This window comes from Cornus florida, unplaced genomic scaffold (assembly GCF_030987335.1).
Source record: "Cornus florida cultivar Cherokee Brave unplaced genomic scaffold, ASM3098733v1 CherokeeBrave_3.0.0_Hap2_Chr05, whole genome shotgun sequence".
NCBI lineage: Eukaryota > Viridiplantae > Streptophyta > Magnoliopsida > Cornales > Cornaceae > Cornus > Cornus florida.
In genome coordinates this window covers 72770396-72842484 of record NW_026775575.1, presented here as the reverse complement: position 1 = coordinate 72842484, position 72089 = coordinate 72770396, and the positions used below count along the sequence as shown (strand labels likewise).

At 36.1% G+C, this 72089-nt stretch overlaps 1 protein-coding gene across 1 annotated transcript; it reads right to left on the bottom strand.

The window, feature by feature from the left end:
* Window positions 1-58204: 58204 nt before the first annotated feature.
* On the bottom strand, window positions 58205-59524 carry LOC132309470 (uncharacterized). Its single transcript, XM_059807775.1, has 2 exons — window positions 59098-59524; window positions 58205-58950 (listed from the first exon to the last, which is right to left on the bottom strand). Exons 1-2 carry the CDS (start codon window positions 59522-59524, stop codon window positions 58205-58207), a joined length of 1173 nt encoding a protein of 390 aa, XP_059663758.1.
* Window positions 59525-72089: the final 12565 nt, after the last annotated feature.

The following is a 72089-nucleotide window of genomic DNA, read 5'->3' as shown; positions in this document are numbered from 1 at the left end:
TATTATTATTTTTAATTCACTGGTAAAATGGTAATGAATTGTATAGCTTGAACTTTAAGTGACAAGATAATGACACGAATTATACAGTATCACTACGATAAAGAAAATTTTTCTCTTCAAGATGAAATATTAATTAGTGAATCGGTTGAGGTAAGGATAGTTGGATCAATTTATTATTTTTTTAATCCATTGGCAAAATATCAATGAATTGTTGAATTTTATAAGTGAATGGTGTTCAGCTAATATATGTATATCATACCGACCATCATCTATGACATCAATACTCTCTTTTTTGGTGAAGCATTTAGACTTTAGAGGAGTGCCGTGGGTGATTTGGTTTCTAGAAATCGGCCGGCCTGGCTTTTTATTTTTAATTCTCCTTTTCTTGATCAACTTTTCAAACATTTACATATAGAGATTTGACCATTCAAACATTTACAAATTTTCAATCGTCTTCTAGAATTCATGACTTTTATAATATGATCTCTTTTTCGAGAAAATAGTTTAGTGTTGGATTGATGGTATAAATAACAAATTATTAAACCTCTTTCTCCTAATAGTGAAGTCTTTTTCCTAACTTACCCTCCCCGAAATTCTGCCAGCATAAATGGTCTAAAATCATATAATAACATTATTATAGGAGAATATGACTTTGGTCAATAAAAAGTTCCATTGATTTATGAACAGGTACGAAATCTCTTATTATCTGCGAGATAATGTGGATAACAATGGTTACTAAAGTTGCTTGCAAGATATTCAATCGCATCAGCAAAGTACAAATAACAATTTTAAAATATGTGGAATAATAATTTAATATGTATATTACGAAAAGCTTACACTTTCAAAAATTCTTGTGAACTAAGTTGATAGAAAATAAAATGACATGATAACAAACAGAAGAAATTAACTTGACTTTGTAATTTGTGTAAACAAAATGAATAAATCACCCATCTGATTCTGGCAACCATTGATATTAAATGACCATCCTGTCTGAAAGGGAGATAAACACACAACTGATTATGTGAAGGATCAAAGCCGGACAAGGTAATAAGCATCTTTAATCGGTATTGTTAGATTGCATTTTCAAAAAACTTTTAATCAATTATAAACACCATCACAGTAACCCCCCCCCCCCCCCCCCCCCCCCCCGCGGCTGGTTATTCAATTGATGGGCAAAAAACATTGCCCTGAAAAATATTATGAGCTACGCTATTTATTCTATGTTTAGCAAATGGTAAAGGACTCCCAAGCATGATCCTTAAGTATGAAAGAAGTAATTAGGGTCTTGAGATCTCGTAATATCTTCTCAATTTATTAAAGTGAATGGCGAACGTTTGAGTCTTCAAATGAACAAAATGGGTGCGTGCCCCGGTGAAGCGTGTGTTTCTTACCAATGACCAAAATAATAATAATAAATAAATAAATAAAGAGATATGAGACCGTATAAACTCTTATATTGATTGATAATTACTTTATTTAGTAGAGTCCCGTTAAATCTTACATACACTATTTTGGGTATTTATTAATTAATAGTTTAAAAATATACCCTCAATAGTTGCATCTGTGTTATTGCATTTATTTTGACTTGATTATTTTAATTACGAAAAATTTGGAAGCCTCCATTGTTTTTGATAATTAATTTATATATTTAGATATTTATTTATTTATCTATTAAATATATTATATAATCAAATAAATATTTTATATGATCAAACAGGAAATAATCAAGGGGTTGAAATAAATAAATAATTAATTAATTATATGGTCGAATTGATGACTATCCAATAGCTACTTAAACATAAAAGGGTCATTACCAAGGTTATTAAAATCGGAATTCTACGCAGAATCGTTTTGGTCTCCGTAGAATCAGAATCATAGAATCGGATCGTGAATCGTAAGATTCTACCAAATTATGAAAAAACAATTGAAACTAACTTCTTAAACAATAAGATCTATAAAATATAACAAAAATAAGGCTAAAACACACAAACATACATATCTAACCTCAACATAGCCTATCAAGGGATAAAATTTGACATTTAAGAGATATTTTTTGTCCCGTGAATAAATAAAACGACTTCTCCCAATTTTTTTTACCCTCCCCCAAATTGTGCACAATTAAAATTACACTTAAAAAATTATATAGATAAAAAAAAACCTCATTCACATTTCTATTATGAAGCATTTCGTTATTAGGGGAGGAAAAAATATATAGATAAATAAAAAATAAAAAATAAAAAAAACCTCAAACACAATTACACAAACAAGCCTGAAACACAGACGAATAGGAGCGATAAAGAAAAGGGGAGCAGCGACGAAGAAGAGGGGATCAGCGACACAAGTGGCGACCAGAGGGGAGCGATCAGCGACCGACGAAGACTAGCAACTAGTGACCAGCGACGAAGACCAGCGACTAGTTCTACCAGCGAGCGAGCAAGGACGAAGGTACCATGTTTTGCCTATTTATGTGATTTTAATTTGATTTCTATGACTGTCCAGTGAATTCCCCTCTTCTCTTCACCTATAGTATAGTCGGAGTGATGAAACCTTTAGGATTCATGATTGAATAACAATCTCTGGCGTGTATTATGAAATTGGGGTTAGTCTTTGACAGTGTATTATGAAATTTGTAGAATCGATAGAATTGTGTAGAAACTTACGATTTGTAATACCCCTAATTTTAAAAGGATAGTTTCGGTATTTAATTAATGATTTTCTTGCAGTTTTATTTGATTATTTGCTATTTGCTTAATTGTTTAATTATTTAATTTTATTTTTATTTGTTTAATTGTTTATTTGCCTGTTTATTTGAATTAATTGATGAGTTATTTTATTTAATTGTATTTTTATTTTTCTTTAATTGAATTAATTGCATTATTATTTTTCTTTCATTGAATCAATTGTTTTAATTTTTTAAATGCGTTAATTGGATTACATTAGGGTTTTATTAATGTTTAATTTAGGTTTTGTTTTCTTTTATGATTCACGTTGTGGCCAACTGGGATTAATTAGGGTTTTTCGTCTCTAATTATAAGTGGACTAGGGTTTATATTAGCCCATAAAAATACGATGATAAGTTTGTATAGGGTTACAAACAAACACTCTTCACGTATTGAGAGGCAGAGAGAAACAGAGGGTGAAACTTGAGAGATTAACAGAGGGGTTCAAAGAGGATGGGATGGATTGCTTCTAGGTTGAACCAAGAGCAACGGAGGTGTAGAACGGCAGTCTAGGAAGTGATCGGAAAACTCAGAGACGGTGGTTTAAGGTTTTGAGCGAAAACTTAAAGGCAAATTTCTATTCTAACTTCTTCCCTTAAACCTGTGTTCTGTGCATGTCTAGGTGGACTCCAGGGTTTAAATAAATGTTAAAATCTATCTTTATGCATGTTTAAACTGTATTTGATCTCGTTGAATCAAATTGGTTTGGGGTTGATTGAAGTTGAAATTAAATCTTGCGGCCGTTGGTTTAAAAACTTGTGTTTAATTCATGTTCGTTGTTGTTTAATAATGTTTTATGATTAATCTGGGACTGAGATTGAACTCTAATAACATAAATATAAGAAGTACAGAGGGTTTGGATATCGCCGAAGGAGAAGAAGATGATCAAAATAGGTGATACGGCTCGTAGGGAGAGAGAGACGGCTCCCTCAATGATGGAGCCGGCTCCCAGGAGTGTGGAGCTAGCTCTCAACTCCTTAGAGCAGGCTCCCAACTCCTTAGAGCAGGCTCCCAAGTGTTTGGAGCAAGCTCTCAACTTTTGAGAGCATGCTCTCGCCTAGAAACGTGTATTAACGATTTTAAAGTTTTGTTTTGGCTATACAGGGTGTTTTTAATCCATTTAAATTGCATTAAATGATGTAAGTAATTGCTATGGACCTGTAAATAATATGGGGAAGCATTAATTCATAAATGGGTTAAAGAATGGAGCAATATAAATTTAAGGATAAACCTACATGTTGCACACTGTTTTGTTAGTTAATTTATTTACTGGAACTTAGAGATTCTTTTGTATATGATTTGATACTGTTTAATCATATTTCAACAAAGTTATGAGTATAGTGGATTATCTGAAATTAACTATGCTTGGTTTGGATTTAATTGGTATTTAATTTGCCGTAAACTATGTTAGTTTATGGACGGTTTGGAGGATTTAAATATTTAGATTTATTTTAGCAATTTAAAAGTTTGGAACATGATTTTTAGGTCTTCTAATGAAATGCCTAATATTGTCATATATGTATTAAACTTTATTTATGCATATCTTGGAGAATGGTTGGTGAATACCTGTTACTGTTTTATCAGTTATGTTATTTGGAGGATTGTATGCACCGGTATGGGACGGTGGCATACTAGGGATGGATTAGTTCAAATATTAAGTCCTACATATTCTAGATTGAGGTATGGATTAACCATAAAGGTTAAGTCCTACTCATATTTGTGTCATGTCAATAAACAATTGAATGACCTACTTTGGTGTCTGGATGGATTGTTTTACATATGTCAGGCCACTATATCAGATGGATGATATTTTGTATTAGGCTTATACGGACTTTATATATTTATAGTTATGGTGCCATGGTATGAGCTTGAGTCTCAGGATCATGGTTAGGGTACGTATATCGCCTATGATGGATAATTGGATATAGTTGTTGTTCCCTAGTATGTCTAGGTACACATGACCACGTTATGTATTGCATGGTATCTCTACTCAGGCTGAGACAGACCTATTGGGCTAGTGAGCATCCTATAGTGTGTATTTATACATATATAGACTATTCTAGTTATTGTTGAGCTATTTATGATGTATCTGCGTATCGGGTTTCTGTATGGATTGTAGTAAGATAGAACTTGCATGTGGGCCTGACCCACTCTTATTTTTTAGGTGAGGGTTAGAGCTTGATCGTGCAAAGCAGATACAGTCACTCACTCCTTCGACTAAATAAGACTGCTTTCCATGTTTAACTTTATATTTTGTTTCAGTTGTTTCCTTTTCAGTTTGGGATTCTATTAGGCGTCCACTAGATGGATTCCCGAGTTGTTAAATTAAATGGAGGATTTGGATTATTGGATTTTAATAATAGTACTTTGAGAATTTTTAATTTAGAATTCTTTCAGCCTATCTTGTTATTCTTATTTCATTTTTGTATTTTGTGTTTATTTACATATTAATTGTTTGGTATCTCTCGGATCTGTGCTCGGACTTAATCACCCGTGGCTTTAGAATCGAGGGGTATCACAGTTGGTATCAGAGAACTCCAGGTTCAGTGTCTCTAGGATTCTATCGTATAAAACTTCCGCGTAGCGTATTCTCTTGTCTAGAGCTTTAGTTTAGGATTCGTTGTATTCCTTTATGGTTCGTTTAAAACGTACTGATGTTAATCTTATTCTGTAATTTCAAAATGTTTGGCACTAGGAAAAGGATGTGGTCCGCGATGAAAGTAAAGAAGGACCCAAGGACGAAAAAGGTTACTCCGATGATTCCCCTACGACGGCCAACCAAGAAGGCAGAATTGGAGACCAAGGAATTAATTCCAATAGGTGTTGTTTCGGGGTATAAGTCAAGAAGGTTTCTGTTGTGCGAGATTGGCCACCATACTGTGGACCTAACACAACTTTAGTGGTGCTCGAAGTTGAGCTAAGTGGAGAGGAGGACCCCGAAGAAGATTATGATGAAGGAGATGCCGAAACGTCCAAACTGGAGGGTACCGGAGTTCAAGAATGAATGCTCTTTCAAGAGTAATTTTAATTACTAGTAGTAGTGGAGATATTAGTAAAAGTGTAGTACGGATTTAAACACGTACATTAGTAGTATGTTGAAGAATATTTGATAATTATTCTTTTGGAGGTTTATGATTTAAAGAAGTTCTTAATAAAGTGAACTAGCGGTTTTGGTTATCTTTATTGTGTTTCATGATAGCATTTTTGTAATTTATGCACATATGGTTTTATTAAACTATATTGGAATGTATATGTTGCGATAATAAATGATTATCACAGTGGAGTGATTGGTTTTTGGACAGGCAAACAAATATTTGCTTGTAAGTACATTGTGTTGAGACGGGACGGTTACCAAGAAGTTTATAAAAAAGCTTGTGTAAATCAATATGGTAGGTTTGATTTCAAAGGAGGAATTCCCAGGATAGAACGATAATTTAAAAGTGGGTAGATTTTGGAGTATTTTGTTTACTTTAATTGTTTTGCTCTACGGAGTATTCTGAACATTTGGGATATAGTTTAGTGGTGACACAAGTATGCAATAGACCTCAGGGTATATCTACACCTTTAGGCGATCCTTCCATTTTACATGAGAATGATGGGCCTGTGACACTAGATATTGGTAGACTCAGATTTCTAGCTAATCTATTGGTCCTGGACATGCACACTTATGCTGTGTTACTTGGGATGGATTAGTTATTTCACTACCATGCCCAAGTTAATTGTTATGATAGGTCTGTTGTCTTTACCATACCTGGTCAGGATTTGTACGTCGTCGCTATGCCACATTCTAACGGGGTCACTAGCACTTATTTGTTTCATATGGAGGAGGAAACGGAAGAGGGGATTACAGTATCATTGGATAGCATACCAATTGTACATGACTTTCTGGATGTATTTCAGGAGATTCCAAGGTTGCCACCTAGTCGCGAGATAGGCTTTGTGATTGATTTAGCTCCAGGCACTACTCCTATTGCTAGGGCACCATACAGGATGGCACCAGTGGAGATGCGAGAGCTGAGGGATTAAATTCAGCAATTACTCAACTAGGGTTTTATTTGTAGGATTACTTCACCCTAGGGAGCACCAGTTCTGTTTGTAAAGAAGAAGAATGGTTCACTTAGCTTATGTATAGATTACAGGGAGTTGAACAAGGTTACTGTTCGTAATAAGTACCCTTTGCCCAGGATTGATGATCTTTTTGATCAATTGAAGGGAGCTACATACTTCTCTAAAATTGATCTGCATTCTGGATATCATCAACTCGAGGTTAGGGAGTAAGATGATCCAAGGACAGCGTTTCTCACTAGATATGGTTCTTATAAGTTTTGTGTCATGCCATTCGGATTGACTAACGCACCAGCAGTTTTCATAGATTTAATGAACAGAGTCTTCAGGGCTTATTTAGATCAGTTTGTCATTGTCTTCATTGATGACATTTTGATTTATTCAAAGTTAGAGGACAATAAAGCTAGACATCTTTGCATATTGTTGCAGATGCTTTGTGAACACCAGTTATATGCCAAGTTCGAGAAGTGTGAATTTTGGCAGCGGGAAGTGAAGTTTTTGGGTCACGTGGTGTCAGAAAGGGGAATAGCGGTAGATCCAGCCAAGGTTTCAGTAGTGGTTGAGTAGGGACAGCCTACTTTACCTACCGAGATTTGGAGTTTCCTCAGATTGGCAGGATATTATTGTAGGTTCATCCAAGGGTTTTCAAAGATAGCGGGACCACTCACACATCTGACTAAAAAAGGTGTACGGTTCGTATGAAATGAACACTATCAGAAAGCTTTTGATGAGCTAAAGCGCAAGTTGACTTCTACACCAATTCTGTCTACTCCACAGAGCGGGATTGAGTATCTTGTCTACACAGATGCTTCTTTGCAAGGTCTTAGATGTGTTTTGATGCAGGAAGAATGACCGATTTCATATGGATCTCGGAAGATTAAGCCATATGAGCTTAATTATCCAACACATGATTTGGAATTGGCAGCTGTGGTCTTTGCCTTACGCATTTGGAGGCATTATCTGTCGGGAGAATCCTTCAGATTATTTAGTGATCATAAGAGTCTGCAGTATTTGTTCACTCAGCGAGCGCTGAATATGAGACAGCATCGATAGTTAGAATTTGTTAAAGACTATCATTTCTTTATATTGTACCATCCAGGGAAAGTGAATGGTGGCAGATGCACTCAGTCGCCGACCCACTGCTAGTATTTTTACTCTATTCACTACTGAGTGGAATGCTTTGAAGATGGTGGATGATTTTTCGGATGCTTTCATAGCTTGTATGGTAGTTACACCTTCTATTATTCATAAATTTTTGAAGGCGCAACTCATGGATTAGCAGTGCATTGACAAAATTACAGAGATAACTTTTGAAGAGGTTCCATTTTACTATGTAGGGACTGATGGAGGTCTGAGGTACAAGGGATGTTTAGTGGTACCTTCTGCTGATGATTTGAGGAAAGATGTGATGATAGAGACTCACCATTCTGAGTTTTCTGTTCATCCAAGAGGAGATAAGATGTATCAGGATATGAAGTGGTAGTTTTGGTGGGCAGGTATGAAAAAGGACATTGCTATTTTTGTCTTTTGGTGCAGTACTTGTCAGATAGTCAAGATTGATCATCAGCGGTCGCAAGGAGCTCTACAGCCACTATCGATACCTGAGTGGAAATGGGAGAGCATTTCTATGGATTTTGTGGAGGAATTGCCTAATTCCTTTAAGGATCACAATTCCATTTAGGTCATCGTTGATAAATTGACTAAATCAGCTCATTTCTTGCCTATTCGTACTGATTTCACTTCGGAGCAGTTGGCAAGACTTTACCTTTCAAAGATTGTGAAGCTGCATGGCATTCCATTGTCTATTATATCAGACAGGGATTCGAGCTTTGTGTCAGGATTTTGGAAAAGTTTTCAGCAAGCTTTGGGTACAGAGTTACATTTTAGCACTACTTATCATCCTCAGACTGATGGACAGACTGAGAGGGTTAATCAGATCGTGGAGAATATGCTTCATTCGTGTGTTTTGGATTTCAAGGGCCACTGGGAGAATTATTTTCCACTTGTGGAGTTTGCATATAACAATAATTTCTAGAAGACTATTGGTATAGCACCATTTGAAGGATTATACGGCCGACCGTGTTGATCGCCTGTCTGTTGGCTGGAGGTTGGCGAGAACAGATTTTTGGGTTCTGAGTTCATTAAGGATACTTTAGAAAAGATTGCTCTTATTAGGGATCACATGCACACTGCCCAGAGTCGGCAGAAGAGTTACGTAAATCATCGTACTCGTGCATTAGAGTTTCAGGTCGGGGATTAGGTTTTACTCAAAATGTCTCCTATGAAAAGAGTAATGTGCTTTGGGAAGAAAGGGAAGTTGTCACCACGGTTTGTCGATCCATTTATGATTATGTATAGAGTGGGCGCTGTAGCTTATCGATTGACACATCCGGATAATTTGGATCGCGTCCACAATGTGTTCCATGTTTCCATGTTGTGGAAATTTCTACGAAATGAAGATCGGTATCAGCATATTGATGTTTGGGAGATTGAGTTGCAGCCGGATGCAACATATTTGGAGCCACCGTGTCGTATTGTCAACCATCGGGATCAAATTCTTTGTAATAAGGTTATCCCTTTGGTGCATGTTCAGTAGAGTCATCACAATGAAGCTAAGTCTACTTGGGAATGGGAGAATGTCATTCGCTTGCAGTTTCCTGAAATACTGAAAGAAGGTAAGACGGAATTCCTTTTCTTAGGGGGAAAGAATGTAATACCCCTAATTTTAAAAGAATAGTCTCAGTATTTAATTAATGGTTTTCTTGCAGTTTTATTTGATTATTTGTTATTTGTTTAATTATTTAATTGCATTTTTATTTGTTTAATTATTTATTTGTCTGTTTATTTGAATTAATTGATGAATTGTTTTATTTAATTGTATTTTTATTTTTCTTTAATTGAATTAATTGCATTATTATTTTTCTTTCATTGAAGTAATTGTTTTAATTATTTAAATGTGTTAATTGGATTACATTAGGGTTTTATTAATGTTTAATTTAGGTTTTGTTTTCTTTTATGATTCATGTTGTGGCCGACTGGGATTAATTAGGGTTTTCCGTTTCTAATTAGAATTGGACTAGGGTTTATATTAGCCTATAAAAATACGGTGATAAGTTTGTATAGGGTTACAAACAAACCCTGTTCACATATTAAAAGGCAGAGAGAAACTGTGATACCCCTTGAATCCAAAACATGGGTTGATCAGGCCCAAGACCGAACCCGAGGGAATATCAAACAATTAAAGTATTTTAAGTGAACACAGATTACAAATATGAAATGAGAAATGAATAATTAAAAGCTGAAAGATCTCTAAAATATAATCCTTTAAAATTAAATACTTAAAATCCAAAACCTCCAACAGTTAAACAACTCGGGAATCCATCCATTAGACCCTTAATACGAAAATCCAAACTGAAATGTAAATAACTAAAAGAACATCAAAAATCTAAATCATGGAGAGAAGTCCTACGTCGTCGGAAGAGTGAGTGATAGTCTCTGCTCAGCACAATCAGGTCTAAGACTTGAACTGGCGAACACCTGAAAAATCGAAGTGGGTTAGGCCCACGAACAAGTTCTATCCTATTACAATCCAAACAGAGACTCGATACGCATGTACACTCTAACCAACTCAACAATAGCTATATAATTCGTATATATATATATATATATATATATATATATATATATACGAATTATATAGCTATTGTTGAGTTGGTTAGAGTGTACATGCGTATATATCCACACTATGGGAATCTCACTGGATTATGATGAGGGTCTCAACTTGAGTAGAAGGCAATATGCAAAACGTATCTGAGTGGGCAAGACTACCTAAGCCTACTAAGGTATACCTCAACCAACATAGCCAGCTACGTATCCTACTGCATATACACTCCCTAACCGTCGACTCTGAGACTCAAACTCATATCGCGGTACCATAATAATATATTTAAAGTCCTATCTTATCCATCCATAAGAAATCCAGTCAGTCATTCAGCTTGTTAAGCTGCACAGACTTACATATAAGGAGGATTCTATTTTTATAGTCCGTACCCTTATTCCAAAATAGATAGGACTTAGCGTTTCGAGCTAATCCAAACCTAGTATGCCACCGTCTCATACCGGTGCATACAATCCAAACATCCAGCAGTTGATAAAACAAGTAATAAACGTAATTATCAACTATTTTATATATCCAACAATCGATATTAAAATATTAAATATAAACATCAATTGTTCCATATTAAGCATCATAAAAGTTTGTAAATTAACATGCTTATTCGATACTACTCCACAAAGTCCAATAATTGATATTACAGGACATACACGTAAACTAATTAATTCCAAGTAAGCATAACATAACATATAATTCACATGCTTAGTTTTATAACACTATAACATAATTAACTGAAAAACCATCATTGAGAATTGCCATCCTAAGATTAAGCAATTTCAAATCATTTCCTTCCAGAAACAGTAATCTAATTTATTAAAATTACCTGCTGTTCAAGTATAATCATCAAGACAAATAGAAGTCTATAAATTTGCATGCTTATTTGAGATTACTGAAGCATATTAACTGTAATCTATCAATGAGAATTGTTATTCTAAAATTAAGCAATTTAAACTCTTTTACATCCAGGAACAGCAAACTAGCTTATTTAAAAGTTGTCTACGGTTCAAGTAAAAAACACCAGTTGGTTTAATTTTTCATGAACCTACTCTCTGAAATTTTAATAGGGCTTAGAACATATTTGAATACCCCAATACAGCTTCTACCTGAATCTGAAAACCTCAAAATCCAAGCCCCGTAGCCCAAACAGGTCACTAAAACGCTGAAAAAAAAAAAAAAAAAAAAAAAAAAAAAATCAACGGAGCCGCTTCCCTAGTGCATGGAGCCGGCTCCCTCCTTAAGGGAGCCTGCTCTTTGCTTAGGGGAGCCTGAACCCCTCTAACAGGAGTCGGCTCTCCTTCGGTTTCCTCTTCGTCTTTAAGTCAGGCGACTTCCCAGACTTCTGTCCTCCATTCCTAGGGTTCCTAGGTGTCTGAACAAGGTTCCAGTATGTTCAAGAGGCAATTGAATTCTTTATACAATTATCGACATCAACTTAAACATGCATTATGCAAAAAGAATTTAAACCGAGCAAATCGCCATTCCTAAACACCTACTGTTTTAAGCAACTCAACCATGCAAACCAAAATAAATTTTAATGTTTCCAAGGCGTTCCAGAACTAACTAAATTTCGTATTCCTCAATTGTCATCAATTAAATAATGAATTATACAAGAAGGAAAATAAAACAAGCAATAACAGTCCATAAACACGTATTGATTTCAACAATGCAAACATGCGGACCAGATTGTTTTTAAACTTTATCTATTCCTAGAATTGGGTTAGACATGTAAAGAACATGAGCCAAAGGGAGAGAGTTAGGAATAGAACTTGCCTTTAGGTCTCAGTCTGAAACCTTGCACCGTCGTCTTCCTAAATTCTCCTGCAATTTCTACTATTCACAACTCATCTTCTTCTTCCACCTCCAGTATGTGCTTAGGGTTCTAAAACCCTTGATAGACTTATACCCATAATTATATAGGCATATAAGTTTACCCTAATTCTAGTCCTAATACGAGACGGAAAAACTAAAAGAAAAGCAACACTAGTCAGCTCATAACTTAATCACCTAAACAGAATATAAAACCCTAACTATATTTTAATATTTAATAATTAATTAAACCATTTAATAATTAATTAAAGGAAAACAATTAATTCAATTACAGAAAATAAATAATACATTTAGCTCCATTAAATAAAACCATTCACTAAATAACACAAGTCGTCAATTAATGCAAATAAATATGCCAATAAACAATTAAAAATGCAATTTAAACAGTAAATTAAATACCAGGACTATCCTTTTGAAATTAGAGGTATTACAGAAACAGAGGGTGAAACTTGAGAGATTCACAGAGGGGTTCAAGGAGGATGGGACAGATTGCTTCTGGGTTGAACTAAGAGCAACGGAGGTGTAGAACGGTAGTCTAGGAAGTAGTCGGAAAACTCAGCGATGGTAGTTTAAGGTTTTGAACGGAAACCTAAAGGCAAGTCTCTATTCTAATTCCTTCCCTTAAACCTGTGTTCTGTGCATGCCTAGGTGGACTCCAAGGTTTAAATAAATGTTAAAACATTTCTTTATGCATGTTTAAACTATATTTGATCTCGTTGAACCAAACTCGTTTGGGGTTGATTGAAGTTGAAATTAAATCTTGCTGCCGTTGGTTTAAAAGCTTGTGTTTAATTCATGTTCGTTGTTGTATAATAATGTTTTATGATTAATCTAGGACTGAGATTGAACTCTAATAACATAAATATAAGAAGTACAGAGGGTTTGAATATCGCCGGAGGCGAATAAAATGATCAGAATAGGTGAAACGGCTCATAGGGAGAGAGAGACGACTCTATGATTGAGAGAGCCGGCTCCCAGGAGTGTGGTGCCAGCTCCCAACTCCTTAGACTAGGCTCCCAACTCCTTAGAGTAGGCTCCCAAGTGTTTGCAGCAGGCTCTCAACTTTTGAGAGCATGCTCTCGCCCAGAAACGCGTATTAACGATTTTAAAGTTTTGTTTGGGCTATACAGGGTGTTTTTAATCCGTTTAATTGCATTAAATGATGTAAGTAATTGTTATGGACCTATAAACAATATGGGGAAGCATTAATTCATAAATGGGTTAAAGAATGGAGCAATATGAATTTAAGGAAAAACCTACATGTTGCACACTGTTTTGTTAGTTAATTTATTTACTGGAACTTAGAGATTCTTTTGTATATGATTTGATACTGTTTAATCATATTTCAACAGAGTTATGAGTATAGTGGATTATCTGAAATTAACTATGCTTGGTTTGGATTTAATTGATATTTAATTTGCCGTAAACTGTGTTAGTTTATGGACGGTTTAGAGGATTTAAATGCTTAGATTTATTTTAGCAATTTAAAGGTTTGAAACATGATTTTTAAGTCTTATAATGAATGCCTAATATTGTCATATATGTATTAAATTGCATTTATACATATCTTGGAGAATGGTTGGTGAATACCTGATATTGTTTTATCAGTTATGTTATTTGGAAGATTGTATGCACCGGTATAGGACGGTGGCATACTAGGGATTGATTAGTTTAAACACTAAGTCCTGCCTATTATGGATTGAGGTATGGATTAACCATAAAGGTTAAGTCCTACTCATATTTGTGTCATGTCAATAAACAATTGAATAACCTACTTTGGTGTCTGGATAGATTGTTTTACATATGTCAAGCCACTATATCAGATGGATGATATTTTGTATTAGGCTTATATGGACTTTATATATTTATAGTTATGGTGCCATGGTATGAGCTTGAGTCTCAGAACCATGGTTAGGGTGCGTATATCGCCTATGATGGATAACTGGACATAGTTGTTGTTCCCTGGAAGATCTAGGTACACATGACCACGTTATGTGTGATTTGCATGGTATCTCTACTCAGGCTGAGACAGACCTATTGGGCTAGTGAGCATCCTATAGTATGTATTTATACATATATGGACTATTCTAGTTAATGTTGAGCTATTTAGGATGTATCTGCGTATCGGGTTTCTGTATGAATTGTAGTAGGATAGAACTTGCATGTGGGCCTAACCCACTCTTATTTTCCAAGTGTTCGTCAGTTCTAGGGTTAGAGCTTGATCATGCAGTGTAGATATAATCACTCACTCCTTTGACTAAGTAGGACTACTTTCCATGTTTAGCTTTATCTTGTCTTTCAGTTGTTTCCTTTTCAGTTTAGGATTTTATTAGGGGTCCACTAGATGGATTCCCGAGTAGTTAAATTAAATGGAGGTTTTGGATTATTGGATTTTAATAATAGTATTTTGAGGATTTTTAATTTAGAATTCTTTCAGCCTATCTTGTTATTCTTATTTCATTTTTGTATTCTGTGCTTATTTACATATTAATTGCTTGGTATTTCTCGGATCTGTGCTCGGACTTGATCATCCGTGGCTCTAGAATCGAGGGGTATCACACGATTCTACCCCCGATTCTTCCAATTGAACGATTTTGTTACGATTTAGATTGATTTTGAATTTTGAATAGTAGAATCGTGCGATTCTACGACTCAAAATCGTAATTTTGACAACCATGGTCATTACACAAATTGACTTAGTGGTTAATCATTTTTTTCAATGGAGTGCAAGTAATCTTATTTAGTGGAGTTAGGCTTAGTTAATGGATTAACAGCCGAAGTGAATGAGCCGAAACATCCTCACTCCTAGCCCAATGTTATTAATTTAAGCCAAAGTGATAGGAAATAGAAATATAGTTGTAGAGATTGATAAAAGCACTTTTAAATATGTTAGGATTCTAGTAATGCGATTGACAAATTTTGTAGTACAAAACTCACTGAATATAATTTAACGATTATATGCCTAGTGAGTGAAAATATATATAGTTAGGTGAATTGAGTGTAAAAATAAAGTTACTTGAAGAAGTCTATATCAAAAGGGAAAAAAGGTTCAAGATCTTCTACAAAGGGCAAAAACTTCAAAAGGCAATTTTGTAATATTCTTAAGACTGAACATAAAAAATAAGAATCACATTGATTTCATTTATCACCATATAGGTACATGCATACACATTCATGTTCATATGCTATTTGTTGCATGGTAAAACATATGATATATATTTATTTATTTATTACATATTTAGGAAAATAAGTTTTCATGAAATATTTATAATATATTAAAATTAAAATTCTATAGCTTTCTCCTATATATATACGACATATATATTTTTTAAAATTTACATAGAAGGTAAATTGTGCTTAGGATCATTTTTGCTAGGGAAAATTTAATAAGTGACTACTTATGTTGGATACTGTAAAGACCCAAATTCGAGGGATCGGGATTGCTAACAGGGTCCTAACCCGACCTGAGAACACCAAGGGCAAAATGATTGTTTTACTCCATATTATGCTATAAAAGTCATATTGGGGTCATAACGATCATTTCTAACCACTTCGGTTCATAAACGTAAGATAACCATAGCTTCGGGTCCACTCCGGGGTCCTAAGGTTCACAAAAGGAAAAATGGTCATTTCATATTAGTACTACAGAATGAGACCTATACCATTGGAAAGAGGGCTAAAAAACATGCAATTTAGACTCAATAACAACTTTATTCAGGTTTGAAACAAACATACAATGTTTATTTAAGATTCGGTTTGTAACGTAAAAAAATAATAATAAAATAATAAAAAATATATATATTTGCTAATGCAACCCAAACTTTCTGGTCTACAGTGCCAAGCCATGAAGAAACTCTCTGGTCTATAGTGCCACGCCACGAAGAAACCACAATTTGCACTCCTACGTCTGGTAGTACAAAGCTACATCCGGTAGTAGATGCCCTACACCCCAACACACGTGCGTGCAAGGCGCCACACGTTGGCGCCTACGTGACAAGCTCCATCCCGTCGTAGGGAGCTAAGATCGGTCTTAGAAACTGGAACTCTCTGATAAGCAATATCTAATGTCCAAAAGCTGAAATTTTGATCCCATTTAGAAATGACTCAGTGTATAAACCAAACATTGTCGAGTTCCAATTACAATTGTAATTGTCCAAAACCCATTATTCAACAACAAAATGGTGGGTGCCAATGTAATGACCCGAGTTTTTATTCAACCCGGTGCGTCAGTGATGACCCGAAAGTTGACCCGGTAACAGATCTGAAATATGGAAGCAAAAGATAAAACAATGGTCTCAAGAGACACAACACGTCCCTAAGACACCAATGTGACCCTCAATGAGGTCACAGAACCCAAAGGAAACAATTATGGAAGCGACGTTTCCACAAGGGACAAGAATAAACGTAAGGGAAAAATGGTCATTTCCAAGGTGAAAGTGGGTACTACCGAGTACACAATTGGAAAGACAATGAAAAATTGATCAAGATGGACTTAAGAATCGCATGATTCGGAGTCCGGACGAAGGAGAAACGACAAAACGAAGAAAAACAAGCACTTAAGGCTAAAAGGGTAAACTGGTAACTATTCAGGAATATTCAGGTGCAACCAAGCACACCTTGGATAGATGATGAAAAATTAGTCAAGTTCAAAAAAAATTTCACTCGATTTGGAGTCCGGACGAAGGAGATATGGCTAACGGAAGAAAAAGGGGCCAAAAAGGTCAAAAGGAGTCAACCCAAGACCATCTAACCGGTTACCAAGCCTTCCTAACCAGTTAGAAAGCAAAAAATGATGACCACTACACTGCCCAAGCTCATGTAACCAGTTACGAGAGGACTACAACTCACACACTTGTACTACAGGTCAGCAAAAAGCTGACAGTAGAGGTTTTCTGGGAAAAAAAATAGATTTTTGAGGGTACAAATGACATTTTTTAGAAAAACGCAAAGAAGAAACCCCCCTCAAAATCGATTTTTCTACTTGACAACATAAAAAAAAAAAAACTAAAAAAATGAAGAAAAACAAAAAAAACTGGCTGTAAAATACCCAAAATGCCCCTCCATGAAATCAGGTCATGAGGATCAAAAAGCTAATGTAAAACTGAAAGCTGAACTTTACACAGGATTTCCGGTACCAAGATGACATTTTCTGGAAAAACACGAAGAAGAAACCCCATCTAAAATCACGTTTTCTAAGTGACCATGTTGAGACCGGAATTTATTTTTTTAAGAAAAACCCCAAAATGCCCAAAGATCAGATTATGCAATAAAAATGCAAAATGAGTCCATAGAAAGTTCAAATCACCAAGGATGAGGTTTTTCTTGAAAACAATTATTGGCGCAAACGTAACATACCTATTACGATGCGTTACAATAGTCCATGACTTAAAAATACCTTCGATGCAAAATCCGACCCCCCAATGACCAAAAAAGCGAAAATGGACTTAAAATGAAAAACATGAAATCTAAAAATATAAAATGGTGTCAAATGACCATTTGGCCCTTGGCCACACTTCATACATGATTCATGAGACTCTATGAAAGAATAAAAATAGAATTCTTACACTTGATGCAACCATGGTGAGACAATGACTCGGCTTTTTTTTCAATATTTTCACAATATTCTATGAAGTCAAAAATTACAAAGTATGCAAAATACATGTCATTGGCCTTCGGCCACATCTCATACAAGTCAAATACATTACATAGAGTGTACTTATGTACACATTAAATAAATGGAATCAAATATACACATTTTGACAAATAAGGCTACAAGTTGCATTTCAAGCCAACCTTGATAAAAATTAAAACCTTCAAGTCTACAATCATCCAAGCAATGAAGAACATCACAAACCAAGTCTTCGTATCTAAACAAAACCCCCAGTAACTTCGGGGTGAGTAAACAAGTTTAATCGTAAGAAATGTATTATTGTGAATCTTTTTGACGCCATATCTTCCGTTGCTCATATTTTATTATTGTGAATCTTTTTCGTTCATGGAGTTTTGCCGTTTGAGCGCGTATGCTCAAATTCCACTTTTTCGGACCCGGCGGGGCCCGTTCGGGACACTTTTTGAGATTTTCTATAAATAGGGGACTTAAAGTTGAAAAACCAGATTTTTCTCTCTCTTTCCTCTCTCTTGGCCGGATTCCATGGCAGCCATGGGCTGCCACCTTCTCTCTCCTCTTTTGAGCTTTTTTCCTTTGTCAAAACATCGTAGTGCCTTTGTGTTCATTGCTCATCTTAGCGATACGCATCTTTCACCCTTATTAGAACCCATTTTTGGCCAATTTTTGAGTACGGGTTTGAGGCCAAGTTAGGATTTTGATAGGTCCTCTTTGGAGTTTATTATTCACGGCGTTGTCCCTTACAAAACCCCGAAGTATCATCAGATTCGGAGCCGTTTCATTTTGGTGGCTTTTGAGATTTTCATCTCAAATTGAGGTAGGGGATGTTTTAGGATTTTATATATGTTCTATGGAGTGTTTTCCATGATTAAACAACTTATATGCATGCTTATGTTTAAGTCCTACAATTTAATTTAATTAATTTCTATGATTAGGATTTAATTCTCATGATGATGTATAACTTAGAATTAAATTGTAGCATGCTAGAAAGTTTAGATTTGATATGTTTGTTAACATATATTAAATTGAAATTATTTGAATAAAAATTGGAATTTTTATTTAATAATTATCTTTGGTAAAAGTTTAATTCTCATGGCCGTACCTTGCATGAAATTAACTTATGATATGTTTTTAAATTAAGCCATGGCATGTTATTTAACATACTTTAATTTGAGAACATTTGGATGAGTACGAAATTCTAGAGTTTTTAATTAAAATAATTAATTAAAATCTATTTAATGGGTCCATTGGCTTAAATTGAGTTTTTAACTTGATATTTGTAATGACTAGGACTTGTATACTAGCATATGTTATTTTAGGACCATTTGATGTTGTTTTAGAGATTAAGTATTTGATTATCATGATTTAATTAAATTGCATTTTGTTGTTCAAATGGCCTAATCAAGTTTTTGAATTGATATATGTAGTAATCAAGTTATGTTGTGTAACATGTGTAAATTAGGGACCATTTGTTTGGGATTTGAAATCTAGGGAAATTAGTTAGTTATTTGATTAATTTCTGTTTCTATTGCATTATTGATTAAATCATGTATTTGACATTAATAATATGTTTGAAGCATGATTTTAGACTTGTAATGGATGCATGAGTTTATGTTTCAATGTTAAAATATGTTGTGATAGCGTGTAACGAATCACACACTGAAGATTCGACATGTGATGTTATTATAGCACATAACGAATCGCGCTCTGAAGATTCGACATTGTCATCCTATAGTAGTTGTAGATTTAGAGCATGTATTGTGTGGTTCCAACCTACTTGTGCGTGAAGGTACTATTCAATACGTATATAAGTTGTTAACTTATTTATTTTAGAGTCACTTGGGACATGATTACTATAATATGGCTAGAGTTTGGCTCTAGTGTGGGAGGTATGAGTTCTCCTCATTGAGATAGCGCACACTAGGGGTGGTTTTACCAGCGAGTTAGTGCCCGTAATAACCTTTGAGGTCTCGGTAGAATTTCGAACTTAGATATCCAAGTGTTCCACTAATTGATTTCGCACTTTTAGATTTCTAGTTGATAACCTAGAGAATCTATTTCTTGATGTGTGGTATTAGAAATTCTAATTATACTAAATTGTTATATTTAGTTGATTTCGTATTTAAGATTTCAAGTTGATAACTTTGAGAATCTATATCTAGTTGCTTTGTATAACATGCATTTATGTTAGTTAAATTGCATAGATATTGTGATTTACGTCTTGTTGTTTAAATGTAGCTCAGGAATGATCCTATAGATTCATTTGGAACATAGACGTTAGGTGGCATGACCCACTTTTGTCTTTTTTGTATATTAGATTTCAAGTTGATGACTTTGAAAATTTATATTTTGTCACTTTGTATAGCATGCTCCTATGTTGTTTGAATTTGAATGAGTGATGTGTTTTATGCTAGAAATGATCTTAGGCAGTTTAGGATGCTTCCTGAGTCTCACCTTTAACATAGACGCTAGGTGGAATGAACCACGATGTTTAAATCATGCAAACATATAAAATGTTAGGTCGATGCATGCTCATTTCCTGCGAGTAGCTTTATGTTGCTCACCCCAAAGTTACTGGGGCATATTTCAGGTACAGGATACAAGATTGGAGATTTGCACTTACTTTGGGTGAATTGCAGAATGGAAGTCTTAGAAGTATTCTCGTTCATATGCAAGTGTTAGCATGTTTAAGTCTTGCCTATGAAATGTAATTTTTCTAACTTGGAAGTTTGACATGTCAAATGTTGTAAATGAATTGTAATAAGGCCATAGGCCATTTCAGCATGTTTAAAATGTTATTTTGCACTTGTATGTATGTTCACATCATCACACACTTGCATACAATTCAATTTGATCATGCAATGGGGGATCTAATTAAGCCTTTGGGACTTCTTTTCATTTTTGGTACATAATAGGTTCATTTTTGCATTTTCGACCTGTTTCAGTCGACCGGTGGCTTGTTTCAGTTGACCGATGGCCTTCGAATTTCAATTAAACAGTAAAAGTCCAATTCCAGTAGCCTTTTCCCGTTTCAAGCCACAAACCGGTTGACTAGTTTGTCATTTCGGTCGACCGAAATGAAGGCTCTTTTCCTTCTTTTTCCTGTCTCATTTCCGCAAACCGAAGCTCCATTTCGTTCGACCGAAATGGAGCTACCTTGTAGGTTTTGTTTGGTTGATTGTTTCTTCACCGAAATGGAGCTACCTTGTAGGTTTTGTTTGGTTGATTGTTTCTTCAGGCCTTTATTGCTTCGTTCCTTCCTATTAGATTTTGTTAATCTTATGTAAGCCATTTAGTGGTGTTCTTGGTTTAGTTTGAACTAGATTTTGTCCCTTTGGTTGTCATTGGTGCCATAGGGTACCATTTGACCCTTTTCATGTTAGTTTTTGCTTCCGGTTATTTCCTTGAGCTCTATGACTTCATGGAAGGTCACATTGGTGTCTTGGGGATGGTTTGCATCTCTATAGACTTTGGATTTATCTTTTGCTTCCGCATTTCGGATCCGTTATCAGGTCAACTTTCGGTTCATCACAATACACACTGGGTTGAAAAATCCATGGTGGTCACAAGTGGTATCAGAGCTCCTAGGTTTGAATACCTTGGACGACGGGTTTGGGTGCATATCATACTTATGTTGCCATGCTCTATGTGTTTATATGCTTCCTGATAACATGTTGTGGTTTAATAACATGTTTATGTGCTTATGTGGTATATATAGTATGCAGTTTGTTTAAGCATGATTTTAATTCCTATGTAAAGAGCATGACATGTGATGTATGCTAGAGTAGAATTGTATATGCATGACTGTGTTGCATATTTGGCATGACACGGGATTGGTTATTAAGGCATAAGTTGGGGTTGATGGTGATTATAGTCACAGTCTCGTGGTGGTATAGGTTGTTGTCGACCTAGCATTGGTTTTTGGGGTAGGTGGATGGTTACCTTTTATTTAGGCTCTCGTGAGGTGATTCGTTTGGCGTTGCCGTAGTGCTGGATTTATTGGTTTTGAGCCATGATGAGGTTATGGGACTCTTAGGATCCTTGATTGTTCAAGATGATTCCTCTGAGATTGTAATTTTCGTGGGCGGGTGCATGGCACTGTCATGCTACTGTACTAGCTAGCTACAAGTGCAGTTCGGATGGAATCAGTGTTGGTTTTGTTTTGATAGGCATTGTCCTTATGATCGATGATGATGATGGTTGTTTTAGAGGTCAGTCATAGTGATTGATTTGGTTGTTGTTGGTATGGCTATAATTGCCATTTTCTTTGAGTTCTCCTTGCGTGATGACGCTTTTGGGATCAAGTCGATTGATTGATATTTGGGTAGAGAGAACATCGCACTGTTAGTGTCACTTGTAGTGTCACCTTTAGATTTAGAGGTGGATTATTAGAGTCTTACCATTGTGGTAAGAGCTCACGTATCTTTTGAGATAGGTTGTTGTCGCATTGGTTTTTAGAATCAGTTTACGGCTAGGATTGGTCTTTTCTTTTACCTAGACACTCTAGGACACGATGTCCATATGGTTCATTATTGCGTCATTTTTATCTTATGTAGTTTCGTTTATTACCATGTTAGTAGTAAGATTTATGTTATTGTGATGCGTGAGTAGGTGGAGGTCTATCCATATTTGTCTTCTTGTTGTGTGGCATTAGCATACCTTCCTTATATGTTTAGAGATGCCATGTTGTTACTATATTTTAGTGACATGATTTTGTGCTTACGTGGAGACGTGCTGCATGTACCCATGATTTTATCTGTATGAGTAGATTTACTTTCTTGGTAGTTGCATTTCCTTGTTATTTGCTTGAACTCCATGTTTAGTTTTTCCCTTTTGTTTCCCCTCGGTCGCACGTAGTGTGTATGTGGGTTTCCGTAAGGGTTTCGTTGTGAGATTCCTTGTAGATGAGTTGTCACATTTGTTTTGTCTTGGGTTGTCCACTTCCTTAAGGTGGGAAGGATGCTTCATTTTCGTGTTTGTCATGTCGACACTTGTGGGAGAATAGGATTTCTTCTCTTTTCTTGGTTCAAGTAAAGGACTTCACAAGGAGTGAGTCTCTTCTCTTCGTTGCGTTGTGCACAACTTTGGGGTTGGCTAATCCATAAGGACCACTATCGTTGTCTTGAGTCCTTGGTGAGGATTTGATGGGTTTTGGTCGACTTACTTCCATGTAGGGGGTGAAGTCTTTGACCTTGTTGTCTTTCATTTCAGAGATGAAGTCGTGGTATTGTCTTTCTTAGGACTGGTGGTTCCTTTCCTTCGTGTCTTTCCTTAGGGAGTTTTGTCATGGTTGTTGACGGAGTTGTGGTGCTCAGAGTGAGTTGATTAGTGTGAGATCATTTTTACGGGGACTTATGTCCATATCATTGAGGAATTATTTGATTCGTGAGGTGAGCTCGTTGCTCTTTTGAGGATGTCTTTTGGAGACTTGCTTTGGTTTTGGAGATCTAGATGTGGTTGACTCTTAGGAGAAGTTTTAGATGATCGCTGTTGGATATGGCTTGTTTGTGGAGTTTTCTCGTCCTAGCTATGGCTAGGCGTAGTTTTGAGGAATCGTAATTCCAATGATTGGTTGTGGATCGAAATTGAGGAATTTTGATTTAGCTTGGTGACCTCGTTCGTCGAGATTATGATATGTGTGCCACTTGATGGACTTGTATTTCGAGGATTTAGTTATCCATGATAGAGATGTGGATCCGATGTCTGATTACAGTGTAGACTTGTAGTTGATCTATTTCAGGGAGAAATGAAGGACGTTTGATGAAATGTCTTGTTATGAGGTTCGTTTTGATTTTTGTAGGTGTTGATTTGCTTATCGAGCTTTGGATTCTTGATTGATGTTGTTAATAGGAATATTTTGAGACATTGGAGTTGTTGGTTTTATTGTATTAAGGATTTGAGGCCTTAAACATAATGGTGCCTATGACATTGTTGTCAGAGTTTGGGATTGACCAGGATGGTCTAGAACGTCCTTGTGCCATATTCCAACTCTTATAGATACCTGGTTTCCACATTGCTTTTGGCTATGATAGTTTGTGACATTGATGTCATTTGTATCGAGAGTTTCATGGGTAGACTTGGTGGGGGGCAGGTTATAAATTAGTGCCTTATACTGTTATGCTACTGTATAAAGTTGTGTGTTGTGGGCGAGTGCTAGTTGTCGTCGATGCTACCTTACTGACGAGTAAGTGTGGGCGGGCACTAGGTATTGTCATTGCTACCACACATTTGAGTATGTTGTGGGCGGGTCCTGGTCACTATTCGTACTTTCATGTCGTCTTTGTTTGGTACCTTGATTTGATACGTTGTTATCTTGGAGTTTTTTTGGTGATTGTTTTTGGATCGGTATGATGGTTCATCTGGAGGGATGCTTACGGTTATTGTTTTCCGTTCTTTTGTTTGACTTTGGGTTCTCTGTGTGAGTTCTGACTTGTCGTGTGGCCATATGGTCACTTTTCCTCTGAGAAGTTGTTTTGTCATCAGCACATGGGTGCAAATGACACTAGTTTGTGGATTTTCTTTTAGTTTTGCGGTTGCTGGTGTAGCGTGTTGTGTGGGATACTCAGAGATGTACTCCGTAGTTATCCTCGTTTCACCTTTTGTTTTGTTGGGGCAGGATTTCGGGGACGAAATCCCTTTAAGGTGGGAAGGTTGTAATGACCTGGTTTTTTTCCTTCCTTTCTTTTTCTCAGATTTTCACGGATTATTATTATTTTTTTTTTCCGTTAACCTTTTCCTTTCTGAGTTCAGTTCCTCGTCGCTTAGTGTCACCTCGAGTGCTCTAGAGTGATTTCTGAGACTCTTTTCTTTGGATTGACAACTTCCTTTGAGGATCGAGTCAATTCCACATTTTTCGTTTTTCGACACTATTCACTTTTCGTCATTTTCCCTATTTTGTCTTTTCCCCGTTTGTCACTTTGTTGGAGTAACCTCATTTCTCATGCTTGGAGTTGGTTTTTAACTTCATATACCCCCATCTTGAGTGGTTTCCACGAAATACGTATCTTTACTTTTGCAGTAAAGTACTTTGGTTGCTCCCGGTGTCCATAGGGGCATGAATGCATAGTTCTTTGGAAACTTTTTCTTTTCTTGGGGTGTTTTCCGTAAATATCTTTGAAGATATTTTATTTCAGGGGTTTTTAAAAAAATATTTTTGGAAGATATTTTCATTCTGGGCCAGTTGTGTAGTTTTCACTTTTTAGAGGGGCCATTGTGCAATTAATGAAAGTTATTGTTAAATGCCTTGTTTTGAGCCTGGATTCTCCTACGGGATTCATTTTCACTTTTCGTCGAGTCGCGTACTCTTAGAATTTCTTCCTAGTTATTGTTTTCCAGTTTCAGAGTTTCTGGCCCTAGTTGCCACTGAACTTATTCGGGGCATAACTTTCTACTCGGGACTCAATTTTTGACGTTGTTTCTTCCGTTACTCATATTTTCTTATTGTGAATCTTTTTCGTTCACGAAGTTTTACCATTTGAGCACATATGCTCAAATTCCACTTTTCCGAACCTGACGGGGCCCGTTCGGGGTACTTTTTGAGATTTTCTATAAATAGGGGACTTAAAGTTCAAAAACCAGATTTTTCTCTCTCTTTCCTCCCTCTTGGCCGGATTCCATGGTAGCCATGGGCTGCCACCTTCTCTCTCCTCTTTTGAGCTTCTTTCCTTTGTTAAAACATCGTAGTGCCTTTGTGTTCATTGCTCGTCTTGGTGATACGCATCTTTCACCCTTATTAGAACCCGTTTTTGGCCAATTTTTGAGTTCGGGTTTGAGGCCAACTTAGGATTTTGGTAGGTCCTCTTAGGAGTTTATTGTTCACGGCGTTGTCCCCGACAAAACCCCGAATTATCGTCAAATTCGGAGCCGTTTCATTTTGATGGCTTTTGAGATTTTCATTTCAAATTGAGGTAGGGGATGTTTTAGGATTTTATATGTGTTCTATGGAGTGTTTTCCATGATTAAACAACTTGTATGCATGCTTTTGTTTAAGTCCTACAATTTAATTTAATTAATTTCTATGGTTAGGATTTAATTCTCATGATGATGTATAACTTAGAATTAAATTGTGGCATGTTAGAAAGTTTGGATTTGATATGTTTGTTAACATATATTAAATTGCAATTATTTGAATAAGAATTGGAATTTTTATTTAATAATTATCTTTGGTGAAAGTTTAATTCTCAAGGCCGTACCTAGCATGAAATTAACTTATGATATGTTTTTAAATTAAGCCATGGCATGTTGTTTAACACACTTAATTTGAGAACATTTGGATGAGTACGAAATTTTAGAGTTTTTAATTAAAAGAATTAATTAAAATCTATTTAATGGGTCCATTGGCTTAAATTGAGTTTTTAACTTAATATTTGTAATGACTAGGACTTGTATACTAGCATATGTTATTTTGGGACCATTTGATGTTATTTTAGAAATTAGGGATTTGATTATCATGATTTAATTAAATTCCATTTTGTTGTTCAAATGGCCTAATCAAGTTGTTAACTTATTTATTTTGGAGTCACTTGGGACATGGTTACTATAATATGGCTAGAGTTTGGCTCTAGTGTGGGAGGTATGAGTTCTCCTCGTCGAGATAGTGCGCACTAGGGATGGTATTACCAGCAAGTTAGCGCCCGTAATAGCCGTTGAGGTCTCGGCAGAATTCCGAGCTTAGATATCCAAGTGTTCCACTAATTGATTTCGCACTTTTAGATTTCTAGTTGATAACCTAGAGAATCTATGTCTTGATGTGTGGTATTAGAAATCCTAATTGTACTAAATTGCTATATTTAGTTGATTTCGTATTTTAGATTTCAAGTTGATACCTTTGAGAATCTATATCTAGTTGCTTTGTACAACATGCATCTATATTGGTTAAATTGCATAGAGTGATTTGTGTCTTGTTGTTCAAATGTAGCTTAGGAATGATCCTATGGATTCATTTGGAACATAGACGTTAGGTGACATGACCCACTTTTGTCGTTTTTGTACATTAGATTTCAAGTTAATGACTTTGAAAATCTATATTTTGTCGCTTTGTAAAGCATGCTCCTATGTTGTTTGAATTTGCATGATGATGTGTTTTATGCTAGAAATGATCTTAGGCAGTTTAGGATGCTCCATGAGTCTCACCTTTGACATAGACGCTAGGTGGAATGAACCACGATGTTTAAATCATGCAAACATGTAAAACGTTAGGTCAATGCATGCTCATTTCCTATGAGTAGCTTTATAATGCTCACCCTAAAGTTACTGGGGCATATTTCAGGTACAGGATACAAGATTGGAGATTTGCACTTGCTTTGGGTGAACTGCAGAATGGAAGTCTCTTTAGAAGTATTCTCATTCATATGCAAGTGTTAGCATGTTTAAGTCTTGCCTATGAAATGTAATTTTTCTAACTTGAAGGTTTGATATGTCAAATGTTGTAAATGAATTGTAATAAGGCCATAGGCCATTTCAGCATGTTTAAAATGTTATTTTACACTTGTGTGTATGTTCACATCATCACACACTTGCATACAATTCAATTTGATCATGCAATGGGGGATCCAATTGAGCCTTTGGGACTTCTTTTCATTTTTGGTGCATAACAGGTTCATTTTTGCATTTTCGACCTGTTTCGGTCAACCGGTGGCTTGTTTCGGTCGACCGATGGCCTTTGAATTTCAATTGAAAAGTAAAAGTCCAATTCCAGTAGCCTTTTCTAGTTTCAAGCCACAAATCGGTCGACTGGTTTGTCATTTCGGTCGACCGAAATGAAGGCTCTTTTCCTTCTTTTTCCTGGCTCATTTCAGCAGACCGAAGCTCCATTTTGGTCGACCGAAATGGAGCTGCCTTGTAGGTTTTGTTTGGTTGATTGTTTCTTCAAGCCTTTATTGCTTCATTCCTTCCTACTAGATTTTGTTAATCTTGTGTAAGCCATTTAGTAGTGTTCTTGGTTTAGTTTGAACTAGATTTTGTCCCTTTGGTTGTCATTGGTGCCATAGGGTACCATTTGACCCTTTTCATGTTAGTTTTCGCTTCCGGTTATTTCTTTGAGCTCCGTGACTTCATGGAAGGTCACATTGGTGTCTTGGGGATGGTTTGCATCTCTATAGACTTTGGATTTCTCTTTTGCTTCCGCATTTCGGATCCGTTATCAGATCAACTTTCGGTTCATTACAGTACACACTGGGTTGAAAAATCCAAGGTCGTCACATAATGACATAATGTGAAGAAGTGTGAGTGGAGGAAATAGAAATCCTCCACTCAGTATGTGATCCTACACCATTGTCAACACACACATCTATGGTCAATTGCACAAAAACCCTTCTTTAAAACCATAATCCCACAGTGGCCCAAAAATAATTGCAAGACTTAATTTGGAGCATACACTTGTCGCTCATCCAAGCTAACAAGTAGTCCAATCCTAGGCCAATAAATGGGTGAATCTCCACCCTCCATGTGTCAAGAGATTAAGCTTCCAAGTAGTTCCACCAAAATGTCAACAAGTGGTTCCATAGGAGTGTGACACTTGTCACACTTTCCAAAAATTACAAAAAGGTCCTTTTCTAAAATTTCTTCTAAATTAAATTACAAAAATGGTCCCTAAGACGAAAAATAATTACTTTATTTAATTACACTAAAATCCCACAAGTTAGGAATATTACAAAAAAAGTTATGCATCCATACCCTTTACAAGAAAGGTAAACACTTAGCATACTTTTCTAAGAAAGTAAAAATATACATGGCATGGAATTTAAATATTGTGAATGCATGCAAAAACTGGAATCAAATTCGAACATGAAAAGTAAGGTTGTGCCAACAAAGTGATAAACGGAAAAAAGACGAAAAATGAATAGTGTCGAAAAAAAAAAATGTGTAAATGACTTGGTCCTTAAAGGAAGTTGTCAATCTATAGGAAAGAGTCTCAGAAACCATTTCCAAGCGCTCGAGATGACACTAAGTGACGAGAAACTAAACTCAGAAAAAAAATTTCAACAAAAAAAAATTCATCCATAAAATTTTGAGGAAAAAGGAAAGGAAGGAAATGACCGGGTATATTACAACCTACCTTCCTTAAAGAGATTTTGTCCCCGAAATCAGGAACATTCCCAGAAGAACCGAAAAAGGACCATACACAAGGTCACACCAAGGAACAAATCATAAAGTACCCAAGGACAATTCCAAAGGTCTCAAGATCAACGAAGAGACACGAAACTACAAACAGTGAGACACCTCTCCAAACAAATTGACATACTAACCCAATGTCAACCACCCCAAGAGAGATCAAGGCAACTACATAACTAAACAAGGAGCATAACCAGAAGCAACATGGCAGCATGAATACTGACTTGAACCTACCCACAACGTACCCAAGGTGTGGTATCATTGACAGCATCAAGCGCCCGCCCACACTTACATTACTAGCTAGGTAATGCAAGGTAGCATCGATGGCAACTAGCACTCGCCCATCACACATAACTTGTACAGTAGCATGACAGTATAAAGCCCTAATTCGTCACCTACCCCCAACAAGCTTACCCGTGAAACCAATCGATACAAATGACATCAATGTCAAACAATCATTACCAAAAGCACCACGAAAACCAGGCATTCTGTGAGAGTTGCGATATGGTCCAAAATATCCGGCCGGACCATTCTGGCCAATCCAAAACTTGACAATAATGTCATAGGCACTGCCACTCTTAAGGCCTTAAATCCTCAATACTGGAAAAACTGACAATCTCAAGTCTCAAAACACCGTAGCCAACCACACCAGTCACAAATCCAAAGCCTAACAAGTCTATGCCCTCAAGCCAATGGATCGGACTTTACAAATCAAACAACATCATCATCGCCCTAGTTAGGGGTGAGCAAATAATCTGTCAATCCGGTCCGAACCAATCCGATCCGTATAGTTTGGTTCGGTTTTCATATCTCATGGTTCGGTGATGGTTTGAAAAATTTGCAATCCGGTGTTTGCGGTTCGGTTAACGGATTGGCCCCTGAAAAAACCGATCCGAACAGTTAACCGATCCGAACTGAACCATTGCCAATCCGAACCGTTAGTCAATCCGAACCGAACTGTAAATAATATATTATATTATATTATATATATATCCAATATTGAATATACAGTATACTTATTACCTTATTTCTTTTCTTTTTTTTAATTCATTATTCTAACCCTAGCTCCCAAATAACTCACTACTCTAATCTGGCATCTCATTTCATTAGCCACGCCTCTCGCGCCTCTTCTCTCCACCCTCTTATCTCTTCACCCTCTACTCTAGACGTTATCCCTGCCTATGTGACAGTCTTAACTCTTCACTCTTCACCTCTATTTTTGTTCACTCTTCGCCTCCCAATCTCTCGCCTCTCAATCCATCACCTCTCAATCCATCGTTCACTAGATTCGAAGCAATGGCGACCTCTGCGTATCGAAGCAACAGCGACCTCTTCAAGCGGATCTACCTCTTTTCCGGTGAGTTCACAAAATTTTTGCATGGATCTTCTTATTCTCCTCTTCTCTGAACATTTTTTGTAAATAACATCAATATTTTCTGTTAATCACCATAACACAGTGATGGATCTTCTTATTCTGGAAGATGACACCGCCGACAGCCATCCCGTGGCTGAACTGTAACTGTGTGGCTTCGGGCTCCACTGTGTACGCCATCACGGAGGGCTCCATTGCCCTAACCCTTCCCAAGATGTAAAGTTAAAGTTTTTCATTGGAAAATGACCCATATGAAACTCTATCTCGGATTAAGGAGGTCTTTTGCTTGTTCTGAAATTTTGATTCTTTGTGTTTTTTTTTTTTTTCTTTTTTCTTTTAGGGTTTCCTTATTGCCATGGACTCTTCTTTTTCCCTGTAAATATCATTGATTTTGTATTCATATTTTTTTTAAAAAAAATGAACAAGATTGACAAAGCCCAATCAGCCCAATTCGCAAAAACCGATCCGATCCGATCCGTTACTTCACGGATCGGTTTGGTTCGGATTGAAGACTCTCACGGATTGGTTCAATTTCAATTTTTGCCAATCCGTGGGGACCGGTTCGGCTTGATCTTTATCCCCAAACCGAACCGATTAGAACCGTGATCAGGACTAGCCCTAGTCACAACGACTCCCAACAAGAGAATGCACCCAAAATCCTCCACGTCATCCTAAAGTTGACCTACTACAAGGCTACGCCTAGGAATCTAGACATCAGATCAAGCTCAATCACACAATCCCGACAACCAAGGTCATACAATGCCAAGCACAATACAAGAATAATAAAAGGAATGAACTAAGCAGTACTAAATCTATGGTAGACAAGTATACAGGCTCAAGTATACTAAACCAAAACGAAATGAAGTATACAATACGCAAGCACACTAAGTACAAGTATACTAAACATAAATGAAAATTCACCCACCAAACAACTAAACACATAGTGTACAAGGGTAATCAAATATGCTACCTATCACATAAGGGTCAAGCATCAGAGAAACACTACACATCACCTATGACGCTAGCATGACAAGCAAATATAGTAAATGAAAAACACATCATCTATATCATTACATAACTACCAAATAGTCACATCCCCTAAAATGTTTCTAAGGCATGCTCAAACAACAAGGCATATAAACATGTAGGAATGGCTATGCAAATAACAATCCTGCAAAAACACAAGGAAGAAGGGATAAAATGCCTCTCAAAGAACAAACTCACAAAAAGGAAACTCAAAAACCTGGATGAGTCAAATCCCTCACCGCGAGGAAATTAATCATCTTCCAAAATGAACTCTAAGGTTCCCGAAACAAAGAGTCTACAAGTCTTTCCCAAGACTGACTTAAACTCAAAGTGGAATCTTAATGCCGCACAAAATAAAACAATGCAATGGATAGTCCCAATACTAACCATTACGAACCACCAACAAGAGAACTCAACTCAAGATGCCAGTGAGTTCGATGAGAACTCTACAGGATCCTATCAGAACCTGAAACGCAACCCCAAGTTTTTTATAACGAGGGAGAGTAATTAATTGCACTAAGGTAATTAATTACACGAAAACACCCACACTCCAACCTTAGCTCGTAAGAGCTGTCCAAGGCAAAACAAGAAGATATCCTAGGTCAATGCACTTATCAAATCCCAAACCATCACTCTAAGAAGAAGAGACGCGAGGACCTCCCCATTAAGGCTCATGAAAACAAAACTCTAAATCCCCCAAGGAAGGACTCGAATCAATCTAACTCATCGTCCCATGATGCTAGAAACAAGACCCCAATGATGTCATCACATTGAGGTCACCACGACACTCCAAGAGACGATGCCCTCGCATCGATCTCCACTAACCAAGCTGAGACAACCCGCAATGCCTAAACAAGACATAAAAGTAAGCAGTTGACACGCAACATAGTAATAGACTACATACTCACACAAATAGTAAAGAATCACATAAGGCATGTCGATGTATGCATCATACAATCATGCTAAGAATAACAAGCACATAAAATACACTAAAGCAAACAAGCATAACCCTTATGCTAAGCAGACAAGCGTAAATCAACATGCTAAAACAGACAAGAACATATAATGTACTGAAGCCGACAAACATATACAGTATGCTAAGGCAGACAAGCACATACAACATGTTGAGACCTACAAGCATATACAATGTACTTAGACAGACTGGCACATACAATATACTAAAGTAACAACCATATATATCATGCTGAGACAGTTAAAGTAAACTTCAAAACACACGTCCACATAAGCACGTAAACATGTGATCACATTCAACATGTTATCAAGAAGAAAATAAAAACATAGAGCATGGCAACACAAGCATGATATGCACCCAAAACCCGTTGTCCTAAGGTTTTCTAACCTAAGAGCTCTGATACCACCTGTAATGACCCGAGTTTTTATTCAACCCGATGCGTCAGTGATGACCCGGTGCGTCAGTGATGGCCCGAAAGTTAACCCACTAACGGATCTAAAATACGAAAGCAAAAGATAAAACAATGGTCTCAAGAGACACAACACGTCCCTAAGACACCAATGTGACTCTCAATGAGATCACAGAACCCAAAGAAAACAATTACGGAAGCGACGTTTTAACAAGGGACAAGAATAAACCTAGGGGCAAAATGGTCATTTCTAAGGTGAAAGTGGGTACTACTGAGCACATCATTGGAAATATAAAGAAAATTTAATAAAGATGTACTTAAGAATTACATGATTCGGAGTCCAGACGAAGGAGAAACGGCAAAACAAAGAAAAACAAGCACCTAAGGCTAAAATGGTAAATTGTTAATTATCTAGGAATATCCAACTACAACCGAGTACACCGTTGGATAGACAACAAAAAATTAGCAAAGTTCAAAAAAAAAGTTTACTCGATTTGGAGTCCGGACGAAGGAAATATGGCTAATCGAAGAAAAAGGGGCAAAAAAGTCAAAAGGAGTCAACCCAAGACCATCTAACCGGTTACCAAGCCTTCCTAACTGGTTAGAAGGCAAAAAATGATGACCACTACACTGCCCAAGCTCATGTAACTGGTTACGAGAGGTCTACCACTCGCACACTTGTACTACAAGTCAGCAAAAAGCTGACAGCAGGGGTTTTTCGAAAAAAAAAAAAAATTAATTTTTGAGGGCCCAGATGACATTTTTTGGAAAAATACAAAGAAGAAACCCCCCTCAAAATCAACTTTTCTACTTAACAACGCAAAAGAAAATTAAAAAAAAAAAACTCGCCATAAAATACCCAAAATGCCCCTCCATGAAATCAGGTCTCGAGGGTCAAAAAGCTGCTATAATGTAAAACTGAAAGCTGAACTTTGCAAGGGATTTCTGGTACCAAGATGACATTTTCTGGAAAAACACGAAGAAGAAATCCCCTCTAAAATCACGTTTTCTAAGTGACCATGTCAAGACCAGAATTTATTTTCAGAAGGAAAACCCCAAAATGCCCTAAGATCAGATTATGCAATAAAAATACAAAATGAGTCCATAAGAGGTTCAAATCACCAAGGATGAGGTTTTTCTTGAAAATGATCATGCACACAACCATAACTTACCTATTAGGATGCGCTGCAATGGTCCATGGCTTAAAAATACCTCCGATGCAAAATCCGACCCCCCAACGGCCAAAAAAGCGAAAATGGACTTAAAATGGAAAAACATGAAATCCAAAAATATAAAATGGAGTCAAATGACAGTTTGGCCCTTGGCCACACACTTCATACATAATTCATGAGACCCTATGAAAGAATAAAAATGGAATTCCCACACCCGATGCAACCATGATGAGATAATGACTTAGCATTTTTTCAATATTTTCACAATATTCCATGAAGTCAAAAATTACAAAGGATGCAAAATTCATGTCATTGGCCTTCGGAATCATCACATACAAGTCAAATACATTACATAGAGTGTACTCATGTACACATTACATAAATGGAATCAAATATACACATTTTGACAAATAAAGCTACAAGTGGCATTTCAAGCCAACCTTGACAAGAATTAAAACCTTCACGTCTACAATCATCCAAGCAATAAAGAACATCACGAACTAAGTCTTCGTACCTGAACAAAATCCCCAGTAACTTTGGGATGAGTAAACAAGTTTACTCTTATGAAATGAGCATGTATAAACTTGATTTCTTTATAGATTTTTACATTAACTTGAAACAATTCAAAAGGATCATACCACCCAACATCTATGTCAAAGTGAGACTCAGGGATCACCTTAAGCTAATTATGCAATTGAAATGAACAACGGCATACAAGTCTACATGCTCGAGTATACTAAACTATATTAAAACAAGAGACACGACATACAAGCATACAATTACCAATATACTAGGTCATGCTAAACAAGGTAAACAATATGAAGCATACATCTCTAAGTAAACTAAACCATATTAGTACAAGTCATGCAATGTCTAAGCATATTTACACAAGTATACATTTAATGTGGAAATCTCGTAAATCAAGTACACAACACAAGTATACTAACTAATAGGATTGCACATAAGACAAGTATACATAACACAAGTATACTAAATACAATTTAAACTCACGGAGCAAGTATACAAGTTCAAGTATACTAAATAAGATTCAAATATCCACGTAAGCATTAATTCTCAAGTTACAAGTAATCCATGATTAACAACTTGAAATTAAATGCGAAATCAAATAATGGAAAGACTATGACATGCGGTCACTAAACCAAGCAAGTATTTTTGAGTAATTACGACCCACAAGGTACCACCTAGGGCACACTTATAACTTAGAAGACTCTTATCTCTGTACTAGAGCCAAACCCTAGCTATCACATAAATTATGTCCTCACAAGCTTCCCAAAATCAATAAGTTCAAAACTTATACAAAATCAAATGCAAGTTACCACATTTCATGCACAAGTAAGGTTGAATCCACACAATTCATATCCTAGAATTCAAGTCTAAATAGCATATGACAAGTCATGTCCTCAATATGTAATTTATACACAAAGTAAGAATATTTTACAACAATTGAGCCACATTACCATCCTAAGCCACAAGTACTAAATAAGCTTCAATTTAGTAACTAGCTTCCAAGGTAAACAATTATAATATTCTAACAAGGTATATACCTACACAAGATATATTTAAACAAGTTATGCAAGTCAATGATATTCTATAACATGCTAAGTCCAATTACCATTTCAAGATGCCACAAGTACTAATTCTACATCTAATTAGTAATATGCTCACAGGTGATTAATTGCACTACATTTCAAGGGATTTTCAACCCAACATAAAAAGTCTCTAAATTTCAAATCAATTTCAAATAATCTCAAATTAATATATGTTAAACAACATAGCATGCTCATTACATATATCAAATCAAAAGAGTAAAATGAGCAAGACATCATCATGTAGATTTTAATTAATTTAAATTAACTAAATCTCTAATTTTTCAAAAGTTATTCAAATGATCCCAAATAAATATATAACAAGGACTAAGTCATGGCCAAGCCATATATCAAGTCAAAAATGAAATACAAGTAAGGTACAATTTAGTAGAATTTAAATCAATTTAAATTCATTAAATCTCTAGATTTGAAAACTTATTTAAATCCCCCAAATTAATATACAACAAAGATCAAGTCATGGCCATACCATATATCAAGTCTAAAGTGAGCTATATGTAAGTTACAATAAATCATTTATTTCTCAAATTGATATAAAACATGCATACAACTTGTATTTCACTACAAAAGCAATTAAAATCATTTAGAAAATAAACTATAATACCCCCTACCTCACAAGAGGATTGTTCCTCTTGAATCCAAGGCAAATCAATACAAAATGGCAAACCCTTCAAGGGTTATGTAGAGGAGGATAAGGGGAACAAAAAGTATTCCCAAGGTTAAGCTTGGAAATCAATGGAAAGTTCTCAAAAATCAAAGTCAAGGCCTAAGCATCAAGTTTCTCTAATGGTGGCTAGGGTTTGTGGTAAGGAAGATAATGACATAATGTAAAGAAGTGTGAGTGGAGGAAATAGAAATTCTCCACTCACTATGTGATCCTACACCATGGTCAACACACACATCTATAGTCAATTGCACAAAAACCCTTCTTTAAAACCATAATCTCAAAATGGCCCAAAAATAATTGTAAGACTTAATTTGGAACATACACTTGTCACTCATCCAAGCTACCAAGTGGTCCAATCCTAGGCCAACAAATAGGTGAATCTTCACCCTCCACGTGTCAAGAGATTAAACTTCTAAGTGGTTCCACCAAAATGTCAACAAGTGGTTCTATAGGAGTGTGACACTTGTTACACTTTTCAAAAATTGCAAAAAGGTCCTTTTTCAAAATATCTTCTAAATTAAATTACAATATGGTCCCTAAAATGAAAAATAATTATTTTATTTAATTACACTAAAACCCTACAAGTTAAGAATATTACAAAAAAAAGTTATACATCCATACCCTTTACAAGAAAAGTAAACACTAAGCATGCTTTTATAAGAAAGTAAAAATACACATGGCATAGAATTTAAATATAGTGGATGCATGCAAAAATCGGAATCAAATTCGAACACGAAAAGTGAGGTTGTGCCAACAAAGTCATAAATGGGAAAAAGACGAAAAGTGAATAATGTCGAATAACAAAACATGTAGAAATGACTCGGTCCTTAAAGGAAAAAGTTGTCAATCCAAAGGAAAGAGTCTCAGAAACCATTTTCGAACACTCGAGACAATACTAAGTGATGAGAAACTAAACTCATAAAAGAAATTTCAATGAAAAAAATTCATCCATAAAATTATGAGGAAAAAGGAAAGGAAGGAAATGACCGGGTCATTACAGCCAATATATATATATGTGTGTGAAACAACATGTTAGGATACTGTGATACCCTCTAATTTCTAAGTCGTGGATTGATCAAGTCCGTGCCCAAAAGTCAAGGGATATTGAAACAATTAATATTTTAAATCGAACACATAATATAAAAAGAATAAATAAAATCGCTGAAGTAAAAATTAATTAAAAAAATAAAATAATATCCCCTGAAAAATATCATTTAATCCTCAAAGATAAATAAAAATCTCCAAAGAATACAACTCGAAAATCCTTAAACATGAACCCCTAATAAAATCTCGTAACTGAAAATAATAAATGTCTAAAGATAACTAATCAGAAGATAAAATCCTACGTCGATGACACCGGAAGAGTGATGATACTAAGTCTCTGATATACACGAACGACTGTTAATCCTGTTACTAACGAGAACCTGAAATATATAACAATAGTGGGTCAAAACCCACAACAAGTCATTTCTACGACAACCCAAACAGAGTTCAAAGAAAACTACACATCTAAAGCTAACTGATGCAATAACTATAGTGTCGATAAATATATAAATATACACACTAAAGACTCTCACTGAATTAAGGCAGACTCAACAGTGTAGTAGGTATCTCATGCAAATCGCACACAAATATAGTCAAGAGTCCTCTTTCTACCAGGGTACACACATCCCTAATCCAGCTACCCATCTCAATTGGCAATATACGTCTATATCCTAACCACTGATCCCAAGACCTTAAGTTTGTATCATAGTACTCATAATATCATTATAGATATAATTAAACATATTCTGACAATGGTTAACAGATAACAACCACACCCATATCCTGACAATAGGCTAGAAGTTATAAAAATATATAATAGCCATATCCCAATAACGGTATGTCATCCATATACTAACAATGGCTTGACATAGAACGAGTTTAAACTTATTAGCCAACTCATTCACATAATCCAAAACAAAACCATATCCTGACAATGGCATCCATAGAACCAAATCCTAACATTGGTCCTTAAACAAATCCAAACATATATATGTTTTAAAATTATAAAATACAGATATGCAATTGATTATAATCATCTTATATCATATCATATTAGCATATAACATATATTTTCATGTTTTCAAATCACAGGAATAACTTATAAATTTACTTAAGCTTCCTACAACAATATCTCAAGATAAGATGAATCCTAAACATGCTGATATTTTATATTTACGGCCAATTATGAGTTCTATAAACATATCTCATGTTAAACATTTAATCTCAATTGTTAAAACAAATTAAAAGATTAAATTCACCAACCATCAATAATTAAATTCAAATTGCATGCATCTTTGTATTCATGCCTATTTAAATTCACATATTATCTTTCTTAAGTCCCTATTTAGTATTCGGGACCTTAAATAATCAATTTGGTCTTTTAAAAAATAGATTTTTGCCCAAAACAGCACAATAGCGCTCGAGCCCTACCCTTACAGCGCTTAAGCGCTAAACAACGCTCGAGCGCTATTTTCCATATTTCAACGCTCAAGCGCAGTAATACAGTGCTCGAGCCCTGTTCGAGAAAAAGCTCAAGAAACCTAATTTTTCAGCCCTGTTCTCCATTTGTTAAGGGTCCTAAAGCATGTTACTAAGTCCCGTAATCATCCATACACGAATTTACATCACTTTAACATGTAGAAATCAATTTAAATTAGATTTAAATCATCAATTGACAAATTCATTAAACAAAGATAAATATGAACATAAATCTACAAAACCTATGTTCTAAATTAATTTTAACATAAATCCAGATTTTATAATTCCTTTAATCATCCCTAAAGTTATACGAGAGATATATAGATCACAAATCTAAGAGAGAAGCGTAAAATAGAGGACTTGTCTTACACTTTCGGATCAAAAGCTAAACTCCTTCTTCCTTATTCTTCTCCTCTAATGTCCTTCTTCTTCTTCTTCTTCTTCTTCTTCTTCTTCTTCCTTCTTTTTTTTTCTCTTTCTCTCTTTACTTTCTCTTTTTCTCTTTCTATTTCTACTCTCTATGTGTATATATAGATAAAATATACTACACATATTCTAAATCTAACATAAGTCCGACAATTTCAAACTTGGAAATTAATTTAATAAAATATTATTTTTAATGAAAATAATATTGATATATATATATAAATAATTACTAATCCGGATGGGTCACCATCCAACCCATTTAAGATCCCATTCAAATAGTCCAAGACCATCTTGTTGGTCAATGGGCTATACCCAAATCCTTAAAAATAAAATAAAAATAAAAATAAATAAATCACTTAATTAACACAATTAAATATCTAAAAACAATTCAATCACACAAACACATCACATGGAATCAATAAAAATGCATATACAATTAGCCAACATTAATTAATTTAATTAATTTAAATAAAATAATTAAATAAAACAAATAATCAATTAAACACAATTAAACAAATAGCCACATAATTAAATAAAATGTGATTAAAATAATTATATAAATTCCAGAAAAGTAAGGATATTACATTCTTCCTCCCTAACAGAGGAATTTCGTCCTCAAAATTCACCTTTTACCTTAATTAAAAAGCTCTGGAAACCTTGAACAGATTAAGTCTTCTTACCGCCCACCGCCACCACCACCGCCTTCCTTTACCGCAACCACCACGGTTCCCGCCATCACTACTACTACCGCCACTGCCTTTCACCACAGCAAACACCTTCCACCACCATCGTTGCTACACCCTTTCACCACCGCTACCTTCCACCACCATCGTTGCTACACCCTTTCAACACCGCTACCTTCCACCACTGCCACCGCCTTTCTCCCCCTTCACCACTTTCCACCACCACCACTGCCCGCTAACATCTGCCACTGCCACTGCCTTTCACGACCACCGCCTTCGCCGCCACCTTCCACCACTACTACCACTATCGCCACCATCTTCCACCACCGCCACCTTTCACCACCTCCAATGCCTTCCACCACCACCACAGTCACCTCCATTGACTTCCACCACTATCACCTAGACCGTTATCTCCTTCCACCACCACCACGTACCTACACCCCTACCGCTATCCACCTACACCACCGTCACCACCATCTACCACCGCTACTGTCACTATTTATTTTAAAAAAATTATAGAAGAATGTAATTTTGTTAATTTAATTTATTTGTTGGTAAAATGGATATTTTAAAGAACTCAATTTGAAATTTATTCCTGTTAGAATTAAACAGAGTATAGAATTCTGTATTGTATTGATGTGTATAAGATGTGTAATACAAAAGTACATGAAGGTTTATATAGGAGATGTCAAGTGTGGAGAGCAAGTCATTACCATATAAGGTAATGTTATATATGGTAATAAGGGTAGGTTAAGACAACTACCATATAAGGTAATGCTATATATGGTAATGATATATTATAGAATATATTCTAACAATATACGGTAACAATATATTATAGAATATATTCTAACAATATACGGTAACAATATATTATAGAATATATTCTAAAAGCGACCCTCAAAGTTAAGGTGGGTTATATGAAGTCATCTTGAGTTTGAAGACAATCCTTTCACCCAGATGGAGCCGACGTGGCACCGATGCTAACGTGGTTGATGACATGGAAACTGAAGTGGCGGGTGCCTTGGCATTGTTGGCACCTCTATTGCATGGCAACTAACGTGGTCGGTGACGTAGCACGACTACTAGCATCGTTGGAGAATGTGTCTGACGTTGCACTAATGCTATGATACCCCCAAATTTCAAAACACGGGTTGATCAAGTCCCGCGCAAAAATTCTCATTATAAGAAAAAAATACAAGAGGAATAATAATTAAATAAATAAATAACGCTGAAAAGGAAATCTAAATTAATAATTAAATAATAAATCCTCTAATACAGTAATCTCCAATAAATTCTCATTATAAGAAAAAAAAAAATCCTCCAGAGTACAATTTGGGAATCCATACAATGTGGACCCCTAATAAAAATCCCAAACTAAAGATGAAATAAATAAATGTCTAACTCAAAAATAATAAACAATAACAAAAACATAGTGAAGGTCCTACGTCTATGACACCAGAAGAATGATGAAGACTGGCCTCTGTTCTACACAAACTGACTCTATGTCTAGAACTGTCGAGGACCTGAAAAGATAACAACAAAGGTAGGTCAAAACTCACGAATAAGCCATTTCTACTATATCCCAAATAAAGACCCTGTAACGACCCAAAATAAAAAATAACAATAAAAAAATAAAAAATAAAAAAATTTCGGCATGACCTCTACAAAAAAAAGTCCTACTACAACCTGCTGAAATACATATAAAATGCAAGGGCCTCACTTAGCCTCAAAACTAATCTATCATGTCCCAACGTACAATGCAATAATATACAACATCCCCAAAATCAATACATACATACAAAATGTCCCGTTCCTCCATCTCCTCCAAACAAGGAATCACTTTAATTACATTAAGTTACAGCCCATGAAATATATTTATTTACACAAATTCTATCATTATAATACTATACAAGTTACACTTATTATTTTTTTTAAAAAAAATGGTACATGATCATGTTTCTATACAAAAGACAATAAAATAAGAGTTCTAGTCCAGTCTTAATTTGCGATGGGTTGTCGTCCACCCCTTCTTTCCCCAAGCCTGAAAAATGTTAAATAATCGGGTGACCTAAAAGTTCAGTAGGAAGTGCCTAAGGCACACCTCTTGGGACCCCGTGAATCCATACAAAGCAAAGAACAAGGAAGTGCGGGATCATGCCATTCTGAAAAATTACAACAACAACAACAACATCAACAACAACACCACAAGCAAGCCAAGTCATACTCATGGAATGCAATGTTATGCAATGCCGCTCCACATTTTCAAAATAACTTTTCATTTCCTTCCAAAAATGAATTTTCCTTTTTTCTATTTATTTATTATTTTTTTTCAAAACTAATTTTCCATTTCTTTCAAACCATAATACCCATTTCTTTCCCAATGAAGTGCATAAATGCTTCACGCTTTACAATGTCATGCCAATAAAGAGTTTCATTCTTGCAATTTCAAACATTCACAATATGCAGACTTTAGAGGAAATATCTTAAATTCCACATTATGCTTCTAAGTCACAAATTTCAACTCATATAACAGAATTGGTATAAAATATAAACATTTTAGCATGCATTCTCACACAATATAACCAATACACGTAATCATATACTTCACATACAATAATTTAACCACTTTAAGGGAAATCAACACAATTAAAACATACTAGGCAACAATTATACAAAGATAACTCACAAAATCCAAGAAATTGTGATTAAACACCCCTACCTCACAAAGATGCAAAAACCCCCCAAATGGGTCAAAAATTTTGAAATCCTTAGAGTTAGCCAAATAAGGAATTGTTTACACCCACGCGTAGATCTTGTCGTGCTCTCCGATTTGTCGCAAACGACACCCAAAAATTCGAAGGAATGAAAAAGAAATTAAAGATTAAAATTTGCTTGCAAAGGAAAAGAAAAATGAACCAGAAGAGGGAGAGAGAGGAAGCTTACAGGAAAGAGAGAATTTTGAGGCCAAAATGGCCTCATGGCCACTAATAACATTAGTGGTGGGTCCCACAAAAAATATATTTTTTGATTTTTCTTTTCCTTTTTATTCATTTACCACCACACGCATATATATGCACACATACTATACCACACCCACATAAAACACAATAAATAAAAATAAATGAGATGCAAATGGGCCCAACCAAAGCCCCATATGCGACAATTCCAATAGCGGGTCCCACCCGGTACCTTCTAGCCCGAAAAATAAAAAAATGTCGAAATCACAACCGATACATTTCCAAGAGTCCCGGACTCAATGGAATGCCTTAACTAACTCACGAACACACCCGGCACACCCTACGATGTCCGGTACGTAAAACTAAAAAAGGCGAAAATACCCTCAAAAAATCTGAAAATTTCAGAAAATGGAAAATGGTGAAAAACAAAAAAATTACAATCTCCCCAACTTCAAAAGATTTCGTCCCCAAAATCAACCCACCTCACAAGAGAAATATGAAAGGATACAAAAACGGAGTACGTCTCCGAGTACCCCACGCAACACGCTATACCTCAAAATCCCAATCCAAATAATCTCACATCCTACATCACTCGCAACCAGTGCTAGTGACCCAACATAACATCAACCGAACAGTGACCATAGTCACATGCGACTTTTTTTCCCACGACAACTAATTGAATGAAAAAGGCACTGTAGTGCCGAACAAAACTCTCTACCAGCACCTACAAGCACACAAGGCACAAGTCCCCAAACCAAACTCCGTGACTCCACCAAATTCCAACCACTCAGAACCATTAGGATCGTCATCCTTCTAACCAGTACATACCACTAGTCAGTACTGAATCCATAACAACGGCTTCAGTCAACCCACACAAAGACACGCATCACGAAAGGAATCCCTCAATCCAAGTCACCACGACACTCAACCCTCTACGTCCGCACGTGGAAAACAAGGGTGAAACATTCAACACAGATTAAAACCAATTTGGTACATAAAATCACACTAACGCGATCCACATGAGACATTCCACCAGAAAATTATTGGATCCCATACACGGTAGGTCCAACCGGCAATATCTCACACAATCTGTGCCAAACGCCCCAAGGCTCATAAAACAGTGGTTACAAAAATCGCTCAACAAACCAACACGCGAGCTCAACCCACGACTCCAAAGAAACTCTTAAAACCATCTCTGATAATTATCACCTTTAATAGCTACATCATAGCTGAACACCCACGACTGTAATTAAAAGAACCATCCGACCTGTCAAATGTACTGTCAAGTACCCAAGAAAACAACCTATCAGCATAGCTCAAGGATCAACTGATCTAACAACTGAAACTTCTTGGACACGTAGTCCCATACCAAGTACACCACCATCCACAACAAGTCACCTAAACAAGTACAAAGATTACCATCAATCTCAAGCGAGACTCACTCTAAATGAGATCGTACTACCACACATACACAACGTATAACACCGTACTCCAACTGTCACTAAACATACTAAAAGCAATGATCATTAACCTTTGACTCGACATTATTTTAAAGAAAGACTGACTCAGAGAAATGGTTGGCCAGACCATTCCCATCGTCGTTCCGACCTCAACACCAATACCATTCTTATCTTCAGGTCTAATCCTCAAGTATATAGACATACGAATCACCATATCTACTCTAGACACAAGGTTCGCGACACATGGTCTAACCATCCTTAATACATAAGTCGTATCATGACTACTAGCTCCAAGACACTAAGAAAACGTACACACTGATAAACAAGTTACGTCTCATGCGGTATCGGTCATGACCTTTCAAAATGAATCCCACAAAACTAAAGACTTCACCTCCTACCGTGGAGGTAAGTTGAACAATCCAGAACAAATCCTCACTCAAAATCTTAGCAAAAAAGGGAACTCTATAAAGTCCTTCCGTCCACTGACACGCACAATCCCCTATGTGGAGATACGAAACTCACAGGCAACACGATCCTAGTTAGGACCAAAACAAGAAAGAGAAAGATCAAGTTCCTCTACCGTAACAGAACCGAACACGCACCTAACGATACCATGCATATGTTATGCCAAGAAAGCGGAACTAAACGAAGATGAAACAACTCAATCTGTAATTCATACACCTAACATCCACATGTAATAGAGAACAGTGCCCATTCCCAAAAAACTAGGGTTAGATAACAAATCTTAAGACATCGCGTCCCATCCTTCCTAAAGAAGAACCTTATAAGCAAAAATCTATGAACTTTATTCATAGAAACAACTAGGTAACACTAAGCACTACCTCAATAACCTTTAAAGTAACATGGCTAAAACCTTTATGTCATTAATCGACCATTAAAACCATTAAATAAAAGCTCAACTGTTCACAAAACATGCATCATTATCCAATAAAACTGTTTGGAATACTCATATAGCCTTACAAATACATCATTGCTTTACTACATAATGGTCACAACTAGTACATAATTACAACTTAAAACTCATACAAAATATCTCGAACTATATCCTGCCCCAAGGGCTCACACTAAGCATCATCAACATCATCCGGTCTGAAACCACACTACGGGATATGTCCACCATCCTGGCACAAATAAACCAAATACTGCACAAAACTCACGGGTAGCCCCCATTACAACAAGAACAATAGTGTACAGGAATCTCCTGTCACACCCAATCTCACATGTGTCCCCCGTTACAGAACTCACAGGTATCCCCCGTTACACAGTCACAGGTAACCCCCGTTATTGCACCAGACTCATAGGTATCCCCGTTACAACACAATAAGACTCACAGGTAGCCCCCATTATAATACGACACGATGCACTGGCAGCAACATGACAAGACACACATATAACAATGCGATACGACTCCCAGATAACTATACAACACGACTCACAGACAACCATGCAACACGACTCACAAGTGTTCCCCGTTACAACACGACACGACTCACAGGTGTCCCCCATTACAACATGACATGACTCATAGGTATCCCCCGTTATAACACAACACGACTCACAGGTATCCCCAGTTACAACACGACACAACTCACAGGTATCCTCCGTTACAAAACTCATAGGTATCCCCCATTACACAGTCACAGGTAACCCCCTATTAAATCACAGTCATAGGTCACCTCCATTACATCATAATCAATCACCATAATATCCCATTTCCTCTATGGACAATCCCTCTACATGTGGCCCGACTGACCACACCGAAAGTAAACTCCAGAGCTAGGTATATCAGGGCACTCTGCCTTGCGGTGTCCTGGCTATCTACAATGGTAACACACTACACTCGCCCTAGAAAACCCTGAAGACCCACCAACAGTAGGAGTAACATATGATGTCCGCTGCTTGTGAGAAAGCAATGAAGCACCTCTGTGCCTTTTCCTGTCCTGGCTCTTGGAAGAAGTACCCATACTCGTACCTCGTTTATGAGAATCCACAATACCACTTCTTTCTTGCCAATCTTTGACTTCTGCCTCTACCATTAGTGCTCTCGTAACCACTTTCGAATAACTTTTTAATCCCAAAAGTGTCACCCCTGGCCTAGTAGAACGATTTAGGCCGTACACAAAACATCATGTCTTCTCCTCTTCGTTCCCTAACACATCCGTATCGAAACGTGAAAGATAAATGAACTTGTTCTCATACTCTGTCACTGACATATCACATTGTTCAAGTCCGTCAAACTGCGTCCTCAATTCCCGTCTCTTAGTTTGCGGGAAATACTTATTAAAGAAAAGACTCTTGAATGCATCCCAACTCATACTATCAATATCATGCACGCTAGTCATGATCTTCCACCACACTGCCGCGTTGCTAACAAACTTATACGTAGCTAAAGTAATCTTCAACCGATCATTAAGCACTGTTATTGCCCTGAAATGCTTTTCAACTTCATCTAACCAATCGTCCGCTACCAATGGGTCTGGACCTCCCTCAAATACTACTTTTATAAGTTTGTTAAACTAGAGCAGGTACCTAAGGTTCCGCTCTATCTCTGTCTCCTGTGGCTGAATAGCTGGTTGTGGTACCACTTGAGGAGCTGTGGTTCTAGTTAAATTCTGAAAGGCTGAGGCTACAGCCCTCTCTAATAGAACATCGTCCTCCGGTACTTGTGGATTATCATCCACTTCTTTAACTCGGCCCTGTCCCAGTAAAACCCCATTCATCTGGGATGGCCCTTCACCTGCTTGCTCTCCAACTCCATTCGGATCCATCTCTTCACGTAGTTCTCAAGCACGGTACTACAAAAACAACTATACGATCAAAACAGGAATACATAAAATAACTCAATCCACAAGTTACGGTGATCACATTATTCATTCGATAAGAATTACAACATTTATAAACGTAATAATGGACAAGTTCTACACATATGTGGGTCAAAACCCTCCGCAGCCCAACACACAGCACTGCCATGAACACTCAAACTCGTCAACAACAAAACCAACAAGTCATGCATACATCCACTCCTTAGTGGATGAACGACCACAACATGAACCTAAACATGCAACTAAATCCTAAAACAAGATTATATATAGCTTGCTTAAATAAATGTCATCACATCACATAATTCTTGCTTTCATAAATAATAAACACTTAATAATTAGATACATAGTCAATTAAACATGTTTTCATCTACAGTAACAATCAAACATGTAACAAATCAAGCATGTATTAGGCAACTTAACCAGATAATCAGTTGCACATAAACATTTAGCAAATAAGCATGTTTTCACATTTACTAAATAATAAACTTAATACCAATAATCACGTTATCATTTAGCATGCATGTAAACACATAGTGATAAATCATTCTTTCCATTTAAACAAGTAATAACCACATAAACATGCACCACCGTCAAACTCAATTCTAACTCCTCTAGGTCAACCCTACCCGTCGTCCTTAAGTTTTTGAACCTAACACTCTGATACCAAATTTGTAATGACCCAAAATAAAAAAATAAAAATAAAAATTTCGGCATGACCTCTACAGAAAAAGTCATACTACGACCTGCTGAAATACATATAAAATGTAATGGCCTCACTTGGCCTCAAAACAAATCTATCATATCCCAACGCATAATGCAATAATATACAACATCCCTAAAATCAACACATAAATGTCCCATTCCTCCATCTCCTCCAAACAAGGAATCACTTTAATTTCATTCAAGTTACAGCCCATGAAATATATTTATATACACAAATTCTACCATTACAACATTATACAAGTTACACTTAAATTTTTTTTTTTTTTAAAAAAAAGGTACATGATCATGTTTCTATACAAAAGACAACAAAATAAGAGTTCTAGTCCAGTCTTAATTTGTGATGGATTGTCGTTTGCCCCTTTTTTCCCCAAACCTAAAAAATATTAAATAATGGGGTGAGCTAAAAGCTCAGTAGGAAGGGCCTAAGGTACACCTCTTAAGACTCCGTGAATCCATACAAAGCATAGAATAAGGAAGTGTGGGATTATGCCATTTCGGGAAATTGTAACAACAACAACAACAACAACAACATCAACAACAACAATAATAACACCACAAGCAAGCCAAGTCATACTAATGGAACGCAATGTTATGCAATGCCGCTCTCCATTTTCAAAATAATTTTTCATTTCCTTCCAAAAACGAATTTCCCCTTCTTTTTTTTTTTATATAAGTAACTATACAGCCATATCCTAACAATGGCACAATTTAAGGTCATAACCATATCCTGACAATAGTATGACCAAAACGTATAGGTCTAGACTCATTAATCAGCCTATATTTATCAACAAGCCATATCCTAACAAGGTGCTACTAAGACCATATCTTGACAATGGTCCTCCATCATACACTTATATATAAGTATGTATAAGTTCCTATACATATACAGTTGCATGCATGATTATTATCATACTACCATCTACCACAATTGCTATAACAGTGCGAGCTAGTATAAGTATAACGTGGGTAACTTGCAACACAAGAAAAGTCCTTCCCACTATAACATGGATAACTAATATTATTTTATATTCTGCAGTACTCTATATGACGATACCAGCCCCTATAATTATCAAAATAATAATAATAATAAATAAATAAAAATAAAAATAAAAAACATTTAAACCAACGCATGCATAACATCATATTATAACCTACACAGCATTAGAGAGTATTAAATGAATAGTTGAATCTAAAGTAAGGTCCCTCCTCGACAAATAAGCAACACTAAGTCAAGTGATGAATCATGTTAATTATATAGGAAACATGGGTGTTGCCAATAATATAGCTAGAGAACTCTCGGGTCAAGTCACAATAGCACAAATTGGTATAATGACTTGGATTGGTTTAATGGTAGCCGCCATTAGTAAATGGGTATAGCTCACACATGAAAGAAATACATACATAAATCAATAGATAGGCCACAAATCCTTCACGAGCACGAATCAGGTCTTGAGGCACTAGCAATTGATTTATACCCAATTAAAACTTCCTTTTAGGCAATTAAATTCAAGAAAAAGTAAATTAGATCCATGCATAAATATACATATATATATATATATATACCTATATATATATCACCTTAAACTCTCTGTAATGATCCGTTTTAGCATACAAACCTTATAATTCTTTTCTGTAATTAACCCAATAATCATTCTAAATATGTACCACATACAAAGTCTAAGGGAATGAATAGAAGAAGACTTGTTTTTTTTTTTTTTTGGATCACAACTATTTTCTCTTCCGATTTCCCTTTGACACCGGCGGCTTTCAGGTCGCCGTCGTCTACCTTTGCGCTCCAAATAACGCCCACAACAACCAGCCTCACCATTTTCCTCCTTCTTCTCTTTTTTTTCTTTCTTTATCTCTCTCTCTTTATTTTCTTCTTTTTTCTCGCCGCGCTCTTTGTTTTTTCTTTCTGTTTTTCTTTTCTGCATAACAGATCCTCCACCGAGGGCCTTCACCTATATATATTTATATATAATAAACTAACCTAATCCTATACTAATTCAATTATCACTAGCCACACCATATCACTTCCCATCCATGTAGTACAAAACTAATAATAATAAAAATGTAATCATAACCACAAAGCCCACTTACCAGACCAATGACACGAGCCCACAATTATAAAAATATTGATATACTAATATAACTAATCAACCACACTAAAACCCACTAACTAACAATAATACTAATAGGATAAATTACACTCAGACCCCTGAGATTAGGTCATTTCTCATCTAGATGAAGATTTTGATTTTAATTTCCACTTATATTTGAAAGAGTGATTTCATATTTCACTTACACCCTAAATGTCAATTTGTAGTGACGTCAAAGCACTTTTTAGGTATAAAATGACTATTCTCCCCTTTTGACCATCTGTTGACTTAAAAAAAAAGTGTATTTCAATTTTTTCATAACAAAAATAACCCCAAGTGACCTACAAACAGTATTGTTGGCTTTGCTATTTTTTTTTTCCCTGACAAATTAACATGATGAATTTCAGCCGACAAAAATCGAAAAAGAACTAATTAAATCAGAGGATAAATTGATAAACATCGAAAAGGAACCGAAAAAAAAAAAAAAAGAAAAAAAGACTAATTGCAATCATATAATACAAGTAACTAACAAAATAGTTTAAAGGAAAATAAGAACTCTTATAATGACTATTGAATCACACATAATAAAAAAGTATGCATCATGCATATTGTTAAAGCATTCTAATGATCTAAATCAAATATACTGACATACATAGCTAAAAGGGGACTTCAGTGAAAAGCTATCCAGCAAATAAAAATAAAATAAAAAAATAGAATAATGGAATGGTTAAAAGAGACATTCAAGGATGAAGTAACAACTTGAATATCAACTCAAGCACATAAATGCAAGTGGTTTAAGATGGGCTCATCTACCAAAAAATACTGTCAGAAAATTGAGTTTAGTGATAGCTTTCTTCAAAATTTGGTAGACAAAAAATAAAATATATTTTCAGATAACTTCCAATTTGCCACAATAGCAATGAGCACATAATCACTATTAAGCCTCATGATCACAAAAACCTCGTAAAATATAGTTCTAACATTCACATGAGTTGTCAAAACTAATTTATATGACAAAATCCAAAAGAAGATCACGACTCACGAGAGATAATTGATGGATGCAACAGAGTAAACTCGGGGTGAGAGATGCTGAAAGAAGGTTGGTAGATCAATCCAAGGGGACTAAGGCTGATTCGATCGCGGCGATAAGTTGGACTTCAGTGATTTTGAGGGTGTGAATACATTTGCGTCATCCTTCTAATACCTTAGCTTAGCTTCTGAAGAGCTTGATATTCTGTGTGTCTTCGTGTGTATTCGATCGCAGCGGCTAGGTTTATGTTTGGTTCGGAGAGAGTAGTGTGTGTTAGATGAGAAAGGAGTGTTGGGTGTTGTGTGTATTAGATGCAGAGAGGGATAGTTTTGTCTTTTAGAATTATAGATTTTTTTGTATTAAATTGTATTAAAAAATCAAGGGTAAAAGGGTCAATTCACATGTGTTAGAGCCCAAAAGGCAAATTGGAGTAAGTGAAAGTTAAAACAAAAATCTTCATATAGGTGAAAAATAACCTAACCTCAGAGGGTCTAAGTGTAGTTTACCCATACTAATATGACTAACTAATCAACCACACTGCCAAGTTTGGCTTTGTAAAGCCACTAAATGCACTTAACATAATATAAATTAAATTAAATACTAATAACCCTAACTATTAGGTTAGTAAATATATATATATATATATATATATATATATATACTAATATCTATATATATCCATAAATATATATATACACACACACACACACACACACACACACATTAAATAACTACAACTCAATGACAATTAATTACATATTACCTAAATAACATTAAGTCACATAGCCACAGAAAATCAAGAAAATAAATAAAAATTACGCATTAAATAAATAACATTTAAAGAACAAATAATTGTGCACTTCAAAAGAAATGCACAAATAATTCACATAGCCACGTAGATAATTTAAATAAAGTAAAATAAATAAATAAAAGCCTTGAAAAATTTTAGGTGTATTACAAATGCTGACATGTCAAGTGATGTAAGGTGGATCTATAAAGATCTTAGAGGTAGGTGCAGAGCGTAAATAGGTTGACGTTGCCATCCCCGGTGGTAACTACCATAAACTGATGGATAATGAATTTATGAAGATTCACCACGTTGAAAGCGTATGTGAGTGCATGATGACCACTGATGGCGCGTGGTGGCGTGGTGACAAAGCTGATATGACACGTTGAGGTACGGGATTACCGCTGGTGGGTGTAAAAGCGCATGAAATAGTGGGATTACCACTTGAAGCACATGGTAACATGTGACAGAGCTGATCCGACACGTTGAGCATCTCTGAACAAGGCATCTCGTTAAACAACGAGGTTTTCCTATACGAGATTCCCTGGACGAGGCATATGAAGATCATGGTATGCGAAAACGTTAGTTTGCTAGTTGACTGCCGCCACCGAGGATGGGGCTATTGGTGTCATCCGCGGCGGTGACTATAATAAACTGGTAGATTGTGTACCAGAGATCGAAAGGCTCTGATACCATGTTAGAATTAGAGAGAGAGTATAGAATTCTTTATTGTATTGATGTGTTTGAGATGTGTAATACAAGAGTACATGGAGGTTTATATAGAAGAAGTCGTGTGTGGAGAACAAGTCATTACCATACAAGGTAATGCTATATATGGTAATAAGGATAGTGTAGGTGCAAAATTTATCTCTATTAGAATAAATAAAAACAAAAATACAACTCACTCAAAACAAGCAAGAATAAAACTCAAAATAAGTATATAATGCTTGATGATTTTATTGGAGGTCTAGGCCTCTATTTATAAGAAATACAGTGGTGGAATTTTGGTAGGATTCGCATGGCTTGCCCTCCAATTCATATGGCTGAATGTGGGTTGGCCTAGACGATTCGGCTAATGGGCTTGGAGTTCGCCCTTGGTGTGACGGGTTGTCGCTGTCTAGGCTTAGAAGTTGGACCAGATGGCTCGGGTCTACGATCTATGTGGGAGCCAAGGCCTTGTCTGGGCGTGCTCTGGACTGGGCTGATCTAATTTGGGCTTGGTACCGATTGGGCCATTGTGGTATATAGATTAATTTTGTAGTATGACGACGTGGATGATTATTACTGGAAGGGGGATTTTTTCCCTCCACACTTTGCCCCTAATTCTCTTTTTAATTGGGCCACGGCTCCTAATTAAATGGAATTGAAGTTACACGGTTGCCAACTCTTCAAAAGACGGTTCGAGGTATGCCTATTGCCATTCTAACAAAAAAAAAAAAAAGGCCTCTTCATAGTTCGTTTCGGACCCCGCGACGTTCACTTTGCTCTTTGCTTCAGCGCAATCTCAGGTTAGTCCCTCATTCATTCGTCTAATTTCTTTCGCATCATGAGCTCCTCATCCACTCACGATCATATAGACCTGGTAGATTCGGATTCCACCCCTTCTTCTTCCCCTAATCTCATCAGGATTCCTCCCCCTAGGGTTTCTAACCTCACTGAAACTACGAACAATTCAGTTGTTCAGATGGATGTCTCTCCTTCACATGCTGAAGCATCCACTTCAGGGTCCGATTGCGTGTTTACCAAAGGGGAGAGAGAGTTGATTTTATCTGTTCACTGTATCAAGTTCTCTATCGAGTTTGTAATAAATGATTATGAAATTCTTGAAGAAGTTGATATTGTCGTATACCCAAAAGGGGCTGACTTTAGTTCCGGTGAAGGCGTAGGAGACAATGAATTATTTCAATCAGTGGGACATCTCAACGCTCTTCGTTTCCCTCTTTATCCTTTTTATCACCTAGTTTTTAATAAGTTAGGGATTGCCCCTCTCCAAGTGAACCCTAACTTCCTTCGAGTGGTTTCGGCTCTTCTAGTTCGCCGAAGGCTGGAAAGTCTCGACTTGACTCTTGCTGATCTTTTCGCTACCTATACCATTGCCAGGCATGGGACTGAGCCTGGTCGCTTTTACCTCACTTCTCCCCTTCATCAGAGAATATGCACAGACCTCCCTTCCTCCGAGAAGAAGTGGAAGAAGAGGATGATAATCGTGAAGGGAAACTGGTTTGTGGACAAATCGAATTCCCTTCCCATTCCTCGCAAATTTGGGAAGTTACGTATAGAGTACCTTCCCTCATTTCATGAAAAATGCTCTGGTTGTTTTCCATGTCAAGTTTTATTATTTTGCCATACTTATGAATTTCTTGGTCTTCTTTCAGCAACCTTTCCTTCCTCCGTAGCTAAGAAGAGGCTCGCCTTTCTCGAAGCACAAGTTTGGAGCAAGCCCCCTTCAATCGAGGAGCTACTTACCTCATCCAACCTTCAGGAAATCGCTGCTAGTGCTTCTACTGCAGATCTCATGGATTTGGCGCTCCCCTCTTTCGATAGCTTTCCCCTGACTGAGGAGGAAAAACTGAAAGCTGAAGCTCTGAAGAAGAAAGCTGCTGAGGAGCAACCTCTATTGGTCATTAGATCAACTGAACACGAGCAGGAGGTGGATGAACCCCCTCTCAAAAAGACTAGATCTAATCCTCCCTCCAGCAGTAAGAACAAGACCATCCCCAAAAGTAAGGGGAAGAAAGCTGAAAGACTGACTCGGAGAAGGAAATCCGGGCTTACGTTCAGGCTGAGTCTGGAGAACCCTGAAGGCCTGTCTTCTCAAGGGCTGATAAGTCAGTTCTTCATTCCGGGGATTCCATAGTCTCTGACCCCTCTGCTACCTTGGCAGTTGCTCGAGGTATGTGGTTTCCCAAGGATGAAGAGATCATTGGGAATCTGGGCTAGACCAGCTGCTGCCATCTGCCCTAGTGGATGCCGTGAAGGTTTATTCTTTTTCATCTACTTATTCAATTTCTTAAATTTCTCTTTACCATGAATCTACTAATATTGTTATTGTTGATCATGCAGAGTCTGTACCAAACAATGGCACTATGTGCCACTGCTGAAGCTCAGTCCATTTCCATTAAGAAACTGGAAAGGGACTTAGGTAATGCTGAGAAGAAGTCTTTGCACTGGGCTATGAATGGGAAGATTGCTTTTAATGCGAGGGATGTCTATTAGAATCGCCTGACAGCTTCTGAGGCGAAGGTGCAGGCTCTGGAAGCTAAAGTCCAGCGCTTAAATGATGACATTGGTACCTGCATTACTGCTGGGAGGCAAATGCAAGGACGCTACTCCACCATTGTGCGTTTATCCAGCGTAAAAGCTTTTAGGTTCGGCTTCAACCAGGGCTCTGGTGACAAATCGAAGGACCCAGAAGCCTTTGATACTAACATGGAGGTGTCCTTTCCTTATGCTGAGGATCCCAAGGCTCAGGAAGCTGAAGTGCTCTTTGTCGAAATGGTGAAAGCTCATCCAAAAGTTCCTCCAGCTTCAAGCTTGCCAGCTCCTTCATCTTTTGACCTGCTGACCCCTCTTCCCACTAATCCAAATGTGGTGGATGCCTTTGACTCTACTCCCTTTGATCCAAAAAAGAAGTAGAGTTGTGTAATTGCCTTTTTTCCTTTTCCTTGTTTTGAATGAAGAAATGTAGAAATCATATCTTTTGTAATACAATGACTACATTTATTCTAAAGTCTTCTTCATATTTATGAATACCTTTGGTTTTTATACAATTATATTGTAATAATATGCTCCTCATCGGGAGGAAGGCTTATTGCCTGAGAGCTTTGGATCTTTTGTGGTCCGAAGTAAAAACAGGACAGATGATAAGAAAGGAATCCCTTTGACCGTTTAGTTATTACCTGATGAAGGCTTCTTCATCTAACATTCCAACTGTCAAGGGAACTCTTCTTGCCACTGATTTGTAAGGAACGAACGTATTAATGCTTGTTTTTCCGTATATTATTTCGATGTGGGATGAAATTTTCCACGGGTTATGCATCATTTAGCCAATTAAGTAAGGATCTGTGGGTGTGTCGCTATAGAGAACTTTTTCCCCTGCTTGAACTTCTACCTTACTAGCGCAGCTTCGAACTTCAATCGTTCGAAGTAGCACCCTTTGGCTGAACATTGAACTTGAATCGTCCGAGGTGATATATTAGTTAGCCAGGAGCCTGAAAAGAGTTGTATTATGTTGGACTCCTAACGACCGACGCAATAAGCTCTTCGGTCATAAACCCGGGAGGAGTTGTACTGCTCTGGAGTCCCGAGGTCTGAGCAGTTGTGCTCCTTGGCAATTAACTTAAAAAGAATTATATTGTGTCGGACACTTGGGGTCCGAGGAGTTCTGTTCCTCGGCTATGAGCCAGAGAAGAACTGTGTTGAGCTGGACTCTTAGGGTCCGAAGCGAAGTGTCCTCGGCTGTGAGCCGGAGAGGAGCTTTTCTAAGCTAGACTCTTGGGGTCTGAAGCGAAGTATCCTCAGCTATGAGCCGGAAAGGAACTTTTTTGAGCTGGACTCTTGGGGTCCGAAGCGAAGTGTCCTCGGCTGTGAGCCGGAGAGGAACTTTTCTGAGCTAGATTCTTGGGGTCCGAAGCGAAGTGTCCTTGGCTGTGAGCCGGAGAAGAACTTTTCTGAGCTGGACTCTTGGGGTCCGAAGCGAAGTGTCCTCGGCTGTGAGCCGGATCTGGGAAAATCATCAAGTATGCCAAGCTGGCCGAAGATTCAAAAATGATATGAGGCCAAGAAAGAGAGTAACTTTGACTGGGAAGTCCCACATACACTTGTTTTGGAAGGCTTTCCTTCACAGGGACTCTCTTCGTTTCAATCAAACGCAGTTTGTCAACTCTATATTTACTATATACCTTTTGTATTCCTATTCGATGTGGGACAAAGGATATATGAGCCACTAAACTGGTTTGTTTGGAAAGAACAAAAATTATTGCAAAGAATACCTGTTGGTACTGGGGCTTTGAACACAACTCGGGCTGGGCCGTTACTATGACCAACGGGCCCTCTTTGCAATGTATCTAAATACTTTAATATTTCCTTATATAAAGGTAGTATAGAAACAGTTTTTTTTTTATGTGGGACCATGGTAGAAAAGTGCTCTGAACTACACACATTTGTGGTTTGTGTCCAAAAATGAAAAAACTGTAAAGCAACCTTGGGCTTATGATTTAGATAAAGCCTAAATGTCCATTAAAAAAGGACTTGTGATATTAATAATAGGGTACATACTTGTACTTTGGTGCACTTGTATAAAAAATGACTTGTAAGTATCAATAAAAAGTTAAAATTATTCGTTTTGTTTGCTTTATGTTGATACCCTTCTTTTGTCGTAATATCAACAGTAGGGTGTATTGCACCCTATTACAACAAGAGAAATAAGGCCCTACTCTACTAAAGGAGTAAAGATGTGCAAAGATGAGCATAACTCAAGAAACTTTTATTAAATAGGCCTACAAGCAGCCATACTTGGATAAAAAAACAGACGTATGTTATCTGTAAATAGAAAGTAAACAAACTATATCATCTAATAATAGTACCTTTTTAAGTGTATTGCATTCCATGGACGCGTAATTGGATGCCCATCAGCTTCTGCCAATCGGTAAGCTCCTTTTCCCACTACTTCGGTGACTCTGTAAGGTCCGATCCAATTGGGTTGCAACTTTTTTACATGGGCCATTTCCTGTTTCAGCACCCAATCTCCTTTCACAAAACGTCTGAACTTAACGCGCTTGTTGTAACTGTTACACAACTGTTGCTGGTACAAAGCTAGCCTTATTGTCGCGGCATCCCTCTTTTCTTCCAAAAGATCGAGGCTGTGCTCGAGCTGCTGATCATTGTTACCTTCGAGTACCAAGTGAGTCCGAAGAGTCGGAACTGCTGATTCCGTAGGTATGACAGCCTCTGACCCATAGGCCATGGCAAAAGGGCTTTCTCCTGTTGGCCAGCGATGGGTGGTTCGATATGCCCAAAGTACCTGAGGTGGATTCTCGTACCATTTGGATTTGAGTTTTTTCAAAAAAAAATTCAAGCAACTGAAGAAAGTCCGATTAGTTATTTCTGTCTGTCCATTCCCCTGAGGATAGCTAACCGTAGCCAACTTCTGCCTAATCCCATGCTTGGCAAAGAACTTTCTTGTGCTTTGGTTATCTAAATTTGGGCCATTGTCCATCATGATCACATGTGGCACCCCAAATCGGCAGATTATATTATTCCATAAAAAACTCTTCACTTGTTCATGGGTCATACTTGAGTAGGCTTCGGCTTCTACCCATTTAGTGAAATAATCGGTGGCTAGCAACACATACTCCTTTTTCTCTACCGTTTTTGGCAAAGGACCGACCATATCGATCCCCCACTAAGCGAATGGCCATGGATTCGCCATTGCGTGTAGATCTTCGGCGGGTTGATGCTTCATTGGACCATGTCGCTGGCACTTATCACACCTTCTGGCATACTCGTCAGCATTCCGAGCCAAGTAAGGCCAGAAATAACCTTGAGTCAGAACTTTATGCGCCAAAGATCTACCTCCGGAGTGATTGCCACAATCCCCATTATGAATCTGCTGCAGTATCATGAGAGCCTCTGTGGGGCTCAAACATTTTAGGTAAGGACCCGAGAATGATTTTTGATATAATTGGTTATTGATGATAGCATATTTGGTTGCGGTGAGCCTGAGTTTCTGTGCCTCGGCCTTCTGGTTAGGGAGAGTCCCCTCCTTAAGGTAAGCTTCCAATGGATCCATCCAGCATGGTTCGTGTCGGACATCTAGGATCACCATTATCTTTTGTCGAGGGCTTATACTTGGTTCATCCAGGATGTCGATTGGTACAATTCGGACCAAATCTTCATCAGAAGAAGATGCTGCTGCAGCCAACTGATCTGCTTCAGAATTCTCCTCGCGAGGTATTTGATGAAACTCAATCTGGTCGAACCCTCGTAAGGCAATCTCCACAGCTTCTCTGTAGGCCTTTATTCTATCCTTCTTAGGCTGATACTGGCCTGTTACTTGATTCATAATAAGCTGAGAATCACTAAAAACTTTTAGGCACCTTACCTGAAGCTGGTTTGCTAACCGGTGTCCTGCAAGCAAGGCTTCATATTCTGCCTCATTATTAGTAGCAGGAAAAGTCAACCGAATTGACTGCTACTGTTTGGTGCCTTCAAGAGATGTGATAATGACTCCTGCTCCAGCACTAATCAAGTTCGAGGAACCATCTACCCGAAGCTCCCATTATGGTTCGGAAGGGCCTGGTTCCTCGGGCTTATCTTCGTACTCCAAGAAGAAATTAGCTAGCGCTTGCCCTTTGTGCGACACCTTCGATTTGCAGGATATGTCAAAGGAACTAAGCTCGATCACCCATTTAGTTATTCTTCCGGACAAATCCGGTTTAGAAAGAATGACTCGCATGGGGTAGTTGGTAAGAACTTTGATGCTGTGTGACTCAAAGCAGTGTCGAAGTTTCCTTTTTGCGTATACTAATGCTAATATGATCTTCTCGGCCTTGCTGTACCACGTTTCTGCATCTGTCATTGTCTTACTGGTGTAAAAAATTGGATACTTACTCTTACTTTCTTTTCTGATCAATACTGCACTTGTGGCTATGCTAGAGATGGCTAAGTACATGATAAGAGTCTCACCAGGCTTCGGAGCTGATAGAATTGGGGGTTTCGCCATGTAACATTTCAGTTAATTGAGAGCATCTTGCTGTTATGGTCCCCATATGTCTTTGTTTTTAAACCTTATTGCATCAAAGAATGGTTTGCACCTATCGGACAATCGAGAAATAAATCGACTGAGAGCTACGATTCGGCCAGTCAGAAATTGTACTTCCTTGCGGGTCTTTGGTTCTTGATTTTGTATGAGGGCTTGAGCCTGAGCCAGACTTACCTCAATTCCCCTTTTGTTCACAATATAGCCTAGGAACTGCCCTGAAGAAACTGCGAAGGAACACTTCGAAGGATTTAACTTCATGCCATATTTTCTTAAAGTGTCAAAGACCTCTTGGAGGTGTCTAGGATGTTCCTCCTTCTTCACACTTTTAACCACCATATCATCGATATAGGCCTCGACCGTCTTTCCTAACATTTCATTAAAGATCTTGTTAACAAGGCGCCGGTAAGTTGCTCCAGCATTTTTGAGCCCGAAGGGCATAACTCTGTAACAGTAGGTGCCCTTCTCCGTTATGAAAGCAGTCTTCTCTTCATCCTACGGATTCATAGGAATTTGGTTATAGCCAGAGTACGCATCAAGAAATGTGAGCCTCTCAAAACCAATAGTGGCATCAACCATCTAATCAATCTTGGGTAACGGGAAGCTGTCTTTAGGGCAAGCTTTGTTGAGATTGGTAAAATCTATGCAAACCCTCCATTTGCCATTCTTCTTCTAAACTACCACCACGTTGGAGAGCCATTGTGGGTAGTACACCTCTCGGATGAAACCTGCTTGAAGTAATTTGCTTACCTCTTCAGCTATAATTTGGTTGCGCTCTGGAGCAAACCTTCTGTGCTTCTGCTTGACTAGTTTGTATGCCGGATCCACCTTTAAGCTATAGCATGAGACTGAAGGATCGATCTCCACCATGTCTGAATGCTCCCAAGCAAATGTATCTGCATTTCGTCGAATGACATTGATTAATGCTTCTTTTTCTTCGGCTATGGGGGAAGAACCCATGTAGGTGATTTTCTGAGGATCATCGAGGATTACCTCGACAGCTTCCAGAGACTCCTCGGTAGGCTTTTCCGCTTTGGCCTCATCCTCTGCTCTCAGATACCTGGGCATAGGATTCTGTAAATGCTATTTAGATTTGCTTCCCGGAGGTGTAATCGGTTGGGACTGTTTCACTACCTTCTTTGCCTCATTTTGTGTTAACATATAGCACTCTTTGGCAGCTACTTCATCTCCCCTGAGGTCTATAACCTCTTTCCCGTCCGAAGACAAAAATCGCATCACCTGGTGAAGGGTGGACGGAACTCCGTTCATTCAGTGGATCCAACCTCTTCCCATAATAAGATTATAGGAAGGGTGGATCTCTGTTAAGACAAAGTTTTCCTTCAAAGTCCTCTTTGCCGCAGTTACGGATAAGTCAATCACCCTAAGGGGATCCACTTTTGTACCATCGAACCTCATCAATGGGCTGGAGGTAGGCCGAATTGATGATGACCGGATCTCTAGCTGCTTAAAGACCGCCTTTGTGATGATGTTGGTACTACTCCCTGGGTCTATCAAAACCCTCTTTATCATGCAATTCGCCACCAGGAGACGAATAACCAATAGATCTTCATAGGGAAGTTGAACTCTAGATAAATCTCCATCGCCGAACCCAATGTTGATGCTTCCCGAAGCAATAGCGTTTACTGAGGATAGCCTCCTCAGTTTATGGGCTGTTCTCAGTCAGGATCTATAAACCTCCTCTGACTCCTGATCATCTTTCGATCTTCCATGTATTGCATGGATGACCTTCACTTAAGTACCTTCGACTCTCCGAGGGTTGACCTCCTAAGGCTTCACGTACTTCTTTATTGTAAGGTAATCTGCCAATTCACCCCTCAGTATCATGTTTTCCACCTGTCGCCTAAGGGATCTGCAATCAGTAGTCGTATGCCCATAATCTCTATGGTAACCATAGTGCTTGGTCTTGTCTCTCTGTTCCAATGGTTGCCTTATTGGCTGAGGGGCTGTAAACTTCATTTTGTTCTCCTGGAATAACCAAGCCAAGGTTGTGTGAAGGGGTATGATTCTTTTTTCTGTCCTTTGCCCTTTTTCGGGTATTTAAATGGCTGGTGCCGAAGCGTGCTGGCTTCTTCGGCCTTTTGAGCTTGAAACCTTTTCCTGAGGCTTGTTCTCCACCGTAATGAGGGTGGCATGTTGAGCTCGGTGGGCCACATTCTCCTCCAGTCAGATGTAGATCTATGCTCTAGCATTGAGAATCTGTATGTCCGGAGGAGAATACTTAACCAAGGACGTATGAAACTTGGTTCCCTGAATCATTGCAAGTTTGAATGTTTCTATTGCGGTAGCAGGGTGGCAATCTGCAATTTCTGAAGCCTCTATATTGAATCTAGACAAGAAGTCTTGTAGCGTTTCACCCTTCTTTTGCCTTATAGTAAAAAGGTTAGCAATACTCTTCTTTTGCTTCTTATTACCGCAATACTGCTCCAGGAACATAGTGCATAGAGTTTCGTAATCTGGAATAGACTTGTGCGGCCTATTCCTGAACCACTCCAGCGCAGCCCCCGTTAGACTGGTAGGGAAGACTTTGCATATCCATGGGTCATTGTGATCATCCAGAGCCATCTTTTGCACGTAGTGATCTAAGTTCCGGGAAGGATCTCCTGTACCATCAAACTGGGTAAAGGAAGGCATAGTAAATTTCTTGGGTCTCTCGACGAGGTACACATCGTCAGTGAATGGAGTCTTCACGAGAGAGTTCTTATATTCCCTGGCCATCTCTGTAAGTGTTTGAACTCCCAAGAGCCTCTTCTTGTCAAAGGCCTCCTTTACTCCTGCACCATCTGGAACACCATTAGACCATACCGTGAGTTTACGGCTGGATTCGACATGTTCATCTTGCGTACAACGAGGAAGATTGTCCGAAGCTACTGCCTCGGATCTGGCCCTCTGGTCTTGCTAAACTTCCGTGGGCCGAACTTCACTAATCCGAGCCCCATTGACCTGGGGCTCGTTTTTATTGGGAGGAAGCGCAACTTTGTCAACTGGTGGTGGCCGAACTTCATTGGGCCGAACCCCATTACCTTGAGGTTCATTTTGGTTGGGAAAAGGCGCAGCCCTATCAACTGGTGGTGGCTGAGGTGTTAACTGTGCCATAGTCGTTTAAAGGGTTTCGTTTTACTGTTGCAGCAATGCAATTTGGGCTACGCTGACTTCATTCGCCTGACAAAGCCTTCGAACTGGTGCAAGAACTCTTCTTGCATCTTTTGCATCAACTCCATTTGTTGATCTGCTGCCATTGATTCTCCGTTCGACATTTCGAATCGTGGAAACAAAAAACAACTTGAAACAAAAAATGGGAGTATCTTTCTATATGTTTCCCACAGACGGCGCCAAAGTATAGGTGCAAAATTTCTCTCTATTAGAATAAATAAAAAGAAAAATACAACTCAGTCAAAACAAGCAAGAATAAAACTCAGAATAAGTATATAATGCTTGATGATTTTATTAGAGGTCTAGGCCTCTATTTATAAGAAATACAGTAGTGGAATTTTGGTAGGATTCGCATGGCTTGTCCTCCAATTTATTCCATATATGATTTTCTTTACAACTATAATCCTTTTCTTTCTACAATTCTTTCTATGTTAAGTTTTCCTTGTACAGAACTTGCTCTCTTTTGTGATTCCTTGACCTAGCATGACTTCCCTTTACCAAGATTAAGCTGACTGTGGGTTGGCCCAGACGATTCAGCTAATGGGCTTGGAGTTAGCCCTTGGTGTGACGGGTTGTCGCTGTCTGGGCTTAGAAGTTGGGCCAGGTGGCTCGGGTCTGCGATCTATGTGGGAGCCAAGGCCTTGTCTGGGCTTGCTTTGGACTGGGCTGATCTAATTTGGGCTTGGTACCGATTGGGCCATTGTAGTATCTAGATTAATTTTGTAGTGTGACGACGTGGATGATTATTACTGGAAGGGGGATTTTTTCCCTCCACAGATAGATTACAACTATCACATAAGTTAATGCTATAAATGGTAATGATATATTATAGAATATATTCTAACAATTCCATTCTAAATTTTAAATTGATCCAACCAAACACTAAAATGATTAGTATCATTCCATTCCTACACATTTCATATTTACAACCAAACAATAAAATGAGAATGGTCATTCAATTCCATTCCCATTCATATTCTCCTTCTATTCTCACTTGCATTCCATTCCATTCCATTCTATTCCTGCACACCAAACGCAACAAAATATCAATGATAGCTCTACTTATAGCACAAATGATCTCGAAAATAGCTTTTCTTAGATAATGCAAAAGAGAATGTAGCACAAATAATCTATAAACTCAACCGACATTCTTTGTGCTCTTGTAGTTTATTGAATCTTTTATGTGGGTCTGAATTGGGTTATGGTGATGAACAGATTTGTATTCTATTCGTTCTTTAATGAAATGAATGTCGGTGACTATTATATTTGGGTATGACAGTTTCACTCAATTAGTAAAATAAAAGTGTTTTAAGATCAAAGTGTTTTCAGATTAACATTAAATAAAGGACATAATTGTTGTATGAAGCTAAAATAGTTGTAACATTTACGTTAACCATCTTTTATCGTTAGTGAAATTGACCGAATGGTTAGGTTCTTACACTTATTTATATATATATCTAACTATTTATACTATTATTAAAAGTGCAAAGTGTTTCAAATCATTTACTTGTATAACTTATTTATTTAATTCTACTTTAAAAAATCTAATTAGAGAAAAAATATATATATAATATTAAAAAAATAATCTACTGAAATTCAATAAAAAGAAATCTAATTAGAGAGGAAGTATTAATAATAAAAAATATTTATTTAATTCAATAAAAAGAAATCTAATTAGAGAAGGAAATACTAATAACAATAATATAATAGTATGAAATACTGAAATTTAATAAATGAAAATCTAATTAGAGAATGAAATATGTAATATTAAAAATTAATCTACTGAAATTCAATAAAAGGAAATCTAATTAGAGAGGGAAGTATTAATAATACAAAAATATTTATTTAATTCAATAAAAAATATCTAATTAGAGAAGGAAATAGTAATAACAATAATAGGGTCAAGTGCAGAAAATACCCCTGAAGTATGCTTGCAATGCATATCACACCCTTTATGTGCAAAAAGTACCCTTAAAATTTCAATTTGGTGCAACTAAGTCCGTTTGACAAATTTAAACCCTAAGTTGACTAAATTACTCTTAGTGAACCATTTTTACAAATATATAAAAATAAATAATTTTGTAAAATGACCAAAAAGCTTTAATTTAGGGCAAATAGGTTCCTCGAACAAATTTAAATCCTCACTGAACCATTTTATAAAATATAAAAATAAATAATTTCATAAAATGACCAAAAAAAACACTATTGGAGGATGTCGGTAATGGACAAGGAAAGATAAAAATAAAAATAAAAGTATAAAAGAAAAGTAAAGATAAATATAAAAAATTAAAAAAGTGCAAAATAAAGAAAACAAATCTGCACCAAACTTCGAAAACTAGTGGCATACTGATATTGGAATTTTTTTTTTTTTTTTTTTTTTTGACAATGTTAGTACGAAATATAAATAAAATAAAATAATAGAAAACAATAAACAAAAATCTCAAAAAAATTCAAATCCTTGTTCTATAAATTCTCAAAGTTTCAATATATATATATATATATATATATATATATATATATATAAGGTACTGTGCACATAACACCCCAATACTATGAGATTAGTAGCATATATACTTCATTGGGCATTTTAGGGAGAGTAAAAAGGTAAAATAGATATTACAACAATAATTTAGTTCAGATTTTTAACTGAAGGGTATTTTTGCACAATGTGAAAAGATTACGGGTATTTTTTGCATACCTTTTCAAAGAGGGGGTAAAAGTGCTACATGGAGTATATTTTAGGGTTGTTTTCTGTCCCAACAATAATATAATAGTATGAAATATTGAAATTCAATAAATGAAAATTGAATTAGAGAAGGAAATATGTAATATTAAAAAACCTATTTAATAATATAGTAATAGTACATACTAATAATAATAATAATAATAATATAGTAGCATTAAATCTAATTAGAGATGAAATGTATGTAATTAAAAAACTAAAATACTGAAATTCAATTAAAGGAAATATAATTAGAGAACGAAATATATAATATTAAAAAATTTATTCAATAAAATGAAATCTAACTAGAGGAGAAATGCTAATATTAATAATATAGTACTAGGAAATACTAAAATTAAATAAAAGGAAATCTAATTAGAGAATGAAATATATAATTTATTTCACTAAATATACAACAACAATTTTATATCAAAATATATCAATAATTGAATTTCAGGATTTTAATAGATTAATTTATTTAATATATAGTAGTAGGAAATACTATGAATAATAACAACATAGTAGTATGAAATACTGGAATTCAATGAAAGAAAATCTAATTAGAGGAGTTATATTATATTAAAAAATTAAACTACTTAAATTCAATAAAAGGAAATCTAATTAGAGAATGAAAAACAAATGATAATAATATAGTAGTAGAAAAAACTAAAATGCAATAAATAGATATCTAATTAGAGAATGAAATATTTAATATTAAAAAATTTATTTAATAATATAGTAATAGAAAATACTAATAATAATAATAATATAGTAGTAGGAAATCAAATTAGAGAAGAAAATATATAATATTTAAAAATTGAATTACTGAAATTAAATAAAAATAAATCTAATTAAAGAAGAAATTATATAATATTAAAAAAAAAGTTATTTAATTCAATAAATGGAAATCTAATTAGCGAAGATTAATATAGTAGTAAAAAATATAAAAATTAAATTAAAAAAATCTAATTAGAGAAAAAAATATGTAATTTTTTTTTTCTCTAAATTATGTAATTTATTTCAATAAATACATAACAACATTTTTATATCAAAATATACCAATAAAACCCTATTGGTATATTCAGCAAAGTTTCAATTTGGTGCATTAAATTCAAGAAAGTTTCAACTTGATGTAACTAAGTCCCTCTGACAAATTTAAATCCTGAGTTGATTAAATTATTCTTACTGAACCATTTTTAAAAATATATAAAATTAAATAATTTTGTTAAATGACCAAAAAGGACACTATTGGAGGACACCCCTCACCTGCCAAAAAATTCCCCTAAAGTTTTAATTTGGTCCAAATAGATCCCTATGACAAATTTAAATCCTCACTAAACCATTTTATAAAATATATAAAAATAAATAATTTTATAAAATGACTGAAAAGAAGACTATTGGAGGACGTCGGTAACGGACAAGGAAAGAGAAAAATAGAAAATAAAAATAAAAGTTTTAAAGAAAAGTAAAGATAAAAGTAGAAAATAAAAATAAAAATAAAATGCAAACTAAAGAAAACAAATCTGCTCCAAACTCCAAAAACTAATGCACACTGATATTGGATTTTTTTTTTTTTTTTTTTTTTTTTGTTCAACAGTGTTAGTACGAAATATAAATAAAATAAAATAAAATAATAGAAAACAATAAATTGAAATCTTAAAAAATTCAAATCCTTATTCCATAAATTCTCAAAGTTTCAAAAAAAAAAAAAAAAAGGTTTAGATATATACATAGAGAAAAAAATTTCAAAAAAAAAATGTTATAGATATATATATATATAAAGTAATTTGCACATAACACCCCTACACTATGAGATTTGTAGCATATATACCTCTTGAGTATTTTCGGAAGAGTAAAAGGGTAAACGGGTATTACAGTACTAATTTATTTCAGATTTTTAACTGAAGGGTATTTTTGCATAATGTGGAAAATTATGGGCGTTTTTGCTCACCTTTTCAAATAAGGTGTAAAAGTTCTACACGGGAGTATATTTTAGGGGTGTTTTATGTCCCAACAATAATATAATAGTATGAAATACTGAAATTCAATACATAAAAATTTAATTAAATAAGGAAATATGTAATATTAAAAAACCTATTTAATAATATAGTAATAGTACATACTCATAATAATAATAATATAGTAGCACTAAATCTAATTAGAGAAGAAATATATGTAATTAAAAAACTAAAATACTGAAATTCAATTAAAGGAAATCTAATTAGAGAATGAAATATATAATATTAAAAAATTTATTCAATAAAATGAAATCTAATTAGAGGAGAAATGCTAATAATAATAATAATAATAATATAGGAAATACTGAAATTGAAAAAAGGGAAATCTAATTAGAGAAGGAAATATATAATTTATTTCACTAAATAAACAACAACAATTCTATATCAAAATATATCAATAATTGAATTTCAATATTTCAATAGATTAATTTATTTAATATATAGTAGTAGGAAATACTAAGAATAATAACAACATAGTATTAAGAAATACTGAAATTCAATAAAAGAAAATCTAATTAGAGAAGGAATTATATTATATTAAAAAATTAAACTACTGAAATTCAATAAATGGAAATCTATTTAGAGAATGAAAAACTAATGATAATAATATAGTAGTAGAAAATTCTAAAATTCAATAAATAGATATCTAATTAGAGAATGAAATATTTAATATTAAAAAATTATTTAATAATATAGTTATTGGAAATACTAATAATAATAATAATAATAATATAGTACTGGTAGGAAATCAAATTAGAGAAGAAAATGTATAATATTTAAAACCGAATTACTGAAATTAAATAAAAATAAATCTAATTAAATAAGGAATTATATAATTTTAAAAAAAATATTTAATTCAATAAATGGAAATCTAATTAGCGAAGACTAATATAGTACTATAAAATTTAAAAATTAAATTAAAAAAAATCTAATTAGAGAAAAAAATATGTAATTTTTTTTTCCTAAATTATGTAATTTATTTCAATAAATACATAACAACATTTTTATATCAAAATATACCAATAAAATCCTAAAGTACGAATTTTATATATATATATATATATATATATATATATATATATATATATAACTAGTGTAACTAAAAGGAAAGTAATTATAATTATCAAAATTTTAATAAACCCTAACTAGTGGGGAGGTAAGTGTAATTTATCCTTAATTTTCTAAACTATTTTCTTATTAAGAAAATCAAATTTTTAAATTTCCTATGTTTAGAAAGTCATTTACTAGGATTGTGGATAGGACTAAAAATAGACCGTGAAGAAGTTAAGCCCAGCAAAGTTCCTATGAGCTGATATGGGCCCAATTTTTTCCATCTAAATTCTTCCTGAGTTCGTGAATTATTATGTTGGAACGCTCTGGCCCATGATGATGGACCCTGATTTTGAAAACATTCTTCACTCTCTACCTACTTTCTAAGAACTTTTAAGCTGAATGAATAATAAAATCTGTTCAAAATTCAATCATCACTGTATATGGTTCCTTCAAGGACTTAATAAACATCTGTTAGAGGTTCTTGTCTATCAACGGATACGGATGGAAAATATTATTTGTATATATTGATAGATATGCAAAACTATTCAATAACTTATACTTTCGATTAAAGGTCAAGTATTTAAGCTCCTCACCACAGTAACAAAGCTCCACTCGGTTCTTGATCTAGTGGCATGCCTAAACAAACTTTGGCATACAATTTTGGAGGTTGAATACTTATACCAACCTCTGTCAAGTATCGTCATGATAAGTATACCAGGATTAGATAGTAGAAAACTCATTGATGCTTAGAACTGCATAGATGGTGTAATTAACCTCTCTTCTTCTTTTTCTCTTTTTTGTATTTTTTTTTTTCGAATAATAGTGGAAGTTTTTCCTTTATATAAATTTTTACAATGACTTTGCTCTTAATACATAGTCAATATTGAAAGCTCAGATGGTACAACCTATCCCTCCACAAAGAGCATGTCGAGAGTCAAGGCCGATATAAGAGTAATATTGTAGTGGTAAAATAATAGGACTGTCAAATGTGAGGACATTTAGGTCTGTATTTAATCTATCTTCTCTTAATGGGCACAATAATTTGATCTCATTTCTCTGTGGACATTAAGAGAAACAGTCCTTTTTCACCTAGACCTAAAACCATGATAGTTATCGAAGGCAACAAAGCAAAAAGGATAATGAAGAAAAGTGAGAATAAAGTGAAGGACGAATGAATTATTAGTGTTGTAGTAGTTGAAGCACTCACGTTGTTATCGAACATGTCCAATCTTCTCATTGTCCATATATAACCCTAAAGCTAATCTCTTCCTACCTCTTTACAATATTTCTCATATAGACTTGTCAAGATCAACCCTCTAATGAAAACATGTTTGTATTATATATATCATAATTTTATTGCCTACACCTCCAGACAAAGCCAATACGATAACAGATTACATTTGGTTAACTTCACAATCACGGCTTTGTCTTCTCATCCTTTTGAACTACTTTCTGTCTTTTTGTCGCCCCAAGAGGTAAACAGGAATTAGAATTATGAAGGAATATATATATATATATATATGTATGTATGAACTTTTATATGCCCATGAATAGAAGTTTTGTTTACTTTTTCTATTTTGTTAATTTTTGTGCCATTGTAATTTAAGAATGCTTATTAAACTGAAAAACTAGGTCAACCAAACAACACAAAAGAAAAATATGAAATAATGATTGACAAGGGCCGACCCAGAAATATATTCGGGAGTGAGCTAATATATTCTGGAGTGGGGACTAATACTACTAAATTTATTTATTTTATTTTTTCGGATTGGGCTAAAATTACTTATAGTGGGGGGAATCCCCCTGCATCCGCCAACTGATTGATGATATGAGACTTGAATTTTCTACCTTTCCCTCGCCACCAACATTTGTGGTGACCATCATGGTTAGTGAACCTACTATATAGCATTACTGCTTTTACATTCAAGAAGGCAAGCTTGATGTATCAGTAAGCTGCTCCATTATGACATGGAAGAGGGATTTAAAACGGGAGACAGCCTCTTTATATAGGGACAGAGCCAAAAATTAATTTATTTCAAGGAGGCGTAGTCATACATACACTAAAATAAATAAATAAATAAACGTAGTGAATTGTTTAACCTATGAAGGAACAATTTTAGTGATTTCTTCCTCAATTAAGAAGTAAATCAATAATCATTGTCTTTTTATATAGACAAAATATTACAATATGGAATGAATCCACCAAACTTAATTTACACGTATTCTTGTTCAACAAGAATTCTTGATCTACAAGATTTCAACAATTAAGGAAATAATTATGCCTAAAATAAATCCTACAAAGAAATTAAGTCAAATATAATACATATATGGTAATTATTACCTTGAGTGAGTATGGAAATAACGCTTGCCTATCAAACCATGGAACGGATCTTTCCCCAACGGTTTCGTGAAGATATCCACAAGTTGACAAGTAGAAGAGATGTGTCTAGGAATAAGAAGCTTGGACAGGATCTTTTCTCAAACAAAGTGGCAATCAAGTTTAATATGCTTCGTGCGTTCATGAAAAACGGGATTGTTGACAATATGCAGTGCAACTTGATTGTCACAAAACAGAGTAATAGGAGAAGAATGAGAAATACCAAGATCGCCTAACAAGTATTTCAACCACTAAAGTTCACATGTTAAAGTAGCCATAGCACGATATTCGGCTTAAGCAGAAGAGCGAGAAACTGTAGCTTGTTTCTTAGTTTTCCAATAAATGAGGTTGGAACCATGAAAAGTGCAATACCCAGTGGTCGATCATCAAGTGACAGGACAACGTGCCCAATCTGAATCAGAATAACCTCGTAAATGAAGACTGCTAGACAATGACAAATTAAAGAATTCCTTTACCAATAGAACCTTTCAAATAGTGAACCACACGGCGCGTTGCATCCATATGAGCACTACGAGTAGAGTGCATAAATTGGCTTAAAACATGCACTGAATAATTAATATCGGGTCTTGTAACAGTAAGGTATATAAGACGTCCCACTAATCGACGATATATATGGAGTGGGATCAGGAAGTAATGTCCCATCATTAAGTGATAACCCCAAGTGTTGTTCCATGGGAAAATCTGAGACACGCCCTCCAACTAAACCGGTATCCTTGAGAATATCTAAAGTGTATTTTCTTTGTGAAAGGAAAATACCCTTCTGAGAACGAGCAACCTCAATGCCAAGAAAATATTTTAGGTTGCCCAAGTTGTAATGACCCTGTGGGCGGGTGTACCGTGGGCGGGTGCGAGAGACACTAATAGGCTACCACACTGGCGAGCTATGGGTGCACAGTCCCACATCGCCTGGGTAGAGGAAAGGTGAAATGCTTATATGTAAGTGTGTCATCTCCAATTGGTATAAGGCTTTTTAGGGTAAAGCCCAAGAGTAAAACCATGCGGGCTCAGGCCCAACACGGACAATATCATACCATGTGGTGGAGTGGGTCGTTACAAATGGTATCAGAGCCTAACCCAGTCGGAAGTGTGCCGACGGAGACGTCGGGCCTCCAAGGGGAGTGGATTGTGGTGACCCTGTGGGCGAGTGTGCCGTGGGCGGGTGCGAGA

Bases quoted from the DNA above. Each gene is read 5' to 3' on its own strand.
- LOC132309470 (XM_059807775.1), bottom strand. From the start codon at position 59,524: ATGGCGAAACCCCCAATTCTATCAGCTCCGAAGCCTGGTGAGACTCTT. The intron at 58,951-59,097 runs GCCCTTCCGAAC...ATAATGAGGCAG, and splicing joins AGATAAGCCCGAGGAACCAG to AATATGAAGCCTTGCTTGCA.